This window comes from Ictidomys tridecemlineatus, chromosome 4 (genome assembly GCF_052094955.1).
Source record: "Ictidomys tridecemlineatus isolate mIctTri1 chromosome 4, mIctTri1.hap1, whole genome shotgun sequence".
Classification (NCBI taxonomy): domain Eukaryota; kingdom Metazoa; phylum Chordata; class Mammalia; order Rodentia; family Sciuridae; genus Ictidomys; species Ictidomys tridecemlineatus.
Window position 1 is genome coordinate 182,910,564 of NC_135480.1, and position 72,089 is coordinate 182,982,652.

General features: G+C 34.6%; 1 protein-coding gene and 1 pseudogene across 1 annotated transcript; one reads left to right on the forward strand and one right to left on the reverse strand.

Moving 5' to 3' along the window:
• The first annotated feature begins 44,908 nt into the window (after positions 1-44,908).
• On the forward strand, positions 44,909-45,871 carry Or13f1 (olfactory receptor family 13 subfamily F member 1). Its single transcript, XM_005340392.2, has one exon. The coding sequence runs from the start codon at positions 44,909-44,911 to the stop codon at positions 45,869-45,871; it is 963 nt and encodes a 320-aa protein (XP_005340449.1).
• Positions 45,872-58,200: 12,329 nt separating this feature from the next.
• On the reverse strand, positions 58,201-59,160 carry LOC101965111 (olfactory receptor 13C4-like; annotated as a pseudogene).
• Positions 59,161-72,089: the final 12,929 nt, after the last annotated feature.

Below are 72,089 nucleotides of genomic sequence, written 5' to 3' on the forward strand. Positions count from 1 at the left end.
CACACTTTGGTAATGATTTTATTCTTATTTTTTTTGTTTCTTTTGAATTCTGCCATCTTCTTTCTAGATACTGCTGGTGTTTCAATTTCTTTCTTTTTTTCTTATTGGTTGTTCAAAACATTACAAAGCTCATGACATTAAAGCCTCTTTTCTGCTTTCTGTAACTTCTCTTTTGAATTTTTTTTCACAAATATATATTGTCTTTAATTTATTTCAAGGAATGAAAAATTCTTGTCAAATTTATCAATTCCCTGAAATAATTATTCTTTAGGTGTTTGTTATTTATTTGCCTTGCTTATCTACACACAGTTCCCATATAATGTGTAACTATCTCTTATTAAAGGCAGTGATATTCAAACTAAATATTGATAGAAATAATATAAAAGTCCCTTGATATAATAATATCAAAAGTATAATCTAAGAGTACTTACTTATCAGAATAACATAATACCTCTTCATTCTTGTCATTTCTTTTGACTTGGGGTCACCTGTCCCTCAGAACTTAGTATGCCAGACATTTCCAAATCTCTTGTTTAGATTCTTTTGGAAAGTAATAGAATACCAAACTGTAACTTAAATAAATAAGGATTTGGCTTTTCACGAATCAGAAATCTGTAAGTAGACTGTTGCTGGCGTTGGTTCGGTAACTCAATGATGTCATCAGAGACTTGGGCTCTTTTATAGGTTATGCTTCCCTATCTTGAGTTGTTGGGTTTCCTTTCTACAGGTGTGCCTCATGGTGATAAAGTGGCATTACAATTTTAGGACTCACATCTACCATCAAAGCAAAAAAAAAAAAAAAAAGTGTGTGTGGGGGGGAGAGCAACAGTAGAGTTTTCACTTGTTTCATTAGGAAAACAAAGACTGTTCTGGAATTCTATTTATAGCCTCTTGATCAGACATAGTTCAAACTGGAAGCTCTTATTGCAACACAGGTTCAGAATGAAAGTATATAGTAATTTTAACTTCTGTTGCTGGATGATATATAATCTATGATGGGTAGCAAGTAATAAAGAAGGGAACTAGGTATTGCAGCAGAGTAGAAAAACCAAATGTTTTCCTCTATTTGTGATACAGAAGACTCTTTATATTCTAGGCTCACTGTGTGGTGGAACATAGGTCTTTATTTTTAAAGTCTATCCATGTTAGTTTTTGTACATTGAGTCCTTTGTTTCTGATTGCTGGTTCAAACCCTGTGTTCTGTACCCATTTTGTACCCACCACTTGACCTACTTCCTCAGATAACCTCCACTTCTCTCTATCCCAGTGATGTTTCATTGGACATCTTGAGCATGTATTTATACAGCTATGTGTTGAGTATTTATTTGTGATATTTACCCAGGAGTAACATTGCTGAATCACGGTTTATGGAAAAGTTGTTCTTCACTAATTATCATCAGATTTCTCCGCAGACTGGCTAAGTCAACCCATATTTTCAATGGCAGTGCCTGAGGCTTCATATGCTCTTATATATACACCATTACCCGGCATTATCTAATACTCCAGTGTTTGCCAGCCCAAATAAAGGAAAAATAACTTACCTGCGTTATCAATCTGAATTTCATCTTTCTTTAATAAATGATAACCTTTAATTTATTAAAATAGACATTAGATTTATTTATTTATTTATTTATTTATTTATTTTTGGTGCTGGGGATCGAACCCAGGGCCTTATGCATGTGAGGCAAGCACTCTACCAACTGAGCTCTATCCCCAGCCCGACATTAACTTTTAATCTGCCATAGATCTTATGACTAATTTTTTTTCTGGTAAAGTTCTCCTTTAGGTAGGCTTTGATAGTGAGGAATTTTAAAATTTATTTCTAAAATTTTGGAATATTTTCATTTTATGGAATCAAATTGATCCATTTATGCCTCTACTTTTCTCTCAGGTTTCATGTGCTCACAAAGAAAGTCTCTTCTATTTATTATGTTAAATAAAAATTATGCTAAGTATGATTCTGAATATTTATAAACAACAAAATTTTCACCTTTTAATAGCCGGTGAATGTGCAATACAGATCATTTTTCTAACCTTCAACTTTATCATACTCTTCTCTTCATGCTAAGAGTTTGGGAGTGACCAAAACAAAGAAAAAGAACAGGAAAGGGGAAAGTTTCAGAGATGAGGTAATGTCTGCTGTGCACATTCTTTGATGATAAAGGAACTGAGTTGGGTTTTTTTTTCTTTTTACCTTGAGATTGCTATTTTTAAAAATTTTTATCTTTAGCTACATCAAGATATCCTCCCTTGCATTTTCTATTGGTAAAATTTATAACCCAAAGAAAAATTCAACAGTTTAAACCACTGTGTGCTAAAACAATTACTATTCATCCCTTCCTACATCTTATAACCATAAAATGGAGCAAAAATTTTTGTTAATTATTTATTATATGATAGAAAATCATAGAAAAAATCAGTCGTGATAACATCTTATCTTCACCTATACCATAACATTGGAGATTATTATGTCATTTCAATGTAATCTTTTTGGTTCTATCTCTCATGTATTTATGAACTCTTCTTCTTTGTTCATTTTAGTGTATTATTTTCCTGCTGAGCTATTATTTGTAATGATTTTCTCTTTTTCTTACCATCTCATAGCATTTCACAGTCTCAAAGTTGTACTTTGGGTACCCTTATGAATAAGCAATATTGACATTCTATAGAGAAATAGAATCCCAAAGCATAGATAAATAAAACAAATCAATACCCTGCCAAAGTTTGCTTGTGAGCCAAAGAATTTAATGATCCTCCAAAGAAAGCATATAACAAACACACAAAAGTATCAATTGGCCTTATGGAAGGTTTGTCATTTGAATCAAATGGAATAATCTAAGTAGCTATGAGAGATATAGATAATGATTACAAACACTAATTATGGCTTATGTTTATAGTAAAAGATTGAAACTTGGTCTGAAAACACCAATTCAAATCCAAACTCTATCATTTATAAGCTGCTTAAATATGTAAAATCTCAGGATTATTATTTTGGAATATTTTCCTTAAATTGTTTCTTTGGAGTAGAAAAGGAAATTGGAATAGAAATTGTGAACTCTTAAGCAAGCACAAAGGAGCAGACATTTCCCCCAAAACTTAAGTATAATAAACCCTTGAATATTTCACAAATTTTTTGGTACTGTGGATTGAACCTAGGGACGCTTAACCACTGAGCCACTTCCCCAGCGTTAGCACACACATACGCACGCTCTCTCACATACATATACACACAATATATATTTTATATATAAATATTTTAGAGACAGGGTCTCTCTAAGTTGCTTTCAGCCTTACTGTTTCTGAGGCTGACTTTGAACTCATGATACTCAAGCCTCAGCCTCCAGAGCTGTTGGATTTACAGGTGTGCACCACCTTAACAAGAAGTTAGGTTGCTCTGAAGAGACTAAATAAAAATGGCTTCAATATTTTTTCCTATGGTAAGATCAGATATTCAGAGTTATTTTTCTTGTGTTAATTTTAAGTTATAATAATTTTTAAGTAGTGTCATGGAAATTGAGGATCTATCTGGCCAACACTGTTATCTTGGCATGCAACATACTGTTTAAATAATGCACTCCTTCACTTAACATCCAATGGTCATGTGTCTCAGTGAAAAACCTTAAGCCACGTAAGTCATAGTTAGCAAATAGGAGAAGAGTAAAATTTCACGTTGAAGGAGAAGAGAGCATCTCATAAATCTTATTCTATTTTGTGGTACCTAAAGGGAGTCAAATAATGACCCTATATTCCTAAACTAAAAAGAAATGCTCACTAGCTCTAGTTTATTGTTTCTTTGGATGAGTAAATGAAGTAATGAGAAGCTTTCTAAGCAGCAGAAGGATTGTGGATGGAGGAGACTAGCCCAGGTGACATTAACATTCTATTTCATAATCACAAACTACACCTTCCCTATGACAATTAGGCTTTCCAGCATATTCAGATCCATTAAAAAACTGAAAATATGGCCCTTGGTGGTCTGCATTCAAATGCATGTACCATCTATCAACCACCTAAATTTTCCCCTATACAGTTAGTGAAATTGCTTTATTAAATTCCAGAATAGAGGTGGCATTGGGAATAAAAGCCACTCCTGAATAGCTTTCAAAGCTTTGAAACTCTGGAAGTAGAAATGAACTTGGAGTTCATTTTCTTGAGGCTCAGACTTCCTCAACTAGTTCTAATTTTCTTTATTATAGTAATTTCTAATTGAAATTTGTTTCATTTTTGTAGCAAAAGTACTATTTTCTATGAATGCTTAAGCACAGAATTAAATGCAGTCTTTTAAGAACCAATACAGTGCCTGTCTATCTTCAATCAGGCAATCAGTGAGGAAGACGTATTCACCTCTGTGCAAGAATAGTAGAAACAAATTGCAGCAATAATTGGAGTAGTCATCACTTAACTGAAAGAATTATTTTTTTAATTTTGTCGGCATTTTTTTCGTGAGTCAGCCTAGACTTTTTCTCCTTAATCACCCCATAAACTCAATAAATCACTAAATACTACGTAATTTACATTCTGAAGTCTCCCTGATTCATGCCTTTCTTTTCACCCCCACATTGAAGACCTGCAGGACATTACTATCTGTTACCAGAACTAATACAACCAACTTCTAACTGCTTTTCAGACTACCCATTTCTCCCTCTTCCTGTATATTTCTACACATTCAAGTCCAATTTGCTCATGTGACTGCTCTGATTAATTTCTGTTTTTTTTAATACTGTAGTCAGAATCAATATAGCAGTGAAACCTCTACCTTTAGCAAGAGGACTGAGGTCTAAGTCTATCCAAACACTTATATTTTCCCGAGCATATTTTTCATATTGACTTCTTGATGTTCCCTCTGCTCAGAATGTTCTCCTAAATCTGGAAATATCTCTCATCATTCTTCCTTGGGCCATCTCAGACAGAGGCAAATTCCAACAGAACAAAATTTTCCAGACATCTGCTAAAATTATAATGAGAATGTCTTATTATTGCCAAGACCATAGGAAACAGAATCTATTGTTGTCCCCGTTTTATGGATGACAAAACTGAATTTCTTAGAGAATACTGAAATTCATAGATATCAAGGCTTGTACCTAACACCATACAGGTTGCAAGTGGTATGTGGTATGAACTCTGCAATAGGAATCCAGCACCTTCATGAGTTTTATTGCCCCTCCATGATTTTTCCGATTTTTATCTCAAGACATTAAAGAGTCCTGGTGTACTACAGTTTATGACTCTATCCTCTGTTAGACCATGAATCCTTCAGGGCAGGCACAATGTCTGTTTTATCCTGCCTGAATTGCCAGCATCCAGTGTGACCCTGATACACACTAAGAAAAAAAAAAAAGGCTTGTGAATTGTTCAACATTTACTTTTCCTTATTTCTTTTTATTCATTAATCACTCCATGAGTGTGGCCACCTGAAACACAAGCTAAAGAATGGAGTAGATAATGAGTTTCAAATCAGATTAGTTGGTACCTATGTGATGTTCTCTAAGACAGCTCAGTGTAGGAAAATGTAATAATTCATTTAAATGAAGTATCCATCTATATTTGTGAAGGAGGACTCCTCTTTTGTTATCACAAACATTTCTTTAAATTTTGGCTGTGCATGTTTTGTCCTTCTAGTTAGATTCATAATTCCTCGAGAGAAAATTCTGTATTTCTATGCTTCTCACATTGCTTAGTAATATTATTTGCACATGGACTGCTCTGTAAATATTTGTTGAGTAAATGAACCAATTATTTAATTAGTTGCAGCTTATTAATACAGAAGCTTGATTTTATTGGCATATTTATAAAATTCATATAGGAAAACATGCATTGTATCAGGAAGCTAGTCTCATCTTATTTTCTTGAAGCTCTCCGCACTCACCTCTTTCATATTCATTATTTCATCACTTTAACAATTTGGGGGTTGCATATTAATTTTTTAATAAGTTTAAAAATCAGACTCAGAGGTTGCCACCGAAATGGGTAGTGGTACCAAGTATAATGGGCACTAAGTACCTATCAAAATAGATGCTCACTTGAACATCACAAGGCTGAGAAACCAGGTAAACTTGCTACTAAACTCTAACTCTGCAATTTACTGGGTAACTAGCTTGGGCTAGTTACTTTACCTTTCTACATATCTGTATAGGAAGGTTTTGCTGAATAAAGTGTTAACACAGATTTGCCCTGTGAGAACTGTGCTATTGTGTGGCTTTCTTTTTTCCTGATAAAATATGAGAAACTAGTCTTTCCAACTCTGATAATAAAAAGATGTGTGACATTAGATAAGCAAGTTCACTATCTGAGCCTCACTGACTTGCCTTTAAATAGAACAAATACTATTAAATTACCTATCTGAAGGAAGATTAGTGAATCAATAACTTATCTTGGTCTCCTATAACTATAAAACCCTCTCCATAAAATTTAATCTGCTTCAACTAAAGCTGGGCCTAAGAAGATTCTGTGGAGAATCCATGGATCTAGTTTTTCATTCTTAGGGAATGGCACAGTACCAATCACTGCTATAATTATTGGGCAATAAATGTTAAAACAAAACATTCTTGCATTAAGGAAACTTACAACTTAAGGGACAATAATAATCACATTTTTGTGAATGACATCAGGTAGTAGTTTAAGTACTATAAAATAATGAAGGATGAAGAGAGATAAGAACGATGAGAAGGAATTGCTCTAGGGATGCAGTGGTCTAGGGAAGCCTCTTAGAAAAGGTGGCATTTAAGTTGAGGCCTGTGTGACAGGAGGAACAAGCCACATAGTAAGTAAATGGAGAACGTCCCAGGGAGGAGGAAAATAAGTGCAAAGCCCCTGAGGTATGAGTATGTTTGTAGTATTTAATGAACATCAAGGAAACCAGAGGTCTTCACCAAATTAGGGCAAGAATTATAGGAGACCAGAAAGAGAACCAGGGTCCAGGCCACATAGGGCCATAAAGGCCAAGGTGAAAACTTTCCATTTTATTTTAATTGCAAGAGAAGGACCCTGGAGAGTTTTGTTCCTTATGGTTTAATAAATAATCTGGGATTACGTGGGAAAAACATGACACATCATCTGCTTTTCAACTGCTCCAAATTTGCCGACCTCCCTTTCAAGTTCTTTATAACATAAATCTAAAGTCAGGTGGCTTGTTGGAACAGTTTACTATATATGGGTGTTTAGTAATGACATTTCCACAGAGAGGTCCATTATGGAGACCTGAAGAAACAAATGAACCACCCTCTAAAGAGCCCGCTGATAGAGTTCAGGTAGGGGAAGGAATAGGTAATAATTTCCAAGTTGGAAGAAGTTGAAGGGTGTACGACACAGAACTAAGGCTCAAGTGCCTGGAGCTGAGTGAACAAGGGAAGGATCACACCACATTTAGCGGAGACGGACAATCATCAGATCATGCAAAACCCTTGAGCCACATTGGTTTGATTTTATTCTAAAAGCAATAGGAAGTACTTTAGCAACTTTAAGCGATAAATGATCTGATTTATAATTTCAAAATCTTTCTAGTTGCAGTGGATATGAGTCTCAAACATTATTTTTATTGATGAAAAATTAGAGACTGCTGTCTTGCATGAGTGACCTGGGAGACACTGACATTTCTTCCTCACTCTCTATGCCCAGTCTTCTTAATACCACTTGCTCTGAACTTTTCAAATCTAATGCTTTGTGTCCAACTTAGCCAAGGGCTCAGTATTGGTCCAATTGATTATTCTAAATAGGATCCAAAGTGGTTTCTCCTAAAGGGCAATTCTCATTGTACCAAAAGCTCTCCTTAAAGCTTTTAAAAATATCTCTAATACTTAAAGTAAATGTAAATCCAAGTCCTCCCAGGATACTCTCAGCTTATGCCTTTTGTCCCAGAACAATTATTAATTTTTATTTATATATGACAGCGGAATGCATTACAATTCGTATTATACATATAGAGCACAATTTTTCATATCTCTGGTTGTATACACAGTATATTCACTCCAATTCGTGTCTTCATACCTGTTATTTGGATAATAATGATCATCACATTTGACCATCATTAATAACCCCATGCCTCCTCCCTTCCTTTCTAATCCCTCTGCCCTATCTAGAATTCGCCTATTCCTCCTATGCTCCCTCTCCCTATCCACTATGAATCAGCCTCCTTATATCAAAGAAAACATCCAGCATTTGGTTTTTGCAATTGGCTAACTTCACTTAGCATTGTCTTCTCTAATTCCATACATTCATCTGCAAATTCCATGATTTTATTCTCTTTTATTGCTAAGTAATATTCCATTGTGTATAAATGTCACATTTTTCTTTTCCATTCATCTATTGAAGGGCATCTAGGTTGGTTCCACAGTTTAGCTATTGTGAATGACAGAGCAATTATTAGCACCACCAACCCTCCCTCTCCTTATGGTTTGAATGAAAAAAACAAAACAAAGTATACAAATTCCCAGTGATATAACACTTTTAGTTGTAAACACACACTCTTGAGCAAATCATATGAATAACTATGAGACCTAAATAACCTCCACTCTTGACTGCTCTGTTCCTCTGTTTTCTTGGCATCCTTATGTATGTGTAGTGTTTTTAAAGCTTAATATGCCCAGCCCCATTATCTTTGCATATGTTTTGTGTACATCCCTGACTTCTTCCCACAGGTAGCTTCTTCATGATCTTCAAATTTCAGAACATATTCCACATCCTTCTAGAATGCTTTCCTACCCCAGGATTCTCCTTGTAATGACATCACTCTTGGTATTTCCTATAACCACCACAAAGCCAGGAGATGTTTGCTGAAGGCCGGAAGGTAGGAAGGGCAGGGGGAATAGGAGGGTAGGCAGGCAGGAAATAAAGAAGAAAGGAAAACAGGGAGTTAGGAAAGGAAGAGGAAAGAAAAATAGTCTCACACATCAGAAGTGTTTAATAAATTTTGACTATCTTCAACATATTGTCTTTATTCTAATTACCACATTCATTATAAAATGTTTATCAATTTCTAATCTAAAAGTATATATTTTATAGCTAATAACTGTCATGTTCTCAGAGTCCTATCATATAATTGATGGCTTTCGTTCCATTTTTTTTCCTGATAAATAAACTGAGAATTCCTCTCAGCCCTTCTAATTGCTTTTTAGCATCAAGTTCACCACTACTGAATTAAAACCAAGATATTTCTAGGATGAAGCTATATATTTATTATTTTAAATACTCCGAGGGATGGCAACTGATTACAAGCAGCAGTTTCTCCATTTGTATATCACACTTCACTTACGGATGTTTTAGTCCAAACTTCATTTCCCGAGCGTTGTTGATTTATAGGTTTGTGTATTTCAAATTAAGTTAAAGGGTAGATATCTGAGATCAGAGAAGAGCTACTGGCCTTATTATATCTGTAGCAACTGAAATTAAAAAAAGGATCAAAATGAGGCTAAAGTTTTCTAGGACACTGTGCTGATTATTTTTCATTTCCCCAAGATTCATTCTCTGCCTCTCCCTGCCCTGCCTGCCCTTTTTCTGGAGACTGACATCTCCCAGGCTTCCTGTTAACAAACTTCTATTTGGGTTTGTATACTGAAGGCACAGGCAGGCAATCCAGAGGAAGAAGAGCCTTTCTCTTTGCCCCTCTTCCATTTCTTTGCCATTCCTCTGACTGGAGTGAGGTAACTCATTTAACTCTCTTGCCCATTTGATTTTAAAACTGAGGATTGCTTTCTTCTCCTCATTTCTGGGTGCCTCACGATCCCTAGTTTCTCCCCTTAGCCCTGTCTGCTATGCGTAAATCCATCATTAAATTTCCTTATTTGAAACATTTGGATGAATTCTATTTCCAGCTGGCATCCTGATTTAAACATGGTGATCTTAATAATGCATATTTCCAAAATATTTCTCACGGAATTATATTAGGTGAGATAATGAGTATCAGAGACTCATAAGGCACTTTGCTCAAATGACTTAAATGAATGGAGTTTATTAATTTATAACAAGAAGTCCAAAAGTAGACTGACAATTTTGGACTCCATATTATCAATTCTAAAATACTTTTGACTCACCTAGCTTTTACGTCAGGATCATATGATGACTGCCCTTAGTTCCATCTATCACATCCACATTCAATCAGGACAAAGGACAGAAGAGGAAGGGTCATAGTAGCTATGTCTGTCTTTATTAGTTAAAATTTAATTCCTTGAAGGCTGTTCTCAGAAGACTTATGTTTAGCATGCTATGGGCTGAATTGTATGCTCCTAAAATTCATATATTGAAGCCCTAACCCTCAGAATTTCAGAATTCTATAACTATATTTGGAGATAGGATCAGTAAATAGGTAACCAAGGTCAAATGAGCTCCTATGGATGGGTCTGATTTGTGTCCTTGTAAGAAGAGGAAATTTGGACACATAAAAGGGACACCATGGATGTGCACACACAGAGGAAAGACCTTGTGAGGACACAGGAAGAAGTCAGCTCCTGCCAACCAGGGAGAGAGCTTCCAAGTGAAACCAATCCTGCTGACATCCTTGGATTTCCAGGCTCCATAAGTGTAAGAAAGTCAATTTCTGTTGTTTAAGCCACCTGTCTGTGATTTTTTTTGTGATATTTTGTTATAAAAGCATTAGGAAAAAAAATTGATTGGGCAGAAGAAATACAGCATCTGGTTGGCCAGAATTACTTTTCCATATCTCAGCTCCAGGATAGCTCTGGATATATTTAAGTTTCCAACTCAAATGGAAGTGATAGCAAGAAGGGAGGTGAGATGGAGTAGGCACAATATAATACTTGCCTCAAAAAATATTTTTGTAATGTGATGATCATTTGGACTGAAATTATTTTAATTTTGAAATCTCACCACAGATGTCAGCTATAACAAGGTCCTTATTTTATAACAAGGCTTAGTGTTCAAATAACATGGATCCTTCTGAACAAAACAATACAGGGAAAGAGTGGAACACTGGTGAAAAGACATGAACAGGATTTGGTGGTATGTTTGCTATTCAAACAATGATGATAATTGTATTATACTAACTGTCACTAAAATTCCTTTTAGAAAAATAACCTAACAAGCCTCTGGTAGAAGCAGATGAGAACTGAGGCCACGGGTGTCTTCCAGAGCCAAATCAATGGAAGAGACAGCCAAGTGACTGCGTGAAATAATGAAAGGGGCAAATTTATACATCCGAGAGTGAGGAGGAAAGAGGAAAGAAATGGGGACAAAAAGTAGCATAATGAGGGAAATTTGGGATGTTATGGAGGAAGGCTGGGCACCATGTGCATGTTACATCCATTGAGAAACTCCAGAAGATAAAGAGCAACAAAATGAGATTATAAATGTCAACTACATATATCTAAATTGCTGCTACATGTTATATGTCCTCATCAGCCACAGATCTTCTCATAAAGTTCCAATATAGAGAATAATTTAGTGTGCAAATTTATTTGAGGATGAAGTGACAAAGAAAGGGGCTCTCTTTTGTATTTTTGTTGGAAATACCATTTTATAAGGAAATGTCATTTCAAGAGCCAGAGAAAAAGTCAGTGAAGAGAGAAAATAAGAATCATAAATAGGCAAAAGAATATGAGCCAAATTTTAGAGATAATAAATAATGATTTCCATAAATATCTACATACTAATTCTTGGAATCTATGAAATGTCAAGTTATGGAGAAAAGAAGAAGTAAGGATGCAGATAGAATTAAGTTTATTAATCAGCTGGTATTATAAAGATAGGAAGATTTCCTTAGATTATCCAAGTGGGCTCAATGTAATCACAAGTGTACTTAAGGAGGAAGAAGAGAAGGTCAAAGTATTGTGATGATAGAACTTAACCTGCTATTTTGCCTTTAAAGATGAAAGAATAGGTCCATGAGCCAAAAAATACAGGCCACTTCATGTAGCTTTGAAAGGGCAGAAAATAGATTGTCTCCAAGAGACTCCAAAAAAGTAATGCAAACCTGCCAATACCCTGACTTTAAACCAGTGAGTCCATGTCATACTTCTGACCTATAGAACTATTTGGTAATAACATTGAGCTGTATTATGCTACTATTGGTGGTACTTTGTTACAGGAAAAAGAAAAAAGAAAACTGATACCCACAGCTTAAATTCAAAGCACTTCATTTCTATATCCTTCTTTCTCAACCCATACAAAGCTCTTTCACGGGTATAGCTCTCACTAGGTTTTGGCAGTGCTGTTGGGCCCTTTACCCACCTCAAGCATGCAGATGCTAACAGTTTCTGGATACTGCTCACCCTGGGTGCTTTACCATTCTTGTTGATTTCCTGAATTATAACCACATATTTACAAATAGCCCCTTCATTAATTTCTATTTATATAAGTCTTAAGAGGGCCTGGTATTTCCCCCAGTGACCCAGGGACTAAGGCTCTTGGTCTCCTGTTTAGAAATGTCTGACTACAGATTCCTGACCTCTGCCTTTCCGAGGCTAACATAAACATCCCCCTTAATAAAAATCATAACTGGCCTTTTACATAGAGAGAAGATATACCTGGATTCTCTATTAGGGACCAATATGTGATATTTGCAATTTTCTATGCAAACAGAAGAAAGAAGACCCAGTTTACAGATGTCTGAGGGTTCAAGACATTATGCTTTAGGAAAATAAACAAATAGGGATAAATGAGGATTGTAAGTAACAAATGGGAATTGCAAGATTTTTTTTTAAGACATAGATTCTGAATTCCTATTCTAGAACAAATTTTAACCTGTCCATAGCAAAGTAAAAATTTAAGTTTCAATGAATTAAATTTAAATAATTTGTGATCTACTGATTTGTCTCATATGTCCAAAGATATTTTTAGGTCTATGTGTAATTCAATTATAGTCAAATTTTTATTCAAGGAATATATATATAAAGATATTTATTTATTTGTCATTGATATTTATAATCTCTGGTTCCAGGGATGCCAGTCATTCTGAAATCTGGAAACAATAAGAGTTCTTTTTAAGAGATCTACTGAATTTGGCAGTTGGTATTATCCAATACCATAACTAACTAGGACTTATTCAGGTTTAACCAAGGCTGATTCAATATTTAAAAATCAATTCATGTAATTTATTTGTAATTTCTTATCAAGAAATAGTAAAAATCAAACATGATGGTATCAATTGATACTGAAAAAGCTTTGGGAAAAAACAATACTGATTCATAACAAAAACTCTCAACAGAATAGGAGTGGGGGAATTGTTATGACTTGATAAAGGATATTTGCAAAAAGCTTATAAATAATATAATTCTTAATCATGAGAATCTAGGTGGTAATTATTATCTCTCTCTCTATCTGCTCCTATTTAACACCACACTGAAAATATTAGTGAAGGTAATAAGACAAGAAAATGAAATAAAAGTATAAAGATCAGGAAGTAAAAATAAAACTATTTTGTCTTTTGGGTGTTTTGGTTTGTTTTGCAAATGATATGATTGCCTATGTACAAAATCCCAATCACCTACCAAAAATCCTGTAACTGATAAGCAATCATAGCAAGATTGTGGAACACAAAGTTAATGCAAAGACATCAATTGCTTTTCTATATATCAACAGTGGAAAATTGGAATTCACAATGTCACTCATTTTAGCACTAAAACAAGAAGTACTTAAGAAAAATCTGAGAAATTTCAAATGGGATGAGTAGGTGAAAGACTCAAAACAGCCAACATAATACTGAAAAAAATGTAGAGGCCAGCACTTATTGATTTACTATAACAATGTAGAGGCTAGCACTTATTGATTTACTATAAAGCTACAATAGTAAAACTGCAATTTGGGTGAAAGATGAAAATAAAACAATGGAACAGAATATGAAACCCCCAGAATAGAACCATACATGTAAGTCCAACTGATGTTTGTTAAGTAACAAAATCAATTCAATGAAGAAAATATTGCCTTTTCAATAAATGGTGTTAGAACAACTGTATATCCACATGCAAAAAAATTATCAGTCTAAACACCACTGTGAATTTTGATGGATGCTAGAACAAAAATAGCTCATGGCAATACTATATACATCTAGTACTCTTGTGTATTTGTGCTATTTATTAATTTATACTATTTATAAATATTTATAAATATTTATGCCATTTATCTGTTATTATCAATTACATAATTAAAATGGTTCCAAGCCTTAAAAATATGACATGATATGGTGTCATGAACTAGGAGTTCATGATATCTCAGCAACATCATTAATTAAATCTTTGGTACTGGGAAAATTAAAATCATCAAATTATATTTCTTCATCTATGAAATTAAAATGGCAATAAAGATAATGCTTTCCCTTTCTGACATGACTGTGGAGACGTAATTAAATAGTGCATGTGAAACAATAACCACAACATAAACATCTCTTTCTGTTAGGTGCAAATCTAAAATTTGATAGACTTAGAAGCCATTGCCAGTGATTAATATATCCAATATATCACTAAAATCTTCCTGTATAAAATACCATTTGAGAAATACCTCTTGGTATACAGGACTGGGTAAAGTTCTTGTTTCTCTTACAAAATAAATCTTTCTCTTGAAAAAAAAAACATTCAAGATGTATCATGCATGATTAGGTTATAATTTAGAAATTTTCATTTACTTTTTGGTACCACCATCATGAGAATAGGACATTTCCCTGCCTCTTACATTGGGTCTGACCATGTGACTAAGGTTAGTGGTCATACAAACGGGTCAAGCCTTGAAAACACCTGTGATGCTGGGCTTGTCTTTTTAACTGCTATATCACCGTGAGAACGTGATCTGGCTAGCCTGCTGATCCACACTGGATCAGCTCCACACACCTGCAGCTTGAAACAGAACACATCAGTTACTACAATCCACATCAGCAATGTCCAGCCAACCCCTACATCTCAGCCCAGCTGATTCAACAGAACAGCTCGAGCTGACCCAGAGATTTTTGATAAGTAAATGGTACAGGTCACCAAAGTATTATAGTTCTTTGTTATATCTCTCTATTTTAGTCAGCTATTTCATTCTCATAAACAAAAGACCTGACAGGAAAAATTTTTTAGAAGGAAAAGTTTATATGGGGCTCACAATTTCAGAGGTCTCCATTCATAGCATTCCTTGCTCTGAGCCCAAGATGAAGTAAAATATAATGGCAAAAGAGTGTGGCAGAGGGAAGCGGTTCAGGACACGGAACAAGGAAGCAGAGAGAGACTAAACTCAGCTCACCAGAGACAAAATATATACCCCAAAGGCATGCCCCCAAAGACTCACCTCCACCAGCCACACCCACCTGCCTAATACCTAGCTCCTAGTTAATCCCTATCAGTGGATTAATGCACCAATTAATTTAAGGCTCTTGTTACCCAATAATTTTGCCTCTAAATATCCTTGCATTGTCTCACACATGAGAATTAGGGGGACACCTAATATCCAAAACATAATACTCTCACGTTGTTGGCAATAGCTACCCCAACACACCAGATACCCTCTTTTACCTATTTGCCTTCTAGGAAACCCAGAGCCAAATATGAATCTCAGCTGTGTTCTTAAGAAAGCTCATATATTTGGGCATTTATATTTTGAAGTTTTTAACTTTATTTGTATTTCTATTTGTTTATTATATATTTTGATTTACAACTTACTATGTTTTTATTGCTTATATTCTGTTTTAAGCTTCTCATATGCTTTTAAGAATAAGACAAAAATGTACATAGTAAAATATTGAGCACTTACTATATACCAGGGATTATAAATATGAATAAAATGTCTTTTCTATTATTGAGAATGTTATAATTTTATAAAGGAGGTAAAAATCTAACAATAGATACAATAACAATATAATATAATAAGTGTAATAACATATTAGCTGAAAAAAGGCCCTCATTTTGATTATACAAAATACATGCATAAAGATGTTAATTTGGTGTCAACATACCTTATATATAATCAGAGATATGATAAATTAATGTATAATGGTGTATTAAGAATTGTAATGCAAATAAATAAATAAATAAATAAATAAATATTTTTTAAAAATAACATATTGGCAATTGTTATAATAGAGTATAATATGTATATAAAGTATATATAGGAAATATTCTACCAAACATAGAAAGAAGAGCCATTCATTATACCAAGAAATGGTGAAGTCAGATCAGAATTTTCGAACTTGGTATTGAAAAATATGAATTTCACTAAACATGAAATTAGAAAAATGGTTTTCAGGTAATATGAAATAATTCAGTGCAACTATAGTATACAGTATGAAACAAGAAGGGACAAAGTTTTGCCTGAAGTTGTTCTACTATGTACAGGTATTTGGATTATTATATCTGAATATGAAAAAATGGTAATGTAAATAGGAGATTGAAGCTATACAAAAAAGGAATAATAATCAGAGTTTTCCTTTAAATGTAAATAATTTCTTTAAATGTATCATTTAAATAATAAAAGGTGATTGTGGCAAGTGCACATTTGATTTTAGCTGTGCTTTTACATCAATGACATTAATGAAATAGACCTGGAAAGTCCTTTTTCTCTGATTTCCAGCATCAAGCTTTTCAGATCAGGTGCAACATATTGAATTTTATCTTTGGCATTTGCCCAGTTTCATGACATGCTTAAGTCTGGAATGAATACAGACAAAAGAAAATTGAATAAGGAAAAAAACACCATGTATGTTAAGTTTGAACCTTTTTGGTAGATTTCCTCTCACTTGGTTTTTCATATCCTCAACCACGCCCATTATTTAACAATGAAAACGATCAATCAGACTTAGGTCTAAATCAGAATTTACAAGTGGGATAGTATAGGTTTCCCTTGGTTGCTCTGGTTTCCCTTTGATTACATTATTGATACATGTTTGTAGCCAGTAGTGGTGACAATATTGGTTTTCATAAATTACAATTCAATATCTCTTTGCATATCAACATCCGGAGTATTAAAAATATTTTAACACAATTAATTAATTATTACAATTAATTAATTGTAATTACATTTTTCTGAATCTTTTTTACTTCTGAAGGAAGAAAGTACCTGATGAGGGCTAGCAGAAACCTGGTGCCTGGGGGTAAATTCTGAGGAGTCAAACCAGAGAGGAGCACCGTTCCAGAGCCAGAAATTAATCACCAAGAATACCAAGTCCATATAAAACCATTCCAGATTCAAAAGCCAGGTGTCATATCCACTGCCCAGTTGTGCCAGGTTGGTGGCATAGGTTACCAAGAGACCAAAGAAAATGCCCTGAGTTGGCATGCAAGGTATGCCTTTATTAAGAAATGCTTGCAAAAAAGGTCCAGGGGTAATAGGCTGAACAGACTTCTCTAGCCCTAACTGTGCTTTGCCATGAAATGTCTCCTCTCCCTCATGGCATGGACAAGTGGCACATATCTTATCCGTAATGCCCTCAGTTCAACTCCATTTGCCAGTAAGAGAAGGGTTTTATATGTTAGACTGCAAAAGAAGTGACACGATCAGCATTAGTTTGCTTAGTTTGTAAGATCAGCATCCCAAGGAGCAACTGTCCTGATGTACATGCAAGAAATTAGCTTTATACAGATAATAATAACTTCCTCAGTGTACATAAGAGAAATCCAATGTCCTTCAAGATAATATCCCAGCCTAGGATTGCTCTCATTGTTCCCTTAATTTGGCTATATTTTGGGATGAGAAAGGGGGCATTCAGGGGCATGTCCACCTTTTATTTCAGAATGATGCACCAAGGGAAGTGAAGGAAAGCATCAGAGAACTCCAGAGTCAAGGAGAGTCCAGGGTGATTGCCGGAAAGAAAGACAATTTTTATAGACATTTTTATAGACAGGAATGTGACAGAAGCATGAGGGTCCTGGATTGGTTTTAAGCATGACAGTTGAAAGTGTATGAGTCTCAGCATGATCTAAGTCATTGTATATCACTGCTAAGTGGTAAAAGGCTATAGCCCTCAGTGCTCTTCTTAATATGTTGGCACAGCAAATCTACTATCACACCATTTTCAATCAATTCAGCACAAAATTCTCTGACTTAACCAACAGTTTTTGTCACCTCTGATTTCAGGATTACAGAGGAATCTAGGAGAGGACACTGTAGACTCATCTAAAAGGCAGAGGCCTTTGATGCAATAGGCTTTTTTTTTTTTTTTGGTTGTGGTTGTTGTTTTTTTTAATGTGTTATCTTGTATATTCACTGCTAAACAAATGAATATAAGTTCATGTATATTTTAAGATGCATATTGTGTGCTTCTGCTGTAATATCTGACTTTTTAAAAAAATTTTTTAGTTGTAGATGGATACAATACCTTTATTTTATTTATTTATTTTTATGTGGTGCTGAGGATCGAACCCAGTGCTTCACGTGTGCTAAGCAAGTGCTCTACCACTGAGCAACAACCCCAGCTCCAATACCTGATTTTTAAGAGGTGGGAATCTAAAAAGTAATCTGTTGATCTATGCTGAGATAAAAAAGTAAAAAATTAAACTGCAACTCATCCCATGGTTATAACCCATGAACACATGAAAACTTAAGTTACATAGGTTGGCTGTCTGATCCATTGATTTGGGTGACCTGCAGAATGAATGGTAGAGTTTTTACTCATGGAGTCCTCCCTCAATCTCTATGCAGTTAGGATGGTTCTAATGTGCAAAGGAATTCTGGAGTTTCAGAAGGGAGCTTGAAGGTCTTCCCACAGCTGTTTGCCAAGCAAGAAGGACAAATCCAAAGTCTAGTTAGTTAAACTCAAGTTGTAGAAACAGTAGATGATGTGCGTCCGTACCTCCTTCCCTTATGTAAGGTATTCCTATCTCAGTCTACCTCCTTAGGTACATAGTGATGAATTTTCTTTTCATATCCTATTTCAACCACAATACCAAAAATTTCAATATCTACTTTTTTAAATTTTTTAATTTGTTCTTTTTAGTTATATATGACTGTATAATACATTTTGACACATTTTACATACATGGAGTATAACTTTCCAGTCTTGTGGTTGCACAAGATGTGGAATTAACACTAGTCGTGTATTAATATATGAACATAGCAAATTATATTTTATTCATTCTATTGTCTTTCCTATTCCCATCTTTCCTCCTTTCCCTTCATCCCCTTTGTATAATCCAATGAACTTCTATTTTTCTCTTCATTGTGTGTTAGCATCTGCATATCAGAGAGAACACTGAGCTATTGGGTTTTGGGGATTGGCTTATTTCCTGTAGCATGATAGTCTCCAGTTTCATCCATTTATATTACCTACTTTTCTTAACATGGGTTTTTTCTAACACATAGACACACATTGACTAACACATCCCTTCTGTTCCTAGGGTAATATTCTGAGTAGTTCTCTCACAAAGGCACTGACAACTTTGCATAAGAACTTCAGTTTATAAGGTAGTTAGGAGCAAATGAGCTGGGGAGGGGGACTAAGATTTGTTCTTGATATTAGGGCACTCTTGGGGCAAGTAACTAAGTCTTTTATTAAATTTCTAAACTACTCTTACACTTTTTACATAGTTCAGTCCTTTACTAGAGTAGGCCACTAGCAAACTACTCTATTTTCCAGATTACATTTTGAACTTCAAATTTATTCTGTTCTTTGAATTCAAGGCTTTTTTTCATAAACTAGGTTTATAACTTACACACTAGTCTCCAACTTTTGATGTCATCATATATGTATTTTTCCTTTACTTTTTAACCTATCTTCCATGTCTATAATTTCAGATTCTTCCAGTTGAGATGGAAAGAATATTGAACTTAAAGTGTCTGATGCTTTGATATCTATGTGACCTTGAAAAACAACTTGAACGTTTGAATGATTTAGATTCAGTTTCCTCACTCCAAAGTGACAATAAAAAAAACTTACATAGCTAATAGTGCTGTTGTAAAATTAAATTAGATAATATAAATGAAAGTTCCTGGCACATACTGGGAGCTTAATAAATATTTGTTAACATTCAGTTGAGTGCTCTCATTTGCCCTTAACGTTGCTTCAAAAATGTTTAAAGCCATTATGATGTGAAGGTGCTTGCTCAGACAAGACGAGGCAGAGCTATAAATTTATTCAGGCATTTATATTTTCTAAGGGAACATTTCCAAAACTTTTCTCCAAAATTATGTCTCTCCATGTGTATAATGACTGCTTAGGATAATGGCAAAATTTAGACAAAGTTCCTCCAAAGGGCAATGGGATTGTGATAAGGAAAAGGTAAAAGAAAAGTTGTTGCCCTGAGAGTCATCCAATCTGTCTACTATCTAGTCACCAGTACTGTCACTTCTTTCCCACCCCTTTCTGCTTCCCTTATACTCTCATCCATCAACTCACATTTTTTCCTACATTGGCAACCGCTCACTCCTCACACAGAGCCTTACAAGTTTCAAAATTCAGGGTGGTACCTCCAGCCCTTTGCAATTCCAAGTGTAGTCCATAGATAGATGACCAGTATTAATAGGCCAAAGCTTTTAGACATGCAGATTCTCAGGCCTCACCCCAAATCTATGAAGTCAGAACCTTCATTGTAACAAGGTCCTCAGCTTATTCTCAGATACACTGAAGTTTGAGAAGTAGAGTCAATACTGGTTCTCAACTCTGGCTGCATATTAGAAACCACTTGGAGAACTTCTTTAAAAATGTATTACCCATTCCTTGGTCTCACAGTAGATTCTTATTTAACTTATATAAAGTGAGAACTGAGCATTATTATTTTTTAAAAGCTCCCAGGTGATTCTAATGTGCTGCCATACTCAAAATTCTCTTTTCCACCCCAGTCATGCTTTAATACAATGATGCTTAAAATTTTTCAGCTTCCTTAACAGTATGCATTTATCATATTTAAACATCTTCAGCTACCCACATAACACCGCTAAGAAGGCTAAACAAAGCGATATATCCCAAAACACTATGCATTGTTACTTAAAACCTCATATGAACATACATTTCTCTAAAAAAATTTAAATATACATAGACATGCACTTTGCATATTTATATAATAAAAACTTGGTCTAAAAATTTGCCATTCACATATTTCCTGTTACCGTTTTTTAAAAGTAAGTAAAAAAATTGCCTTATGAGACACAAGGGACTTCAGGTAGAAAATGCAAGCCTCTTCTCTCCAGCCACTATCTTTCCAAAGGTGGCAACTCCTAGCATTTACTGTCATCTTCTCTTAGAAAAAAAAAATAGATGCCATATAAATAGGTTGGTTCTTAATATTGCAGACCAGAATCACACTATTCATTGTACTCATTGAACTTTTTTCATTTCATATATCTTACAAATCCTTCCTTTTCAGTATATGCCTTTTTTCTTTTTAAAAACACACTTTTTCAGTTCTCAGTTGACTGAAATTCTGGTTGTATTCAGTTCTTTTTTGATGTCTTTTTGTTTCTTTGTGGATGGTTATTGATCATTTTCCTAAATTATAATATTAAATGAATACTGAACACACATGTGATAATAAATGAATACTGAACACACAGTATGATAAAGATGTTGATGCGATATTTTATGGGTATAATTCCTGGAATAAAATGCACAGGCAATTCTAATTCATATGTGTCACCAAAATGACACTAAGGAGGAACACATCTACTATTTCAGCACCACGAGATGCTTCTGCATAATTTTGTGCTTACCAGTTTAAGAGATATCAAAACTTTTGTTTAGTTTTTGTCAAATGAAATGAAATTCTAGGGGGCTGGGGTTGTGGCTCAGTGGTAGAGTGCTCACTTGGCATGTGTGAGGCCCTGGATTCGATCCTCAGCACCACGTAAAAATAAATAAATAAAGTAAAGGTATTGTGTCCATCTACAACTAAAAAAATAAATAAATGCTAAAAAAGAAATGAAATTCTAAAGTTATTTAACATGTTACATTTCTTTGTGTAAGGAGTAGTCAAACATCCTTTCAGACATTTTTGTTTATCTGCTTTTCCTTTTTTTTTTTGTAAACATAAACCCTTTCTGATTTTTATATTCAAACCAGATAAATTCAGTTCAGAAACCAGATGCTTAGGAGCAGTGCTGCTTTTTTCTGTATTGATGGGCTGGAAAAGAACACTAGAGAAAATCCAGAACAGAGAAAGGGGCCAATAGCGTGTATCATTCCAACCTACACAGAGACACTTAGGAGACCCCCACAGTTCACAGACTTAATTCCCTCAGTTCTCTGATAACAGAGTGATGAGGACCAAAGTCTGTGAGGGAGAGAGAGGGTTGATAAGGTTGAGAAATTTCATCCTATAATCTCTGAGCTAATGGCTTAGCTTCAGTTCCTGTACTACATCAGGGATGAGATGGCCATTCACAGAATTGGGGGTCGCTTTGCCTGAGAAAATGATATGCATGCCTAAGGGAAAGCTCAAGGATGGGAATAGTCTAGTTAAAATTTGAAATCTCCAATTTGCACCCAAAAGCTGAGAAACATGACTACTGCTAAAATTCACTCATATAAGTTGTTAATCTTACCATTTAGCAATGACTGGCAAAAGGCAATCTTCATGTCTGATGTCAATCTCAAGGAGAAGACAGAATGATTCTATGGACAATCTTCCCATCCCATCCTCTATCCAGAATTTATTCTTACAGGAGACTGAGGCAGGAGGATCCCAAGTTCAAAGCCAGCCTCAGCAACAGTGAGGTGCTAAGCAACTCAGTAAAATTCTGTCTCTGAAATACTAAGAAATAAAGAAAGAAAAGAAAGAAGAAAGGAAGAAAGAAAGAAAGAAAGAAAGAAAGAAAGAAAGAAAGAAAGAAAGAAAGAAAGAAAGAAAGGAAGGAAGGAAGGAAGAAAGGAAGAAAGGAAGAAAGAAAAATAGAACTGGGGATGTGGCTCAGGGGTAGAGTGCTCCTTAATTCAATCCCTAATAACCCCTTAAATTTATGCTTAGATATTAGGATTTTTCAAAGAATTTAAGGACTTACTAGAAAATAATGTGCAATATCTCAGTTTAAACCTTAAAAGTAGGTTGGACCAGGAAAGTAATTATAAAGATAGAAAAAGCCAGAAAGCTTATTTAATACCAAAACCATAGTCACTGAAGAGGTAGAGTAATTCCAAATATAACAAGGCGCCCTTTGCATGAGTATTGTTTGTCCCCATTCCCATTTATGTATATCTAAACTCCATAAGTGAGCCATAAATAAAGCCAAAAGAGCTAGTTTAAAAAAATCATTTTAATAGATTAGGGTAATTAATTTAATAGATGTTGCACTCATCAATGATTTTGAAAATGTAATTTCAAGAGAGAAAGAAAATGATTTTGCTTCTGAGAAAATTTCTGGTCTTTTTTTTTTAATACTTTATTTATTTATTTATGCTCCATAGTTCTCATTGCTGCTTTGCAGCTTGACCTCATCTCTCTTCCTGCTTTGTCTCCACTTAAATCCCAGTATTATCTCATATAACTTTGGAATGGAGTTATCATTTGGGTGCAAATTCCAAAAGTTCCTGAAGACCAGAAAAACATAACTTTGTGTTGTCTCATGCCCACATGTGAAAAACAAATGCATTTAGTTCATTGGAATAAGATCCAAATTTTTCAAGGAATTTCATGAGATACACATAATTCTACTTTTAAATAATAAAGCTGAAGCCTCAAGAAGTTAATTGGGTTGTCAAGGAGCACAAAGGTTATACCACTATGATTTGTGCTTCTCTCCCTGGGTTTTTTAGACAGAAAGTTCCTAATTAAAGAAGCTCACCCAGACTAAGCATCCCAGGTATTCAGAGCTTTCTTTTCAAGGTTTGCAGTATTATTATGTCCTAAGTTCTTCAGATACTGGACCATGAGCGATTTAGACAAGTCCTATAAAAAAAATCCAATATCCCATGGCTTGTTTATTCTTTCCATGATAAGGCCACTTTCTCAAGTTTACCTTTTAAGAAAGAAGATCCATAACCTCATCAACGAAAACCTTGGGTTTGGTACAGTGATGAGATCTTGGTGGACCATGTGCATTTGTGTTGCTGATCTTGTATTTTGGAATTTCCCATTCTTCAGTACAGGCTTTATGTGGTGCTCAAGATTGAACCTGAGCATGCTGGGCAAGTGCTCTACCACTGAGCTACAACCTAATTCCTAAGGAATTGTAAATTTTAAAGGGGATTGTCATATTGATTCTGTGAATAATTACCAGAATCTTCTTTTCCTTTAGCTCTTTGATTTTTTTCCTGTATTTGACTTCGAGTTGCTCTCACAATTCCCTTCCTTCTTGGGTTGCTCAAACCTGTATGGCTTATATGCTTCCAGAATTTGCAAATGCACTAACTTCTCAGTCTTTTATTATTGTGTTGAACAAATATTTATTGAGCAGCAACAATATATTAGCTGCTGGGAATATGTTTGGAAATGAAACTATTATAGTTCCCACATTGCTAGAGTTTGCATTCTAATGGAGGAAAGAGATAATAAACAATTAAATGAACACATTTACACAACACTGAGTTGTAAAAGTTCTTTGAAGGAAAAAGAATAGAAAGAGGCAAGAGACAGAAAAGTGAAAATATTCCATCCAGGTCACCCTGGGGGATCTTCCCTCCCTCTTAGGAACTTCTAATTGGATATTTTCCCTTTTCTATCAGTTTACCCAGTGCCCCTAACTCTAACCCCACTTCTCCCTCTCCTCAGTCTAACAGCTTCCAGAAATATGTTTTAAATTAATTCACCCAGTTAGTTTTAATGGACTTGAAATTATTTTCAAAACATTAAATGCTATCACATCAGCAACAATTCAGAAAGGAAAGGAATTTGATCTGTGAAACATGGTACAATCACTGGACTTCTAAGCTTGCAAAGCACTATAAATTCACATGCACAATCCCATCTGGACAGGGAACTATCAGCCAAACGGGTCCAGATTTACACATTCATCTTGGAACCGACACTGGAAGAGTAATTTCACACATTTAAACCTAGTATTACCTTTTAAAAAAGGAAGTGTGCAAGTGGAGCTGAAGTGCACTAATGGCTTTGGTGTATCTTTAACCTACATTAATCACAAGTGTTTTCGTTGTTTGCAGATGGACTTTATAGAAATGGCTTGCACAGTTTTGCTTTCCTATTCTGGCAGTTAGAAGCAGCATAATTTATTTGCATAGCATCCTTTATGCAAACCATATCCGTTCCCCAAATGTTCCCTTGAATTAAATAAGGCAAGAGTGTAGACAGAATAAATTAAAGAAAATCATAGCATGCAAATATTGTAGAAGGAATTAATTAAAACCTACACGGCATTTGGCCAAAAAAGAGAGGGAGAAACTAATAAGTACATTCAGGAACAGGAAAAAAATCTTTAGATGATATTTGGGAGAAATTGAATATTGAAAATGATAGTATAACTGAAAATGTATCATTATGAACTGGGCAATAGCCTATTTTACAGAATTCAGAGTTACTGTGATTTCAATGTTAGATAAGTCTATACTTAAATATAGAACAGGATTTTCTTCTAAGAAATTATCACAAATTGCATTTAGCTAAGATGTAGCTGCAGTACATTAGGATAGGAAGAATTTTAATGAAGTAGGCTTTTAAGTCCCCTATGATACATTCAACTTCAATTCAGAAGGGTAATCATAATAATGAAATTTTAAAAAATACACTGCACCTACTTAATGAACTCTGCCTAAATATTTCTAGGTTAAATCAAAATAATTATGCATTCTTCAAAATAATAACACTTTACTACTGAGATAATTAAGAAATTTGATCTGGGTGATTCTTTGATCCTCTGGTTAACTGTAGGCTCCAGAAAATCCTTTCTACCTTAAACCTAGGTAAAAAAATTCTTTAGAATGTGAAGTACTGAATAAACTCATGGTGTAGTAGTGGAAATGTTTAAGTAAATGTCATGATTACATGACAATGTGATAAGAGGTATAGAGAGTTTTATAAAGATCTTAAAATGTACAGAGAAGGAATTCCTACAGGAGTCTTGGAGAAGTCTGGGAAGATTGCACAGTTGATATGACACTTGCCAAAAGTGTCACAATCTTAAAGTATTACCAAGAATATGAAATTGGCAAAGTGACATGTAAGTAACAGCATGTGCAAAGATATAGAGAAATGAAGGTCTTTGTCCAACTACTTCCCAATAGTTGGCAATACTTGAACACGAGAAGAGCAGGGATACAACTAGAAGGCATGGAGTAGTCAGCTGGGGCTCAGTCTCCCTGATAGAGACAGGACAATTTCTATAGTCCAAACGCAGGTCCAGTGTGCAGCAGGCTGGGTGGGATCTATGAAAAACTGAAGATCCTACACTCTTTCCCAAAAGAGGCATCCCCCAACCATCTCCAGCTATAAATTGCATTGTGTGAACACAATATATTATGTAACAAACATATCCCCATGTTTAAAGGTGAGAATTAATTTAAATTTTTAGAAATTAGACTATAAGTGCTGCAGTTGTGGCTCAGTGATAGAGCTCTCACTTAGCACATGTGGGGTGCTGAGTTGGATCCTCAGTACCACATACAAATAAAAAAATAAAGGAATTGTGTCCAACTACAACTAAAACAAAATATTTTTTAAAAAAATAAGTTAGACTATAAACCAAAAATAAACACTTATGTGGGCAAATCCAATGGAATGGACTGTCACATTGTAAATTTTGCTCTTAATTTACACAAATTTAAGGTATATTGTATTTCATCTCTAGATCTAGAAACTGATCATTTAATTCTATGTTAATATTATCAATACATTGTCTAGGAGTATGTTTTATCCTAAAGCGAAGAAAAATGTTTGAATAAAAAGAGTTCCAATATAATGTAACTGTATCCTTCTGAATTTTATGCTATAGGTCACGGTTCTACACATTTATATGTATAATGGAATTCCTCTGAGTGTTTGTTAACAACTTAGATTCCTGAGTATTGACCTTACAGTAATAGGTCAGGATTCAAGGACCCAGAAATCAGCCTTCTAGATTCTGAAGCTACACTGGTCTGTTAAACACACAATGACAATCTTCTGTCAAAGAATGTTCAGTGTGAATGTCCTGAACCCCTGAACATGACCTGAAGTAGAGTCTAATCAAAGTCTAGAAAGCTGGGATAATTGTGCTTTAAAATTAGAGTCTAATTAGAGTGAGGGACTTAAATCTGTCTCATCCAGTCTTTTCCTTTAGACTAGCAGTCACACACTGACCATATCTGTAAGCCACAAAGAGCCCAGAACTTTAGTACATACAACACCATGATCTGGGACTGACCTACAAGGTATCCATCTTAACCGCTAGACAATGTGATCATAATTACAAAACAAAACAAAATAACAACAACAACAGACAACCACACTGAATTTCTTATTCTATGGACTTACAAAATTTTTTCATAGGTCAAAAATGTTTTCGTGGTACCTGAGTCCACTTACTGAAAAGCTCTTCTCTCTATTCATTTTTTTCACCCAGCAAACTTCTCATCAATCCTTTTTAGACCTGACACAAATGATATCTTCTCACCGGCAAAACATTCCCAGGAGCCCAAGTAATTCATTGTCATTACCTCTGGTTCAAACAACAATTTGTTAATATGGTTGTAACAACACATTTCATTGCAATTGTATTTATCTTATTCTTTTATTAGACCTTGAACTATTGAGAATACTCAGTCTAAAATGGTAAATCCAGTAGCCCTCTGCAGACAGCAGATAATGATCTCAACTTTAAATGTGTTTGTGAAAAGCCTGCCAGAGCAAAGAGCCCTAGAGCAATTAAGCCATAGACAATCAACCCAGCCCCACCATGGTCCCGTTAATTAATAATAAAAAATTTGTTAGTTAAATGGAATTCTATTAAGAAATTCTAAATCAGTTCAATTACTACATGCTACATTCTGTTTTCTCTTTTCTTAATTGGTGAGGTCTATTGCCTTGTAACATCTAGGTCATTTGCAATACAGGAGTTTTTGTTGCCAGAAAGTTATTGTACTAGTAAAAGATCTCTATTAAAATCATTTACTAATTAGATACAGCAGGCCATGGCATAAAGAACATGGATCTTGGAGTCAGATATGTCTAACTTTAAACTATAAATTTGCCACTGTGACTCTGAACAAGTTATTTAATTATCAAAAGCCTCTATTATTTAATCTGTAAAGTGGAAATTGTTTCACAGGGTGAAGAGCTAATTAGATAATTAAATGTGCTTGAAAGTACCCAGAATCTGGCTAACTGATAATATTCACAGTTTTTTGCTGTTGTTTTTATTATACTGATCCATTGAACTGTTGCACATGGACAAGCCCTTTCCATTATAAAGCCTGCAAGAACTGAAGTATAAAGACAAGGTGTGATGTTGTCAAGCTGAGCTCTGCAAGGAGGGCTTAAACTGGTATGCTAGGTTGCACGGTATTGAAACATGTCCTGTAAACTACAAACTTTATAAGGGGACCTTAACTCAACCACATACTTTTAAGTGGGTAGATCTGTTTTAAGATATGTAGAAAAAATATATTTCTAAGAAATTTTGGATGTTTAAAGTTACATATGAATCATTGGATGCTTGTGATTAGAACATAGTGATTGTAGAAGAAGGACTTTATCAGAGAGGCAGACAGGAAGTGGGCCCACACAGGGCTTCAGAACCTCTGTCAGGACATTCAAAGGGTCCAGAGTCTGGCCCTTCACTTTTCAGTCCCAGAAAGTGGAATTTAATATGTCAAAAGTTAAATATGGAGTTTAATGTGCCAGGAGCTAGTTCATAAAAACTGAATGCTCAAGAGATAGATAGTAGATATTTAAGAGATTTATTAATTTATCATGGAAGAATGAACACTCCCAACAAATTCAGGATACTCTTTTCCTGGTATTAAATCCCAGATGCTTAGGTAGTTTGGAAATGAATGTGTTGTCATAAGTTGGCTCAGAAACAAAAATCAGAGCAAATGCAAAGATGCTCTTGAAGAATATTCCAAAAAAGATGTACAAAAGTTAATGGTCTCTCCCTGTCACTCAATCCTGTTCATTTTCTAGTGGTCGGACTGTTTCTTCCTTATCTTCCTTCTTTTTAGACTCAAGCAGAAAAGATTATTCTTTCGTTAATTGGAAGGTGCACATTTGAAGATAATTCAGTGACATGTTTTCTGATAACCTGGTCTCTTTAGTAAAGCTTGGGTAATGTCTATAACTCAGTTATTTATCTTTGGACTAGTTTGTAAGCTATTGGATTTTGACTGTATATGAATGAAGTATTAAATACTGTGAGTTACCTTCACAGAATATGATTTAACCGACAAACATTGAAGACACCTCATCATGACTCCTATAGAAATGACAGTACCAATGTATACTGGTTTCACTAGGACATGTAACATATTCTCATTTCATACTTCAGGACTAGCAACTCTGATCCCTTGTCATGTGACCTCCTGATAAAGTTTACAGCCATTTCCCAAGAATATTTGTTGTTAAGGGTAGTCTTGTCTAGCCTTTAGTAGATGACTTATAGAAATACTTAAATGTATTTCAATAAGTTAAACATGTCAGCACATGTCAAAACACTTAAGTAATAATGAGGCTCTACGACCTTAGAACAAACCTGATATCAGTATCAATGACCTCTTGTTATTACTAAAGTTCTCCATGAATCGAGTCTCTTTTAAGTGTTTTTTTTTTTTACTAAGCTCTTAAACTGCATTAATATTTTTGAAATTAAAGAATTTTAAAAGCTAGAAATTTTTGGATCTTTCTAATAGAGGGAAAGATTTTGTTTCTAATAAAAGTTTAATAAAACAAACTCCTTGTTTCTATTAATAGTGATATATAATATATAATAGTATTTTGTATCAAAATGGTAAAAATATATTTTTAAACAATGAATACAGTTCAGAAAAAAAGTTGCATTGTCGGGGTATTTGGTACCTCGTTGGAGCTCTAGTTACACTAAATAGAAGATTTACACTAACCATTATGGTGTAAAGTTTTCTCTAAGAAAAAAATTTTTGCCAAATACAATGAAACATTCTTGTGATCTCAGCAACTTGGAAGTACTGAGGCAAGAGGATGGCAAGTTTGAGACCAGCCTCAGCAACTTAGTGAAACTTTGTCTCAAACTAAAAAATAAAAATGGTTGAGGGTATAGATGAGTGAGAGAGCACCCCTTGGCTCCATTTGGAGTACCAAAAAAAAAAAAGTTTTCATTGATTTTTATTTGAAATTACTACTTTGGGGACATTTCTTCTTCAATTTAAAATCATAAATGGTTACTTTATACTAGATAATGCAATAAATTCCATATGCTGGACAGGCACATCATGTTTACCTATATGGAGAATTAAAAACAAGATTACAGAGAATATAAACTTATTTTATGATATCAACTTTTCTGGTGTATTGATTTACAAATTAGCAAATTTAATTCGATTTGATTTGATTTAATTATGAAACCAATACTTCAAGTATTATCAATTTCTAAATAATTTGTCCTAGAAAATGAAATTAATAAACTGGGCATAGTAGCACATGTCTATAATCCCAGTGAGTCAGGAGGCTGAGGATCACAAGTTCAAAGTCAACCTCAACAATTTAGCAAGACAATGACTCAAAATAGAAAATAAGAAGGGCTGGGAGAGGAGCTCCGTGGAAAAGCCCCAAAGGGTTCAATCATCAGTACCAAAAATAAGTAACTGAAATAAAATCAATAATAAAATAGTCTGGACCTGTAGTCTCTTGTGACCTGCACACAAATTTTTTTTTTTTTATCAAATAAACTCTTGGCCCTTTTTATAGCTCTTATAGGCCTTCAATTTCCAAATGACTGGATTAACTATTGCAGCTATTTCCATGCATTCACACGATCAGAGGACACATGTCTTCAGGGCATTACCAGTGTGCCAAGTCTGGTGACAGTGTGAGTGGAAACAAAAGAGAGTCTGTCTTGCGTCCTGTGGTGTCTTGCTGGGCCTGTATCTTAATTGTATTTCCACTCTGGTTTTGACTATGTCTCAATACAAGGGTTCCTGTTGTTGATTTTAGGAATATATGCTTTTTGCTGGCAGTTCTCACCCAGCTTTTCAGTTGTGTTTTCTCACACTGGTAGTCTCACATCTCCAGTAGCTCTTCCATCATCAGAGCACCTGAAAGATGCAATGTTCCCTGCAAAAGTAGCCAACCTGGAATATAAATTAGGAAGAATTTCCTTATGTTGATAGATTATACATTTATAAATAGGAATGCATTATTTCATATATTAAAAAGCCATCCGATGAAGCAAAATTGAGAATTTGAGAAATAAATTTAAGCCAGTAAAAAGAAGAGTTAAGTATTAAAATAATGTTATTTGAGAATGCTGATCAATTGGAAAATTAATGAGCACATTAAGGTTAATAGAGGACATTTTAGACTTGTCCTTCATTGGGAAAGAGGACACTCATCATGATGACAATCATACTCAGCAAATATGCTCAAAGATCAATCCAGGTGTTATGCCCACCCTCACACGCCTGACCCATGAATGTGGCTAGCAGAATGGTCAATGAGGTTTGAGAAAAGAGCCAATTATACATGCATAGGAATTACCTACCAATGGGCATGGTGTCCCCATCAAATACCTGTGGAGTGTCCAACCTTGTTCTGGATTCTGACACTGGTCTCAGTGGACATTCAGGTTGTTCATGCTGCTGAAAAGCACACCTGTGTATCTAAGTTGTTGGAAGAGTTGACCTTCATGGGGTGATGTTCCCCCTAAAGACAGAGATTATAATTTATCCAGCTCAATGCTCTCTGGGATAAAACTTAGCCTTTCACATAGAAAATATTCCTTAAAAGTAAATTGTATTTATTAAAGGGGGACAAAATATTTTTCTAAATATGTAGAATGCAAATAACATAAGACGTGAAGGCAAATCTAATACAGCACTAAGATCCAGCTGCTACACTGTGTGTTGACTCATATTCTTGCTAAGGCAGATCACTTACTAACATCCTCTTTTTGGGCATTCTTCCCAGTGGCCAGATTGGCTGCTATAGGTCACATAATTTCCTAATGGACCTTATCCAGGTAACCAATAGAATACAGAATGCCATTATAAGAAACTTCTTGCCACTGCCCTTCAAAACTAAAAAAAAAATAAAATAAAAGCCTATTTATTTGTCGAGAGACATTAAAATATTTCATATGAAACTTGGCTTTTCCTAACTTAAAAGATTATATGCTGTTTTTTTCTCTAAAGCATAATGCATGAGAGCTAGTATTCTGATAAATTATAAACTGTCTCCTCTATCTTATCCTACTTTTATGCACATCCTATTTTCTACTGATTCAGTATTTTCCAGTTGTGCACTAAACCTAAGTACATCATTGCATGAAAAGAAAGAAAGAAAAAGAGGAAGGAAGTCATGATTGCTTTTTAGCATAAAAATTTAATGATGCATTTCATACATTTCTATAGAGTAGCTGTTTTAGTCAGCTTTTGCATTGCCGTGACCAAAATATCAGATAAGAACAACTTAGAGGAGGAAAAGTTTATTTGGTTCATAGTTATCAGAGGTCTCATAGACAGTCAACTCCATTGCTCTGAGACTAAGGTGAGGCAGGACATTATGGGGAAGGGTATAGTGGAAGAAGTCTGGCCCTCTCATGGCAGCAAGGAAGATGTAGCATTCCAGGGCACTCCCCCAATAACCCATCTCCTCCAGCTATGCTCCACCCACAGTTACCACCCAGTACATTCAAACTAAGATGGACTGATTAGGTTACAAGTTTTACAATCTAATCATTTCACCTCTGAATATTCCTGCAGAAACACAGTAGTTTGGGGGGATATCCTATACCAAAACCATAACATTCTGCCCTTGCCCCCAACCCTGCCCAATTCATGCCCATCTCACGAAGCAAAATCTATTTATTTTGGCTGGGGGCAGTGGCACACACGTATAACCCCAGCAGCTCAGGAAGCTGTGGCAGGAGGATTGCAAGTTCAAAGCCAGCCTCAGCTATTTAGCAAGGTCCTAAGCAACTTAGCAAGACACTGTGTCAAAATTTTTTTTAAAAATGAAGGGACCGGGGTAAAGTTCTTCTGTGTTCAATCGCTAATACAAAAAAAAAAAAAAGAAAGAAAGAAAGAAAAGAAAAGTGCATTTAACTTATCTCCAATAGTCCCATGGTCTTAACAGTTTTATTATTGCCCGAGGTCCATTCAAAAGTCTCTTTTGAGAATGAAAGCAAAATTTAGTCTTCGAGCTCCTGTAAAAATCAAAAGCAAACTATGTATAATCACATATATCTAATATACAGTGGCATGGAGTAAATGTTTCCATTCCAAAAGGGAATAATAAGGAGGAAAAGAAAAAGAGATGAGACTAAAGCAAGACCAAAACCCAGCCAGGCAAATAGGCCCTATAACTCCCCATACAGCATCTAAGACATATAGCTGTGAGGTGTGCTTTCCAAAGGGCTTAGGCAGCCCTGTCTCCTTGGCCTTGCCTATTTCAGTGCAGGTGGCCTCTCTTTTAGCCTGGCTCTTTCTATAGCCATCAGCTTTCCTTAGCAGTCCTCAATATTGGCATTACTTAATTCCAGGTTCAGTTTCACCTTTACAATTTTATGTATTGCCCTCTCAGGGGATACCCACAGGTATTCTAACCCTGCTACACTTGTCTGGCCTCTCAGGTCTTTCTTTGAAATCTCAGAGGAAGCCTCCATGACCCCTTAAGTTCAGCATCCTGTATTTCTGCAGAACCAGGACCAGATGGATAATGAGAAGCTCTGCTACCAGCTCACACAGAACATGGGCTCCCTGTAATCACGGCTGCAGTGGCCTCTGAGTGCTTGCATAGTTTACATGATGAAACAACTTCCTAGGTTCCCCTGTGCAAGCAGGGCACCCCCATTATCTCTTCTCTGAAGCCTGCAGTGGATGTGATCTTGCAACCTGAGATGCCCTCAAAACTCCTTCCCTAGTGTCTCTGAAAGTATTTAGCATCTTTTCAGAATCTATCATCTCTTTAACAAGCTTGCTTTTCTTGGTTCCAGTTAAACATGCACTTTTCCAGCCAAATAGCAAGTTTTTGAAATCCTTTGGCTCTACTTATTCCAGAGTCTCACAGTAAGCCTGATTAAAAGCTGCAAGCAATATCTATGGCACTGACTGACTGCTATGCTGCCTTGAAATTTCCTCTACCAGAATAATCACCTTTCAATTTAGCCTCATACAAATTCATAGGACAAGGACAAAAATGTAGACTAGTTTTTTACCAGAATATAAAAAAAAATGGTCTGAGTTCCATTTGCAATAGAATCCGCATTCCTCTCTGAAACTTCATGAGCCATCCTGCATCCCTGTTGGCGTTCTAGTCTTCTGAGCTCCCGCCAGAATTGCCCATTAACCTCTGCTTACAACATTCTAAGACTTTTGCAGCTTGAATTTTCAAACTTTTCCAAATTCCTCCAGCAAATTGCCAAAGTCTTCTGAACCACATGGTCAGGTTAGTCACAGCAAGGACCCCACTCTTAGTGCCAATTTTTGTTTTGGTCAATTAATCCTAATCCTAACCTGTAGGTATTCTTGTATAAACAGGAACCTTTGAGGGACAACTCAAATCAAAATTATAACAGTAGCCACTATGACCATCATCTCATAAAATTTATATACTCGTGAAGAAAAAGAAAAGGAAAAAGAATCCACCAGAGAATACTTATAATCTCCTCTTGGGTCATGGTTTTAAATTCTTCTTTGTGAGTTGATTTTTTTCTCCCAAATATTCTATGTTGAAGTTATAGTCCTTAGTACTTCAGAATGTGACCTTATTTGGAAATACAGTCATAGTCGAGTCGCTGCAGATTAAATTAATTAGGATGAAATCATACTAGAGTAGTGCAAGCCCTGATCCAATTGACTGCTCTCCCTATAAAAAGAGAAAATATGCACACAGAGATGAGTTCTCCCGTCTATGGAGAACTTCATATAGAGATGAAGGGAAGGACTGAAGTGATGCTTCATCAAACCAAGGACTGATGCCAGCACACCACCAGGAGCCAGGCGAGAGGCAAGGAGCAGTTTCTTTTGCCCTCAGAAAGAGCCAACCCTGGAATAGGACTACCAGCCTGTAGAGCTGTTGAGACAATCAGTTTCTGTTGTTAAGAACACCCAGTGTGCAGTACTTTGTTATGACAGCCCCAGAAAACTAATACACAAATCTTTAGCGTCATTAGAAACAACAGTGTCTGTGTAATCAGTGCAGGACATTCCCCTGCTCTATCCCACTGAAGCCATGGTATGGGATAGGCCTAAGTTCTGCTTTGGCTGGAGCTTTGAAAATTACTTACCTTTGGGACCAGCACTGTGTCCTATCTGGCTCTCTCTTGATCACACAAAACAGCAAGTGACCACTGCAGCTTCACGTGGAGCTTTCCTGCATTTACCCTATGCAATGGCATGGCAAGGCAGCTGTTGACAGGCACAATGTCAGAGAGACTGTTAGGAACAAAGCCTTCTGCTTATTTCTGTTCCCCGGAGCATCCAACTCAATGCTGAGCACATACTTATTTCTTAGTATTTCATTTTTGATGTAAGAGACTAGCTATGTTCTTTAATAGTTTACTTTGTTTTTTTGGGGGGGGGGTTGTTTAGTTTACTTTGTTTGAAAAATAATTTTAGCAAAAAGATAAGTAACATTTTTTTCCTATTTGTGAATATCCATAAGCATAGGTAGAAAAACCAATGAATTTCTATTCTGAGAAAGTAGTTGTTTTAAGGAGCTTTGAAGACAAGTGTGTCTTTTCTGCCATCTAGCGGCAATAGAGGATTATGACATCCTAGAGCTTAAATTTTAAACTCTTCCAGGACTTGCACCTGGGTTTAAGGAGAGATACTTGACAAATAAAAACTCTGCCACAATCAAATTTTCTATTGGAAAAAAAAGCATTAAATGAAGATTAGAATTTATTGCACAGGAGACTGTATTTGTTTTTGAGGGCTTCCATAATAAAACCCCAGATGCAGTATTTCAGAGTTCAGACAGTAGAGGTACACAGAGCAGGTGAACGCAGACTTTCCTTGCCTGCTTCCTTGTGCCAGTTTGCAGGAACATAATCTTTGTGATGAAATATTCATTCACTAACAAACCACTTTTTGGTCACTGCTGCACTCCAGTTACTGTAATAGTAATACAAACACAGATTAAGACATCTGTTCCACAGACTAGGTCATCATGTGACACAAGTGAGTCAGACCTAAAGGATCTATTTAAAAGAACATACTCTGCCCTTGCTGTGTAAGTCTCATTCCTCTGTGGTTACTCTTTCCACTAATATAGCTTCCTCCCTCCCCCATCCATTTGGATCTTCTCGTGCTTAGATCTCATTTCCCATGACTTTCCTGGTTCAGGCTGTAAACTACGTTTTGTTCCAATGATTTATTTGACTCCACTTCTTTTACTTTGTTCTTTGGAAATGTGTTTTAGACATATTTTTTATTATTATTATTCGGGCTTCTGCACTATCCTTAGAGAATTCTGACCAACTGAAAATTATACTGGGAAGTGAAAAAGATACTACATCAAAACCCTCCCACCCTGAGTCCCTGTCAACTGGTTTTGAGACAATGCCTGCTGTCTAGGTGGAAAATGCCGGGAAAATCACAATTCTGTGCACTCCATTTTCAACAATGACTACTACTCTAGCTCTAGAAAAGGACAAGAAAATCTGCTAGATGGCTGTGCTCTCTGGTACTAAGGGAGAAACTCAGAGAGCAGATCAGTATGAATTTTGGTAGCTTAGTTATCTCACAGAGCCCAAAGCCTGTCCCCACATTCAAGTTACTAGCCTTAAAAACAGACCACAGGTATGTTCCAGAAGACTTGTGAAATGCTCAGTACGGAATTAGTGCCAAGTCACCACAGCTTCTGATATGGCCTGAATTTTGTTTCTCAAAGGCCTGACCCCCCTATCTCAGAATGTAACATATTCAGAGATAAGGTCTTTGAAGAGGTGGCTATGTTAAAATGAGGTCTTTAGGGATCTAATCCAATAAAACTAGTGTCCTCATGAGAGGAAGAAATGTGGAGGGAGAGAAAAATAGAGGGGAGACACAGGCACACATTGAAATGACCATGTGAACACACCAAAAGGAGACTCTTGTCTATAAGCACGGAGAGAGGCCTCAGAAGAAACCCAGCTTGTTAACACCTTGATCTTTGAGTTCTAGTCTCCAGAAGTGTGAGAAAATAAATATTTGTTGCTTAAGCTACCCAGGCTCTAGGGTTTCATTATGGAAGCCCTCGCAAACAAATACAGTCTCCTGTGCAATAAATTCTAATATTCATTTGATGCTTTTTTTTTCCAATAGAAAATTTCAAAGAATTTATGGGCTTCTTTAATTTTATTAGCAATCTTACCTCTTAGAAGTTGTCTTTCCTTTGATCCTGAGTCACCTTTGGGAAGGCAGGATAATCTCTCAGCCAGAATGATATTCACCCAGGAATGAACAATTGTTTTCTCCCTTACCCCACGTAGTGATCAGGTCACTTCCCTCCAGATTTACCATGCAAGTAGTTCTTTCGGATTACTGAAATAGGCATCCAGCTTACCTGTGCTCTTTATCAATATGTTTTGAGTATTATGCCCAGGAATTTCTAAATTGAGTCAAAACAGGGCATTACTTAAGCACCTGCTAGGCCACATTATAATCTTGACTGAGAGCTCATTTTAATATTTTCACAGTTCTCTCAAACTGTATTCATTCAACTGTTGTTCCAACTCCTTGAATCGAGTTATACTGTACAATGAACAGCAGATGACGCCCTAGCCCAAGACATACATATTGCTGAATGACTTACTGTACCAGATCTCCAAGTCCTCCCATTTGATTAAGAGTTTTAAAATCAGTCTGAAGTCATTTTCATTCCCATCTCCAAATCCCACCAAAGTGATTTATTTACAAATTCAAGATGTATTGATATTGCTGTTCCACTGGTAAAAATCTCTCTTTAATACCTAAAATGTTAACTAGCAAGCCCTTTAGTCAGCTTGGACTCCACCATGTGACAATTCCAGATTTACCCCGGGCCTCTTTCATGACCCAGTCACACCAGTCTACTTATCTTTTCCTAAATGCAAATGACATTTTACAACTTCAAGTTTAAATACAACCTATTGTCCTTGCCTGGAATGTTTTTCTTTCAGTTGCTCATTGGGCTGCTCTTAACTTTCCCAGTTTAACTCTGGTAGCAGTTCTTCTGTGATGTTCCTTATAAACCATTCCTAGACCATAATGAAGTTCTACATGCACACTCATGCCTGAAAAGCACTTCTACCATTGCATTGTATGTTCCTGATTAGAAGGAGGGGATGCCCGGAGAAGGATTTGTATCTTTCTTTCTTTTTTTGTTTATAAATGATAGCAGAATGCATAACAATTCTTATTACATATATAGAGCACAATTTTTCATATCTCTGGTTGTATACATAGTATATTCATGCCAATTCGTGTCTTCAGACCTGTTTTTGGATAATAATGATCATCACATTCCAACCTCTTTAATTACCCCCTACCCTCTCCCTTCCCCTCCAACCCCTCTGCCCTATCTAGAATTTGCCTATTCCTCCCATACTTCCTCTTCGTATCCCACTATGAATCAGTATCCTTATATCAAAGAAAACATTCGGCATTTGGTTTTTTGGGATTGGATAATTTCACTTAGCATTATCTTTTCCTAAACTTAGCATTATCTTCTTTAACTCCATCCATTTACCTGCAAATGCCATTATCTTAGCATTATCTTCTCTAACTCCATCCATTTATCTGCAAATGCCATAATTCTCTTTTATTGCTGAGTAATATTCTGTTGTGTATAAATGTCACATTTTTGTTATCCACTCATCTATTGAAGGGCATCTAGGTTGGCTCCACAGTTTAGCTATTGTGAATTGTGCTACTATAAACATTGATGTGCCTGTGTCCCTGTAGTATACTGTTTTAAGTCCTTTGGGTATGGACCAAGGAGAGGGACAGCTGGGTCTAATAATGGTTCCATTCCAGATTTTCCAAGAAATCTCTATACTGCTTTCCATATTGGCTGCAACAATTTGCAGTCCCACCAGCAGTGTATGAGTGTATGTTTTTCCCTATATCCTCACCAATACTTATTGTTGCTTGTATGCATAAAAGCTGCCATTCTGACTGGAGTGAGATGAAATCTTAGAGTGGTTTTGATTTGCATTTCTTTAAATGCTAGTGATGATGAACATTTTTCGTGTATTTGTTGATTGATTTTCTCTAGCACCTACACAGCAATTCAAATTTGGTGCCCATTAATTTATTTAAGAGCAGATATAAAGCAGGAGAAACATAGTCCTTGGTTATTTGCTTGTTTGAGTTGTTTTTATTTTGGTTTTTGTTTGTTTGTTTTTTAATTTGGTGGTGTTGGGGGCATTGGGGTGGGAATATTAGAAATGTTGGTTTTGCAATGCCTGGGTCATTTAAGCAAAAGGAGCTCTTTAACAGTATCTGTGACCACTGCTGGCCTCACCTGGAGTTTCACTTGTCAGAGATGTGCCCATGACAAGCACGTGTGGTTAGACTTTATTTATTTCCTTAGCACCATTGCTTTTAAGGGAGTCATTTGATTTTGCTTCTGTATCTACTAAGCTTTCAGCTTGTTATGCCACCACCAGAGATGGGCATATAGTGACAGCAAGCTATCGCTTTATAATTTTACTGCATCTTCCTAATTCTCTTTGTACCACAATAGCATGCCCATCTCTCTGCTTTAGATGACCCAGGCTTTCTGTGAGTCCTCAATGCTGGAGCATACAAGTCAATATATGCATATTGAGGTCATCTCAGGTTCAGGTCCAGACCACTCTCCATCACTCCAATCCAGTACCTTTAATCTTCCTGCCAAGCTGCATTTCAGATGTTCCTTCCTGCTCCTCCTCAGTTCTTTCTGTCCTTCCTCAGTGCTGGACCATCACAGTTTCAAGTCTTAATCACCTAATATTTTTCAAAGAGATTTGACTCCCTATTTTATTAGCATTTGGTTATCTCTTGTTGTTTTCTTTTGTTTGTACTCAAGTATTCACAAATACAAGTAATTAATATTTAATAAAAGAATATATATATATACCTACATAGAGAAATTCTATGTATATTGTAAAGAATAAATACATAACTTTATATTTTAAATGTGTATACACACATAAATTTATTGGTTCCAATGCAGTCTCTATGACTGTAAGAATGAGCCATTATATAGTTAGCAGATGCTTATACTAGTGAACATCAGAGTTCAGATATGGCACAGTTGAAAGAAATGTTGAAGATGATCTTTTTCAATTTCCTCTAATTAGATAGAATAAAGAAGACACTGAATATGGAGATATGTCCAAGCTGAAATGGTTCTATATAGTCAGTTTAAAAACTGTATCTTTTCCTCCTAAGATCAGAGCAAAGAAAGAATATCCACCATCTCTGTGTAACATTATATTGAGAGCCCTGCCTAACACAATTAGGCAAGAAAATAATTAAAAGGAATTACAATTGGAAGGAAAGTGTCATTATTAAAAGACTACCAGACTCTGAATGCAACCAATTAAAACAGGTATGGAAACTTCTAAGGAACCCACACAATAACAAATAAAATTAATAAGAGAATTTACCAACCTATCAGTATGTGTTAGAACACATATATCAGCTTAAGTCCTATTTACCAATAACAATTAGAAAAGATTTCTTTTAAAAAACTATTTGCAATAGAATTAAAAATGTAAGAGAAAATGAATAGAATATGTACAGGTTTTTATGCTGAAAGCTATGGGACAGTGTAGACAAAATTTAAAGAAATCCTACAAAAATTAGAGATAACTTGTTTATGGATTTTTTCCAGCAGCTGTTGCTGAAACAAACTATATATTCACCTCTTACATTATATACAACTTTCAATTTGAAGTAGAACACAGACCTAAACACAAATATTTAGTTTATAAAGCTTCTCGTAAAGCACTCAGAATATTTGTTTTATCTGGACAAAGACAAAGCTTTCTCAGACAAGTCTTCCAAAATGTCACCATCAAGAAAAGAAAAATTCACAATTTATAGTTTTTTAAACTAAAAACTTTTATTCTTTTTGTTTGATGCTAGCTCAGATTTTTAGTAGACATTCTTTATCATGCTGTAAAAATTCCCCTTAGGTTTTGAATTTATAAAATTCAAAAACAGATTTTGCTCCTGTGCATTGTGGATATGTAAATTTTTTACCTCTGTTCTGATAAAATTATATAAGTAATTGATGGAGAGTCAAATATCACACTGGCATTCCCTTATGGGGCCTGGACTCACTTGTTCATGATAAAATAATTTTTTGACATGATGGAATATGGCATATTAATTTGCTGAGATTTTGCTGAAGATTGTTAAGTCTATATGTATGAGGAATAGTATTTCAAAATTTTCTTTTATCCTGATATACTTATCAGGTTTGGCTGATAACAAGTATGTTGGTCTCATAAACAAGGTTTGCCCTCTTGGTATGGAAATTTTTCCTTTATTGACTGAGTTTGTATGTCTCTAAAAACATAATATCATTTATTCATCATTTACATAATTCATTGGTAAATCAGTCCAGGTCTGATGTTTGCTCTGTGTAAGTTTTTAAGTATGATTTCCTTGCTTGTCTTAGATCTATTCAAATTTTCTATTTCTTGTAAGTACTGCCTTGCAAGAAACAACCATCAAGTCTAAGTTGTTGAATTTATTGGAATAAGTTGTCAATGATGTTCCCTATTCTCTTTTAAATACTTGTAGGAAGTACAGGAATATCCCTGTTTTATTTCTAAAACCTTTAGTTTGTGCTTTTACCTTTTTCTTGATCAGTTAGCTAGAGGTTTATTAATTTTATAAATCTGTTCAAACTTTCAACATTTGACTTTATTTTTCTATTGCATTTTTTTTCTATTTCACTTATTTCTATCCTTTATTATTTTTTCTACTTATTTTGAGTTACTTTGCTCTTTTGCTTTTCCAAACATGTTTTTGGTTGAAATCTTATGCAATTTACTTAAAATATTCTTACTGTAATCACTTAACACTGTTTACTTCTTTCTAAACAGCACTTTGGCTTCATCTCAAAAATTTTGATATATTGCATTTTCATGTTCATTCAATTCAAAATATATTTTAGTTTTACTTGTGATTTCTTCTTTGACACATTGCTTAGCAGGGAGTATATTAATTAATTTACAAATATTTTGGAATTTTTTACTTTTGATGCTGATGTTGGTTTCAAATTTTGCATTCAAAGAACATTCTCTATGGTTTCAGTGTTCTGAAACTTACGCAGACTTCTTTTATGAATCAGCATATACTATATCCCAGTGAATGTTCTATACTCACTTGGAAAGCTTTTATAAACAGAAATTTTTGAATAGTATTTTATAAAGTTCAATTAAATCGATTCATTTGATAAGCATTTTTCAATCTTCTAAACCACACTAAGTTTCTGACTATTTACTCTACCAATTACTGAAAGTAGAAGTTAGAATACCTAAATGTGACTTTATATATACCTTTTATATATAGTTGTCAATTAAGGTTATTTATTGCAAAGGCTTTTAATGTACGCTTGATTATTTCACCCTTTTATTATTTATTTCTAGGAATGCTCCATTCCTTAAAATTAATTTACTTATCATTAATATAGCCATTCTATCTTGCTTTCATTTAGTCATTGTCATTTTACTCTTTTACCATTGACTTATCTATGTTTTCATTTAGAGAGTAATTTTGACAATAATATAAACATGGGTCTTCTTTTTTAACCGGTCTCTTTGTCTTTGGTTTTGGTTTTTGGTTTATTTGAGCTAAATATTTTTATTAATATTTAAGTATCTTCTTACTATCTTTGTCTCTTTGTGCCTTCTACTTATATGTTGTTAGGAGGAGAATTAGTTTGATCCAAGCTACTAGGTTATGGGATTTTGCAAATTACTAGAAGTTAGAAGTCTGAGAGTTTTCAGAAGATCTGAGCAGATGTGAGATAAGGAGAATAAAGAATCAAGAATTACTTCTAGTTTATTGAAGCAAGTAAAAAACAGAATAGATAAAAATCTAACACTTAAGCACTTACTATATATTAGTCGATCTACATAATGTATCTCTACTTAACAAACTCTCAACAACCCTGATAGAGAAATATTGTCTATTACCCTTTTATGATTAAGCAGAATATCAGTGAGGATCATCAGTTTGTGCTAAATGAAAAACATGAAATAGTGGAATGGAAAATGTTTGCCCCACTAAAGCCCATGTCTCCTGTGAACTGCACTGTTCTGGAGTGAATCATATGCATAATCCCAGAGTCTTTCAGGTTATATCCCCATGGGAGTGAGTAAATAAAAGGGTCAAAGGATGCATTCCGATTGCAAATACCAGATAATGATGAGGGGATTGGGGGTTGTGCTTTAAAAATCTTGGCAATAGTTCAAATCTATAGCTTTCTCTGAGAATGAGGATATATTTAATAAGTGGCATAAATAATTCAATAATATCTATGATTATAGTCTTCTACTTAAGAAGCAAGTTATCAGTCACAATTGTACAGGGATAAAATTGACAGTTTGTTTTCCCCAAACCACTACACACTCTTAACCATCCATCCCTCATTTTGAGAACAGGCAACTTGTAAACAGGGATTATAAAACTCAGAGAGAGCCTTTGGTGGAAATCTGAAGGATCAAGATGTCTTAATATGATGAAGTTAACTTCCTAAAAGGAAAAACACTCATTAAAGCAAATGGAGTTGCATTGTCCATGAAGAACATCTGCTCTCATAAATCTTCCTGGTAAGCCATAAGGGGCAATAGAAATTAAGCTCTCAGTCCCCTGTTTTTTTCTGGGTTTACTATCTAGTACAACTTGATCTCAGTCCCCTGTTTTTGCTGGGTTTCCTATCTAGTACAACTTGATCTCAGTCCTCTGTTTTTGCTGGGTTTCCTATCTAGTACAACTTGATCTCATTCATGTTATGAAACTCTTATTCAATCTGAGGGAGAAAAGACCAATATTATTCATTCTTCTTAATTTTCACCAGCTTGTCTGATTTTATAACACAATCAGGAGAGAAGTGAATCCCCTTTTTATCAGAGTGTTGACAAGAACATGTTTGTTACTTGTTTGAATAACACTGTAATCAGACCACATAAACTACTGATTATAATTGGATCTATGGGACATCATCCCTGGAGTTTTATAATACTTTATAAATGGAAGGGTAATTTTAATTTGCTGCAATAGTTAGAAACTTCTCAAAAGCAACAAAAAACTTAAATTGTCTTACAGTACCAGTGGCTGGTCCTTTGAAGGATGTTTCTACAATGTAAAAGATATATCTACCATGTGTCTCCCACTGTGACATCATCTGTCTCCATTTTCCTGGATTTGAAGAGGAAAATCTGAGCTTGTGTCTAAATATCCAATACCTTCAGTGAATTTTTGTCTGTGGAGATCTATTATCTTTTTTTTATCACTGAATCTTCTAAATCATTCTTCACATACCTCTAGGAGTGGCAGAAGAATGTGAACTTGGAAAACAGAACTTTTTCTAAGTGAGAAACTGTTACCAAACTAGGGGAAGAAAATCATTTCAATGGTTCAAAGGTAAATAGATGAAATAGTTATAGATCAGTTACAAATGTGGTTTTGGAAAAAGAAAGTAAGCAAATGATTGATTCTTCTTCTCTTGTGTTTAGTAAATTAATCCTCCTCCCACTCTCTCTTGATATTACCAAAAACAAACAAACAAAAAATGTTTTGCAGCAAAAGTAACAATCTGGGTTTGGGTTTGTGGTTTTCCTGATTAATTATAATAATGACAGATCATTCTAACATGTATTATGGTACTGTCACCAACATAGAGAAGCATTGAAACACAGATCACAGATTCATATAAAGGAAAAAAAATGCCAGAAAATGCAAAGAGGGAATCCTTCACTGTCTATATAATATTTGATGTTAACCTATCTGTGCATCTATAAATGAACATAACATAATAAAATGTTCCAGGCAAATTGGACATCTGTAACAGCTTTTTTCTTCCTGGGATTTTCTCATTACCCCAAAGTTGAGGTCATCATATTCGTGCTGTGTCTGCTGATGTACCTGAGCACTGTGCTGGGCAATATAATTTTGATCTCTATCACTGTCCTGGATTCCCACCTGCACACCCCCATGTACTTCTTCCTCAGCAACCTCTCCTTTCTGGACATCTGGTACACCTCTTCTGCTCTTACCCCAATGCTTGCAAACTTTATTTCAGGGAAAAACACTATCTCCTTCTCAGGATGTGCCTCTCAGATGTACTTCTCTCTTGCCATGGGCTCCACTGAATGTGTACTCCTCTCCATGATGGCCTATGACCGATATGTGGCCATTTGCAACCCCCTGAGATACCCTCTCATCATGAACAAGAAGGTCTGTGTGCAGATTGCAGCTGGCTCCTGGGTGACAGGCTGCCTCACTGCCCTGGTAGAAACAGTGCCTGTGCTGCAGCTGTCTCTCTGTGGTAACAATATCATCAATCATTTCACTTGTGAAATTCTAGCTATCTTGAAACTGGCTTGTGTAGACACTTCCGTGGTACAATTAATTATGCTGGCAATAAGTGTGTTCCTTCTTCCCATGCCAATGCTGCTGATTTGTATCTCTTACGCATTTATCCTCTCCAACATCCTGAGAATCAGCTCAATGGATGGCCGAAGCAAAGCCTTTTCAACCTGCGCAGCCCACCTGACTGTGGTGATTCTGTTCTATGGGACAGCTCTCTCCATGTACCTGAAGCCATCAGCTGTAAATTCACAGGAAATAGATAAATTTATGGCTTTGGTATATGCAGGATTAACTCCCATGTTGAATCCTATTATCTATAGTCTACGGAACAAAGAAGTAAAAGTGGCTGTGAAGAAATTGCTAATTAGAAATACTTTTAGAAATGTCTTCATTTCCACCCTCAAATATTAGAAAGAGTGCATTTTGTTTTCAATAGGATCTCACCATTATATCCTCTCTCCTGATTTGCCTTGTAAACTTTTTGTACAAATGAATCATTTACACAGAATTAATTATATTTCCAGGATAGTAGCATTTATTGAATATCAGTGTAATATTAGACAATTGACTATTGTTTCATATTTTACTTATTATGTAATCTCAGAATCCAGCTGTGGCATACTCAGGAAAATAACTCATATAATAAAAATGTAAAATTTAGAACTTGGTAATTTTTGAAATGATTTTTTTCTTAATAATTTGCAATTGTCTTAAAAAATTAGATGTTTTAAATTAAGTAAATATATGCATATATATCATAAACCACAACATCATCAATTTCAGCTCTTTATAGTTTCTAAAATATTAAAATCGGAAATATATATGATGTTATATATGATGAAGTATGATTTTGTTTACTTGGGATGTGTATGTGGGGATGAGTAATTAGTGAATGTGCAACAGTCTCATAACAAAACTGTGCACAATAATAATCCTAAGGATGAAGTACAGTACGGTGACAATCAGGGCATCTTTAACTATTATATAGGTCTAGGGTCAGAGTACTCTCATATTGTACTTGCATGTCTTAGTGAATTAATTTACACACTATCCCACAGTTTTTATTTTTATTTTTATTTTAGCATGCTGAATATTTGACCAATGAAAGGTAAGGATAAAAAGAGCTCTATCCTGTAGTGATTACACTACAAAAAATGATTTATTTATGTAGACATGTATTATAGAAAAATATTCATGGCTGTCCTTAATATATGTGAACAAAATTATATTACTTATACTTTCACCATAATACAAATTGATATGGTTTTCCTTGTATCTACACTCTCCCTGGAGCTGGGGGGAAAGGAGGCCAATGTGTGTAGAATATATCCTCTTTATCAGGGAAGGTTCCTTGGAGTTATGTGGATGATGGCTTTATCCGATAAAAAAGGTATTTCATTTCTCTGAGTCTTAGGTTTAAGAAAGGCAATAATTAAAGGCAATTATCACACAACATCCAAGTCTGAGCAAGGCAGAACTTGCTGATTAGAAATCCTTTTAGGAATGTCTTCATGATGGGTGAAGAAAGAATTTGAGTAGGAACTCTGCTGGTGATCTTAATCAAAGTGCCCTTAGCACAATGAGAAAACTTGTCTTTCTCAAATATCAAATGCTCAGTTCGAGTCTCTCCAAAAGTATGGACTAGAAATTTTTATTATGAATAAAAGGCAACACAGCTATTTTTATTTTCATCCTTAAATACCTCCCTATCCAGAACAGTAACAACATGTGATAATTTTATTTGGTTGAAGAGGAGAAAGGAATGTTAAAACCTATTACTCATCCAATCTTCACACCAATTCACAAATACACTAATTTTACTTAATCCAAGTAGTTGGCATACACAAATTTATAATATTTATTTATATCAATAAAAAGAAAACTTGTATCAAAAGTACTGACATGAAAATTTTAGGTCTCATCTGCTCCACCAGACATCTTTTTTTTCTGATGTTTTTATTTGTATTGTTAACTAATGTAGATAAGTAAGGAATTGCCTATAGGGCACTATAAGAAACTGTCCAGAAGCAAAATCCAATATTTTGATTGGATCCCCACAAGCCTAGAGAGTGTCCTCAGATTTCAGATGCTTCTGCAAGAATCATCATGTCCAAACAACCAAAGTCAAGATGGAGTTAATTTCTGTGTCATCCAGGTATTTTTTGTTGCTCATCCCCAATATGGAACTGTGAATGTAATCCTGCATTGGGTTTTGATTGCATCACTATTTCACATCTCAGGATGATCAGCCTCTACTGTAACAAATGCTCTATATTATGAGAAGAAACAGTTTCTAGATGCAACACACATGATTGCATCACATTCATTTCTGCTTCTCTCAGGTAACATCAAGTTCATGTTGTCTGCAATATTTATATATTCTGTGTCCTTGGCTATTTCACTCACACCAGTGATTGTCTTCAATGGACAAAGTTACTTTGACCCCTCATTGCATGTAAGCTCTCAGAGAACAACACTGCTTCCAAAGCTTAAGAAGTCTCTCACTGTGACCCACCTCTGTGTAGCAAATATTTTCTTGTGAGCTCAGAACAAACGCTTACCTCCTTTTGTAATCACACAGGAAATAGGAACTCACCCACATATTCGTTTTATGAAAGTGTAATTAATGTTTATTGCTAAGTATTTCTGGTTTTATTTTTCTTTGTTCAAGTTAATAAGGTTTTATTTGATTTTTGATGTAATACTTTTTGTTGCTTTGGTAATTTCCCATAAACCCACTAATAATCTGTGATACTTTGTTTTAATCTACCTTAAAGATTTCCCAAACCATCCAGAAAATAAAGATTATTTAAAATGCTTGCTAAAGATATTATACCCAGGCTCAAACTATATTCATCAGATCTGAATTTCCAGGGGAGCAATCTGCTAATCTGTATATTTTATGAGATCCAGTGATTTTTATATGAGAATTTTAGAAAATTCTGACAGTGAGCATTAAGCGGAAAATATTGAACCATGTTACTTAATGTTTTACTTAATGTAGGTGGGAAAATATGCATCAAGGAGATGAGAACATCACATACCAGAACTGATCATAATTTAAGAAAAAAAATGTGTTGTCCACCAGAACATTGTTACAAAGCACAAGGGAAAATGAGAATTCAGTGATATGACATTTTGAGAATATACCACTTGCTATTATTCAAAGAACTGTTCAAATGCAAGACTTCCTCTGCTTTGCTTGAGGAAACAATCTTTGTATAGAAAATAGATAAAAATCAAGTTTGCCATTTTTAACTTGAAAAGTGAATTCTACATACAATTAGAGGAGGAAATTTAAAAAAATGTTCTTTGATTGTTGATGGACCTTTATTTTATTCATTTATTTATATGTGGTGCTGAGATCGAACTCAGTGCCTCATACATGCTAGGCAAGCACTCTACCACTGAGCCACAACCCCAGCCCCATAGAGGGGAAAATATTTTAAAGGCTACTTAAATATTTTTAGTAATATAATAATAATATAATATTTCTATCAATAAAAAACAATCACTGCAGAGTAATCCTAGAAACTATTTAAAAAATGGTATGTGAGAGTTTAATCTGATATCCATAGCTCTGTTCATTAAAGTGTGAATCATATTGATATATGATGGTATTGTTGTGTGTTTAGTAAGAATCATTTGTATATTATATCGATGTCATCTTATGGGGGGATAAGTATAGAACCAAGAAGACTTTGAAAACCCACTGTAGTAATTCTGAAAGAAAAAAGTTAGCTAAAGCAAGAGTGATATTTATGAAGATGGTGAGAAATATTCATAGTTTGGCTATGCCGAGAAGGCAGAGGATTGATAAAGGATTAAATATGGGTATAAGAGAGAGACATCAAGGATGACCTCAAGGGCTTTTGCCTAAAAAGTGGGAAATATGGAGTTATCACTCACTAAAAGAAGAAAGACTTCAGGTGAGGTGGATATGTAGGAAATTATCATGTGTTTAAGGGTATCATGTGTTTATTAAGTTCAAATTCTGTATTAAATACGGTAACGATGTACATGAATAAGCAAGTCTTGTGTTTAGATAAGCCAGGACTAGGACTAGGGATATAAATTGGGAGATTTCAGCATACAAATGGTACTTAAAATCAAAAAACTGGATGAGATTAACAGATTGGTGAGTCTTAGTAATAAAGAGAAGTTCTATTCAGCCTTCATTCATTATGGCAGATTCTCATATGTCACCATGCAGGGATGACATGAAAGTGTAGTGTTATGGTTTGCATATGAGGTGTCTCCCAAAAGCTTATGTGAGAGACAATGCAAGAATGTTCAAAGGTGACTTAGTTATGAGAGCTGTAACCTAATAAGTGGACTTATCCACTGATATGGGTTAACTGGTTGTATCTGTAGGCAGGTAGAATGTGGCTGGAGGAAGCAAGTCAGTCACTGAAGGTATGACTTTGGGGTTTATAATTTATCGCTGGTCTCTCTCTACTTCCTGGTTTCCATGCCCTGAGCTGCTTCCCTCCATCACACTCTTCTGCCATAATGGTCTTCCTCATCTTGGGCCTAAAACTTTGGAGTCAGGCAACCATGGACTGAACCTCTGCTAAACGTACGCCAAAATAAACTTTTTCTCCTCTCCATTGTTTTTGTCAGGTATTTTGGTCACAGCAATACAAAGCTGACTGAAACATATGGCCACTCTGTTCTTTATCTCTAAATACAGAATCTGGCATCTTGCCATCACTAATGCTGATATGAACACACTCCTATATGTGACTGGATTTTCTTTTTGATTCTATCTTAGAATAGATTTTAGGAGTATGTTTACATCATCAAAGGCAATGAAAAATTCTATAGTTCTCAGTACAAAAATTTTATGACTCCCAATATGACACCCAAATTGCTTTCTACAGTGGTTGTACCAGTTTACTTTACAGGCCACATCTCTATTAAAACAGATAATATAATTAAAAGAACTTGCAGCATTAATTCAACCCGAATCAATTTGTCTAAAGCTAATTTCCTCACAACATACCTATAACTGCAACTATTTTGTTTATTTGCTTCAATTCTTCCACTCAGTGTGTCCCTTCACCTTTCCTATTAAATTAGTGGGTATTCAGATACCGTGGGGAACTGAAGAAGAATTGGGCCCACTTCCACAACTTGGAAATATTTATATACTAGGAAATAAAATGATAGCTGGACTGTAGTGAATCAAAAATCTGAACTTAGAAGCCACCCTTTGGGCCAGGCACAGCAGCACATGCCTGTAATCTTAGTATAATCTGGGATTATAGATGGGATTGCTCAGATGGGAGGCTGAGGCAGGAGGATCATGAATTCAAAGCCAGCCTCATAAAAAGTGAGAACCTGTCTCTATTAGAAAATACAAAATAGTGCTGGGGATGTGGCTCATGGTCAAGTGCTCCTGAATTCAATCCCTGGTACCTCCTCAAAAAAGAAGTCATCCTTCAGCATCCTCCCAGAGCTGTATATTAGCATCAGTGTGGAATATATCAGCAGTAATATTTTGAAAGGCTGAGTCATAAAGGTAGATTAATTCTGGTTAAAGATGAGGATTGACCATGAAAGTCAGTTTTTACTATGAAGTAAAGAGAAAGATCATTAGGGATAGCAAGTTTAAATCTAGAAATCAGATGATAATAAAGCAAGAATATCCCTCCAAATCCAAACCTCATGTCTCTGAGCATTCATAGTTGGGTATATCAACTACTATAGCTAGAAGGAATTGTTAATGTATAATATACAGACAACTATCTCCTTTAGTTCTTTTTTTTTTTTACAGTTCATCTTTTTATTGCCAATCTTAAATTCCAGGGCCTTGTTGCTTCATCACCTTTTAAGAAAACCCAAGAGTCAATTTTGATAAGAAAATCTCCCTGTATCATATTCCATAGTTAAAGTACTATCTGTAGTCTATGCTTTAATTGGAGAACATTACAGATACAAACAAAATGAAAAAAAAAAGGATAAAAAGAATTATTTGTGCACTATTTTAATTTTGTTTTGCCAGGGACTGTGTTTGATAATTATACCTATTACTTCACTGAAGACTATCAATAAATCTGAAAAGTAGGTATTAATATTCTCAATTTTTAGAGAAGAAGCAAAGTTCATGGATGAAGCAAATGGTCAATTCATACAATGTATAAACAGTGAATCTAGGATCCAAACGAGGTATATTTGATTCAAAAATACATTTTTTTTCTAAATTACCTTTTTTCAGTTCAGGAGTACCACACTGAAAATTTAATTGTCTTATGCCTAAAAGAAGAATTTTGCAAGTTAGGGAAAAATTTTATTACAACGTTCTAAGTTCCTACTCCTTCATTCTCTAATCATGTAAACAGAATGCAGAAGATTTTATAGGAGAAAGTAATCATTTGAAGAATTGAACCTAGGAGGCTTTGTGGCAATGATTAGCCTTGTGTTGAATCTGGAAGGTAAAATAAAAATTCTATGAGCATGGGACAAGGGGACAGAAAGAAATTAAGTCATAAGTTTTGTGTTTAGGATAAGAATGGATTACTCAGATTCCACTCAGAGAGCGAGTGGGGGAAAAGAAACAGCAGATGTTGATTGGAGTCAAGGGCACTGAGGCATCAGGCATAGTATGACCACAAATAAAGAGAACACTGGACTTTCTGAATCTTCAGGTCCACTCATCATGAGATGGAAGGAAACAGTGCAGGCTCCAAAGCTGCTGGAGGAGCTGCCTGAATGGCAGAAGGAGAAGCCAGGATGTGCCGAGTCACAGACATAACAGGAGCAACTCTAAGGCTCATCTCAGAAAGCCTTAAATGGAAATTTATTTTCCTGGTAATCAGAGGGGAAAAGTTCCTGAACTAGAGAACACCTAGAGAAATCTGAAGACAGAAAGTTCATCTGACATTCTCTTGACCTTGTCAGTAAAACAAGCTGTGAGGTGGGCCCTTTTTTTGTAGACAAATGTTAAGGAAAATGAGGAATGGGGTTTGGGACCAACGGCACAAGAAGTCTCTGGAACCAAAAGTTGCTGCTCCTCGGCCCTCTCAGTGGACAGTGCAGGAACACACACACACACACACACACACACACACACACACACACACACACACACTGTACACATATACATTTCTACCTTTATTAATTTTCACCTCTATTTAATATTGAAAACCACTAGTTCATACCTGTGTTTCCAATTTCAATAGTTTACTACAGGTTTCATTCTAGTGCTTGCTCATGCTCTCTCTCTCTCTAATATTTAAGTCTTTACTTGGGTAGTGAAAAAGTTGCTTTATGTTATCTGTAACGTATTTGAATATTTTATTACTCTGAGTCTCCTTATTTTATTACATATACATATACATATACATATACATATACATATACATATACATATACTCTCATCCACAGTCCCAAAAGGATGCCTACTTCTCCCTGCTTGGACTCTGACTACACACTCAGAGCTTCTCCATATGGACACTTTCCTCACCCTCCTTAGGCTCTAAATCCTACTCATTCCACTAAAAATGGCAGACCTCCCCCTGCCATGTGGATGCCCGTGCTTACATGTTTGGGTTCTAAAACTAGTCTGAGGCAGCCTGGGCATGTGGGTGACCTCCTCACTCTGCTACCTCTGGTTCCCCATGTCAATATCACTCTTTATTTGGACATCTCATCCTGCTCGGGTTCTGATGTCACATGTTATATTGACCATTCTGCATGAATGTTCTCATTCCTCCTAGATTCTGATTCAACAGATATTTTAAGTATATATGCACACCATTGCATATATATTAAATTCAATACAAGTTTTCCAACGTTGATTCCATTTAGTTTTGTGGACAGATTTTTAATCTCGCTGAGATTAATTTATTTATATATCAAAAAGGGAGAAAAATACCTACCTTCAAAGTTATTTTAGGACTTATCAAAATATCACATAAGTCATCATTTAAGGAATAATACTGTTTGATAAGTTGTAGATAACTCCACAAGTGGTCATACTTAATAATTTTCCTTTTGAAGTTGATAAAAGATGAATAGGGAGTCATGTATCATTGTTATAGTACATAATTAGGTACTAATCATTCTGCTGTTTCATGGGATATAAACGTCTGGGATAGTCTGAAGTACTGACTTTTACAAGATTACACTTAGCATGAACATGGTACCTTACAAATTGCCTTATTAATCCTCAAATAAATTCAAATATAGATATTTTCCTCCTTATACAATATATAAGAAAAATCTCAGTGAAATTCAGGATTTACACACAAATTTAAATCTTGATCAATTTTAATTCATATGTATTATACATAATAAACATTTTAAAGATATTTAAATATTCATTAAATATTCATATTTACTGTTCTCTAAAACAAGAAACCTGAGCAAATTGAGAAAAATCAACTCTTGCTGTCTGAAATCTATTTATAAAGCTCAGAAAAACCAAATCATATTGATCATTTACACTGAATGTAGATTACTTTGGGAAATAAGCTGTATTTCAAATGAAACAATTCGATCTATCATTATGTCCCATTCCAAAAGCATTGTAACAAATACCACAAATAACAGCACAATTTAGCTGATGCATCTAATGCTGTCATTTATTTTCTCATCTTGGAAAGTTTAGGTACTTTCTTTTCAGATTCAATCTTATTCTATGTTTAATCTTTTCATGTGAAGCTATTATTTGATCTTCATGTTTACAGAATGAAATCACACACCTGATGGTCTCTGTTGCAAACAGTCAATTGCAGGACAATTCACAAATTAGAAAAGTTAAGGATAGAGACATTTGCAGTAATGTCTAATGCTAACTCTGAAGGGAATTTGTGAGGGTTTCTAATTGATTTTAGGCCTAGGTCCCAACACTTTAGATGGCAGACTTAAATGATGTGAAAACATTTGACTCTTCACTCCCATGGATCTTCTATATTCCTGTGGAGTCAACATTTTCTCAATAATACCAATTATTGAGAAATGACACAAGGGCTCTCAAAGTGTGTTCGGTTGACTTTATATTAAGTTGAGAGGTGAGGAAATGTTCATTCATATTATTTTGGTATCTAGTAAGTAGAAAATTTGATTGCCTATATGGTTACCTTTTCATTCTTAAAATCTATTTCACTCAAGCTAGTTAGTTTGTGTGTGGTATCAGAATTCCGAGGTGTCACATTCTAAATTTCCTCTGGGTATCAAGTTACACATTGAGACACTGGCCTGTAATATCAGCTTTGCTTGCTTCCTCTTATACCATTTTTTTCCTTCGGAAAATTTCCTTAATAATTGTTCTGCATCAAAATTTTCTCTGAGCTTGTTCTGAGAACTCAACCTAAGAAAAAAAGCTAGACCAATTTTTCCTAAATTAACTAGACCAAAAAGTCACCTGGAACACTTGTTAAAATTTTCTGTAATAAATTATGCCTAAAATATTAAGGAAGAATAAAAAAGAGGAGGAGGAAAGAGGGAAGGGAGAAAATGCAGAAAAGACAAATAACGGCAGTAAGTACTATGACAGCTTTGTACAGATTTCTGGCCATTTCAAGTCAATCTGCTTTGCATGAAAACTAGTAAATCTTGAAGTGTTTAGGGTTTATGGTTGCCAAAAGCTTAAAATCTCAATAAGTCACAAACCCAAGATAGGATGAAATCGCTCTCGGGACAAAGATTAAAAGCGGCTTCAGCAAATTAACTCTTGTTATAAATTTGCCTTTATTTCCACCCTCACTACTATACAGATACATGGGATTATGGCCTATCAGAAAACCATTGTTATCATAGGAGGTTCCTGGCCCTGTTCTTAGATCTTTCAAATTCTGTCTCTATTTTATTCTGGGATTATAGATGTCTTTTTATTTTTAAAGAAAGAGAATCTTTTAACGAATTTAAGGTAGCCTGAGTACATATTGCTGATTTTCAGCAACATGATAGTAATATCTGGGGTTGTGGTTTTCCTGACATTCTCCTTGTTTTGTTATCCTGAAAGTCTAGATCTTTGGATTTCTAGCTTCCATAAAATAGGAGAAATATTTAGTCACTTATCTCCTCAAACATTTTGTTGGCCCTCTTTTCTCTTTGTTCTCCTGGGACTTCAAATATAGCATGTTGCCTTGTCTGGTAATGTCCACAACTCTTTGAGGGTCTATTCATTTAATTTTTAGTCAATTTTTAAATCTATGGTTCATTTAGGATTTTTTTTAGTGATTCTAGGACTGAACTCCAGGTCTTGCATGTGATAGGCCAAGAATCCACAGCTGAGATATACTCCCAGCCCATTTGTAGTATATTTTCTTTTGCCTTGTCTTTATTTTTATATTCATTACTTCTAAAGTTTCTGCCCTGCTATTAACCCCATCCACTCAACATTTGATATACTGAAAGAGTAAAATAAAAAGTTCATAAACTGAATCTTTTACTTCTAGAATAATAGTGTCTTCCCCATTTTCCTTTCACATTATATTCCTATTTCCCTTTAAATAATTCAACACATTTATTGTATTCGTTATAGCTCATTTAAATTCCTTGTCCTCTAATTCCATTTCTAGGTCTTCTATTAACCAGGTTATATTACTTAGCTTCTTTGCATATCTTGAAAATTTTTAATGGATTCCAGATATTATGAAATTTACTTTGCTGAGTACTGGATTTTGTTGACTTTTTCTTAAAAGAACATTGAAATGCTGCACTTTGTTTGAGCAGGCAGTTAAACTCCTTGCAGATGAGTTTCATTCATTCTAGACTTTTGAAAAGAATTTTGAGGCAAATCTACAATAGCCTCTCGTATAGGATAGTTTAGCCCATAATTAAGATGAGACTCATATTGTTCTCTACTAAATATGCCATACGCAGAAAACAAGGTCTCTAACCTTGAGGAGGAAATCAAATAATTTCCAGACCTATGTGATTTCTGGTAATTCCTTGGTTTTCACTTGCTGGTGATTTTCATTTCTTTAGTATTCACTTTAGCCCTGTAAATGCGTCACTGTTGGAGATGAAGGGTATGAATATCGAAAGGGGAAATACTGGAATATTTAGTATTCCAATGCATTGGAATGAACTTGTGGTTTTATTAAATATGATATACATGATAGATATTAAGATAACTATTAAAATAATTACATACGTAATCTCACCAGCTCAGAAGTCTGAGGCAGGAGGATCACAAGTTCAAGGCCAGACTCAGCAATTTACCAAGGCTCTTAGCAACTTAGTGAGACCCTGTTTTAAAATTCAAAAAAAAAAAAAAAAAGAGAGAGCTGAGGATATGGCTCAGTGGTAAAGCATATCTTGGTTCAATTTCTAGCATATGTATATGTATGGGTGTGTGTGTGTGTGTGTGTGTGTGTGTGTGTGTGTGTGTGTGTATTTCATAATTGCATTTTCTGAGAAACCTAGAAAAAATGACATTCTGGAAACAGTGAGATACTATTTCTAAATATACACTCCATTCAAAAAGCCAGGGCTCTTAGAGAAATGACAGCTTCCAAGAAGTAAGATGGGAAAGTACAAAATGAGCTTAAAACATCTTGTTTTGCCACACAAAAACAAATGCTACGTCTGATTTTGCTCCAATCATTGTTTGCTGACCACAAAATTAGATAATAGTTGTATTATTTTCTGTGTTAATAATAATATTCTGGTGATGGTAAAATAATGTCTTTGATTGATTGATTCTAGGAAATACTGAGTGAAACCTTCAGGCAAACTCAAAATCATTTGGTTATTTTTGGTCCTCAAAAACACATCCCAGATCTCTTCTACACCAATTTTCCCACTGGTAAAGAGCCTAGAGGGAGATAGGTCAGCAAGCCTCCATTCATGGAGCCACATGTCAATTTCTCTGCCTTTCCAGACACTCCAAACCTCAAATAGGCTCTTTTGCAGAACCTTCTTATCTCAGATGAATTAGAACAGTGTCCCCAGTTTTCCACAGAAACCATGATGCTTTTCTTATATAAATATGTCAGAGAAAGGGCAAAGAGGAATGCTGGTTCATATTTATATAAAGACTCCATGAGAGAGATGCCAGGCTCTAATAATTGGTGCTTGATAGAAGAAGTGGTACGTAGGTCTTTCATATTCAATTCAGAATATTTGCTTCAATTCCTAAACTCTGATTCTATGGAAAAGTCTACATTAACATCCTCTACAAAGGGAAGTACAATGAATATGCCACTACAATGGCACTTTGTGCAATTTACTGTCTTGACAATCACACAGGAGCAGGCTTTATTTACTCCTTTTTGACAACAAGGAAACAACAGTTTAGAAAGGATGAATAACATGCCCAATACTATTTAAGTAGTTTGTGATATAATAGAATTTACACTCCTACCATCTGCTTTCAAAGCCTATCTATGATGTTTTCCACTCAGATGCCACAAATACACCAGAAACACTCATTCCAGCTATCACAAGGGATGATTCCAAAGAAATTCATTGTCTTTGAGACAGATGGATCAGAACCTCTTAAAATCTTGCTGTATAGCAAACTTCTGTTCTCCGAGATTCTAGTTGCACAGGACTAGTAAAGGCAACGAATAAAAATGTTTCTTTAATATTTTGCTTTTCCTAAGTAAGGTACTCTATGATTACCCAATGATGCCATTTATAGAATACTTCTCAAATTTATATTAAAAACAAATAATAAAAATATATATTAATGGTGTTCCATATGGTGTTTAGATATTTGTATATATTATGAAATCTCTAGATTGAGCTAATTACACATGAAAGACCTATATTCCCCATTGCTGTTACTGTTTAACAGCTTACCGAAATAGCAAATATTTCATAGCAGATTTCACATCTTTCTTTCTAAAGCTATAATTCAGCACAGGGGTCGCTACACCATAAAAGACAGAAATAAGCCCCCCTATAGCTTGTGAACTGTCTTTCCTAAGGAAGTCTTGGAACATGAGTTTTGCATACATAAAGAAGATGGTACCACAGAATATGGTCATGATGGTCAGATGGGCAGAGCAGGTGGAAAAAGCCTTGTGTCTCCCTGTGCCTAAGTTAATTCTCAGGAGAGTGTAGAAGATGAACATAAAAGACAAGCAAATGGTCAGTAGTGAAAGAACCAGGAAGGCCATATTTGACACATGATTCACAATGTAGGGTTACAATCTTGAGGGATATATCAGCACAAGCCCCCTTGAGGACAACTAAGATCTCACATAAGAAATGGTAGAAAATGTTCTTCCTACAGAAAGGCAGAGATGCATGGCAAAAGATGTTTGCACAGCTGAATTGATTTCACTGGACAGCCATGATACTGAGGCCATCAGGGTACATACCACCTTGTTTATGTTGATGGGATATCTCAGAAGATTACAGATGACCACATAGGGATCAAAAGCCATCAAGGCAAGGAGAAAACATTCTGTGGATCCCATGGCAATTCCAAAGAACATGTGTACTGCACATCCAGAGAAGGAAATACTCCTTTTCTTTGATATCAAGCTCACAAATGTTGAGGGTACTGAAGAACATGTGTGGCATATATTCAGAAAGGAGATACTTGCCCACAAAGAAATATGTGGGAGTGTGAAGATGGGAATCAAAGATGTTTGCTGTGTTCAGAACACCATTTTCAGTTAGAATCACTAGGTACATAATGAGAATCAGAACAAAGAAAATGATCTGTAGTTTGGGATAACCAGAGAGTCCCAGAAGAATAAATTCTGTCACAATGTCTGGTTTACCTTATCCATGTCCCTGCTTTCAGGATGTCAAAGGAACATCCAACACAGAATATTTTCAGGGTCAAGCAACAAATATGACAAACATCTTGTAGAATCGTTTCTCTAGGGTGATAGAATGTTTCAAAGCTGTCATTCTGTCATCTTCAAGAGTGTTTGTGCTAAAAATACGAAATGAAGATATTGATAGTTTCTATGTCATGTTTCCATTATCTGGAGATTTCTCTAGAATCATAAACAAATTCAAAAGCAACTTTCCTTATTGTTGAAGAAACTCCCAGTTGACTTTTTTAAAAGCCCAAGAATATTTCAGAAAGCAAATCTGACTTCTTCATTTTGTCAAGTATAGTAAGAGAACAGTGAAGAAGGCAAAAGAAAACAAGGACAGAAATTTTGATTCAATGTTTAAAAGCAATATTCTTAATTTCAAAGGAGGTTTGCATTTTTGTTTTTCTATCTGAAACTCTGAATTTCTTTTTAGTCAAATAAATTTTCACAGAGCAACCATTTTATCATATCAAATTGAACCACATACAATGCAATTTAACATCCATTCAAAGTTATACATTGATCTCATAGAAATAATTCACCCTTATTTTGTGTTTTTTAGATATGACCATCTCATGGACCAGTTTGCACATATGCAATGAAGAATCTTTGAAGAACTAAACAGTCTCTCTTCACTTGTGTTATTCTGTGACTTTGAAGTTATTCTTGATGAATTTGTTTGTGAACCTGGAGAAAACAGTAATAATGCTTGTATTATATACTAGTATATATGAGTGTGTGGCACACACTGTTTTACAAAAATAAAGCTTATCTTTCACTATCCCCAACTGTGGTCACAGTTATTCAATCTCTTCATAAAAATTAGAGCATGAAGCTCAGTTTTCCGGCAATGAAGTCTAAAACTTCATTTTCAGGCAATGAAATATAAAGTTCAATGAACAACAACATCAAAGGTGATTATATCTTGTTTTCCCACAATCCCACAAACTACAATCTGAAGATTGCTGTCCCAGTGAAATAATAAAGAATTAACTTAATTCAGTGTTTCTCGTGTGTGTGTGTGTGTGTGTGTGTGTGTGTGTGTGTGTGTTTTGTCCGCATACACATTGCTGGAGGATCTTGTTAATTAAAATTATTTTTTAGTAATATAGCAAAAGGTCTGTGAATCTGTCTAATAAATGTCCAGGTTGTGATGAACTAGCTAGTATGATGATACATTCAGAGTAAAATACAAAACGGGCTGGGAATATGGCTTAGTGGTCCAGTGCCCCTGAGTTTAATCCTCAGTATGTCCCCTCCAAACCAAAGTTTAATGTTTAGAGGGAGTGTCATGGTTCAAATAAGTTTAAGTGTTAGGTTAGGGTTAGGGCATGAACATACATATCAATATGTATATATATATATAAATATATAGATGAAAAGTAAATATATATGGTTTCCTATCAGGATTAGTGTTAGGTGTATAGTTATGGTTTGTTTTCAAGATAGGGTAAGAATATAAAATGATTACATATAATTTAATATGTAAATATAGATCTCAAAATACATATAAATATTAGTATAAATATATATGGTTTTATGCATAAATAATTTTATGTTTAGAGGTGGGATTAGGGGTAGGACTAAGTTTAGAGGTAGGGTAGGGTTAGGGTTAGGGTTAGGGTATGAACATGTATGTCAATATTTATTAATATGTATGAATATATATGTGAAAATTTATGAAATTGTATAGGAATAGAGAGAATTTATATATGGATAGTTTTAGAATTAATATATGGTATGGTTTGGGTTAAAAATGGGGTATGAGGGTTGGGATTGTGGCTCAGTGGTAGAGTGCCTGCATAGCATGAGTGAGGCACTGGATTCAATTCTCAGTACTGCATATAAATAAACAAAATAAAGCCCATTGACAACTAAAAAACTATTTTTAAAGGGTATTAATATATAAAGAATATATGACTATTAATTTATATATGTCAAATTACATATGAATATTTATATAAATATACATTTACATATAAATAGTTCAATTTTTAGGTTATTATTAAGGTTAGTAACAAGAGGAGTTAGCATTAGGTTCTGGGTACAAACACATATAAATATGTATGAATATTTATTTTAAAATATTTAGAAATACAGTATAAATGTATATGTTTTTATATGTACATGGTTTTATTGTTAGGTGTATGGTTACGTTTTGCTTTAAAGATAGGGTCTAAGTCTATACATAAATATATGTGATTATACATTTGAATTTATAAGTAAATACATAAATTTCTGTTTCAAAAATATGAATGTATTTGGTTTTATATATAAATGGTTAATGTTTAGGAGTATTGTTAGGACTAACTTTATGGGAAGTAATAGGAATAGAGCTAGGATATAAACATAGGTATCGCTATATAGGAGTATCAATATATAAATATATATATATATATGAATATATGTGTGAAAATACATATAATAACCTCTATAAATACATAAGGTTTTGTATAGGGCTATGTTTAGTATTAGGTGTATTGTTACCCTTTGCTTTAAAAATAGAATATGAATATATTAATGAATATATAATAATTTACTTAATAAATTAATATGTATATCAAAATATATGTGAATCTTCATATAAATATATATGGTTTTATATATGAATAATTTTAAATTTAGGAGTTGTGTTAGGGTTAGGGATAATTTTAAAGTTAAGTTATGGTTAAAATTAGAATATGAACACATATAATACCAATATATATGAATATATATGAATATGTATTTGAAAATACTTATAAAATATTATACAAATATATATGTTTTTACATATGAATAATTTAGGGTAAATGTATGGTTAGGTTTCGTTTAAATATAGGGTAAAAATATATAACTGAATTTATATGGATACATAAATTAAAATATGAATAAATATATATTTCAAATAAATATGAATATGAATATAAATGTATATGATTTTATATAAAATAGTATTATGATTATGGATAGTGTTAGGTTTAGTCTTAACTTAATTTGTAGGACGAGGGTTAGGGTGGGAATAGAAACATATTCACATATATGAAAATATATATAAATTTTAAAGTTAGGGTTAGGACAAGAATATATATCAATGTACATGAATATTTATGAGAAAATACATGTGAACATTTTATAAATACATAGGTCTCATATTTGCATAGACTTATGCTTAGGCATGTTGTCACAGTTTTATGTAAAATAGATTATGAATATATAAATGTATAACAAATACATATGAATGTACATAAGAATTTATATGGAATATATAACTATATGTCAAAATGCATAACTATATGAGCATATTTTTGTAGGTAAATAGTTTTAAGTTTAGGTGTAATGTTAGGGTTAGGATTAAGTTATGAACACATATATCAAATACATGAATATATACATAAATGCCGCAGTTACTGGGCACAAATCACAAACCACTCAAGCAGGAACAAACTTTATTTCCAAACTCCCCCGAATGCCACCCATGTGGTCCTTCCAGGGACCACACACCAACCGGAACTCCCTCCACAGGAACTCCACAAACCAAGGCGAATTCTTCAGGAATCCCCCCCCCCCCCCCCCCCCCCCGCCCCAGAGCTCAACTGGAACTCAACAGGAACTCCATGAGAACTCAAAAGTCATCATCACTACTTCTGGCAAAATGCCAGGGGCCATTCCAAGTTGGCTGTGGCTCTCAACACATAAATGTATATGTAAAAATGTATATAAACAAATATTGTTCAGATATAAATTGCTATAGGTTTGGATGTAAGGTTATGGTTTACTTAAAGACAGGGTATGTATATACAAATATATTCATATGAATATATGTAAATATATATGGATAAATATGTAAATATAATGATAAAATATAAATTAATATTTATATTAATGTAAGTTTTGATATATATATATATATTTATGATTAGGGTATTTAGGCTTAGGACTTATGTGTAGGCATAGCATTACATTTAGGGTTAGGGTATAAGCATATATATCCATATATAAATATCTATAAAAAATTATATGGATATATATGTGAACATACATGGTAAATATATAAATACATATTGTTTTACATAAAAATACTTCTAGTGTTAGGTGTATGGTTATTGGCTTCGTTTAAAACAGGGTATGAATATGTAAAGGAATACACATTAATATATATGAAAATAGAAAAAGAGGGAACATTTACTTTCAAACTCATTCCATGAGGCTAGTATCAACTTGATACCAAACCCAGACAAAGACACATCCAGGAAAGAAAACCAATATCCCTGAAGAACACAGATACAAAAATTCTCAATAAAATTATGGCAAGTTTCACACAAAAACATATTAAAAAGATAGTGTACCACAATCAAGTGGGGTTCCTCCCAGGGATGCAAGGTTGGATCAACATATGGAAATCAATAAATGTAATTCATCACATCAATAGACTTAAAGACAAGAATCTTATGATCATATCAATAGATACAGAAAAAGCATTTGACAAAACACTTCATATTCAAAACATTAGAAAAACTAGGGATAATAAGAATATACATCAACACTGTAAAAGCTATCTATGCTATGCCCAAGGACAACATCATTCTAAATGAAGAAAAATTGAAAGCAATTTTTCCCTCTGAACTGGAAGAAGACAAGGATGTTTCTTTAAAACCTGGAACAAGACAGGATGTCCTCTTTCACAACTTCTATTCAACATAGTCCTTGAGACTCTAGCCAGAGCAATTAGACAGATGAAAGAAATTAAAGGATTTTGAATAGGAAAAGAACTCAAACTATCACTATTTGTCAACAACATGATTTTATATTTAGAGGATCTAAAAAAGTCCACCAGAAAACTTCTAGAATTAGTAAAAGATTTCAGCAAAGTAGCAGGATATAAATCAATATTCATAAATCAAAGGTATTTCTATACATCAGTGATGAATCCTCTCAAAGAGAAATTAGGAAAACTACCCCATTCACAATAGCCTTAAAAAATAAAATAAAATACTTCAGAATCAATCTAACAAAAGAAGTAAAAGACCTCTACAATAAAAACTAAAGAAATTAAAGAAGACTTTAGAAAATGGCAAGATCTCACATACTGTTGGATAGGCAACATTAATGTTGTCAAAATGACCATACTACCAAAAGTGCATACAATTTAATGCAATTCCTATTAATATCCCAATAACATTCTTCATAGAACCAGAAAAAGCAATCACAAAATTCATTTGAAAAATTAAGAGACCCAGAATAGCCAAAGTAATTCATAGTAAGAAGAGTGAAGCAGAAGGCATCACAATACCAGACCTTAAATTATACTACAGAGCTATAGTTTTAAAAAACACAGCATGATATTGGCACCAAAATAGTCATGTAGACCAATGGGGTACAGAATAGAAGACACAGACAAACCCATAAAATACAGTTATCTCATACTAGACAAAGGTGACAGAAGCATACATTGGAGAAAAGATAGCCTCTTGAACAAATGGTGTTGGGAAAACTGGAAATCCAAATGTAGCAAAATGAAATTAAACCCCTTCTCTCACCATGCACAAAACTCAACTCAAAGTGGATCAAAGACTTAAGCACTAGAACAGAGACCCTGCGCCTAACAGAAGAATAAATAAGTCCAAATCTTCATTATGTCTCTTAGGACCTGACTTCCTTAACAAAACCCCTAAAGTGCAACAAATAAAATCAATAATCAATAAAGGGGATGGACTCAAACTAAAAAGTTTCTTCTCAGCAAAGAAAACAATCAATTATGTGAAGAGAGAGCCTATAGAATGGGAGAAAATTTTACCACACACACTCCAGATGGAGCACTAATCTCAAGGATATATAAAGGACTCAAAAAACTTAACAAAAAAACAAATAAACCAATCAATAAATGGGCTAAGGAACTGAATAGACACTTCACAGATGAAAAAATACAGTCAAACAACAAACATATGAAAAAAAATATTTAACGCCTCTGGTGATTAGAGAATTGAAAATCGAAACTACTCTAAAGTTTCATCTGACTCTAGTCAGAATGGCAATTATCAAGAATACAAGCAACAATAGGTGTTGGCGAGGATGTGGGGAAAAGCTACACTCATATATTGCTGGTAGGACTACAAATTGTTACAACCACTATGGAAATCAGTATAAATATTCCTTAGAAAACTTGGGATGGAATCACCATTTGACTCAGGTATCCCACTCCTCATTTTATACCCAAAGGACTTAAAATCAGCATACCACAGTGACACAGACACATTATAGCAGCACAATTCACAATAGCTAACTATGGAACCAACCTAGGTGCCTTTCAAGAGATGAATGAATAAAGAAATTATGGTACATATACACAATAGAATATTATTTAGCCTTAAAGAAGAATGAAATTATGGCATTTGGCAGTAAATGGATGGAGCTCTAGAATATCATGCTAAGCAAAATAAGCCAATTCCCCAAAAAACAAAGGCCAAATGTTCTATGGAATATGTGGTTGCTAACTCACAATAAGGGGAGTGGAGCTAAGGAGGAGTAGAGGTATTTGGATTAGACAGAGGGGAGTGAAGGGAGGGATGGTTACATGGGGGTAGGAAGGATAGTAGGATAAATTGGACATTATTACCCTATATGCGTTTATGATTGCATGACTGATATGATTCTACATCATGTACAACCAGAAGAATGAGAAGTTATACACCATTTATGTATGATGTGTCAATATGCATTCTACTGTCATGTATAACTAGTTAGAACAAACAAAAAAATAAATACATTTTAAAAATGAATGCATAAAATTTTTAGGGTTTTGTTTAGGGGTATATTTAGGGTTAGGGTTAGGGTATATACATATATATTAATGTACATATTCATATATCAAAGCATATAAATATTCCCATAAATAGTTATAGTTTTATATCTAAATAGTTTTTACTGTTAGGTTTAACACTAAGTTGAGGGGTATGTTTAGGGTTAGGATTAGGGTGTGATTATATGTATCAAAATATATGAATATGTATGTTAATATGTATGTAAAACTACATATGGTTTATATATATGAACAAACCTATAAAAAACTATAAAAATACATATGGTTTTATTTATGGACAAATTTCATGTTAGGTGTATGTGTATGATTGGTTTAAATATAGGTTATGAATATATAATTGAATCTATGTGTTGTTATCTTTGGTTGTTCTCTCCTTCCAGCACTTTAACTTGATTACCATGTGTGGGGAGCCATCCTCACACGTGAATGGGCAACTCCCAGATTGGGTGTGAGGCGCTCTGGCTAAACTGTGTTGGAGCTTTCCCGACCCTCTCCTGGAGTGAGACCCTGTCCATGTGGAGGTGTGACTGACCACTGACCCTGGGGCCAATCACTGACCCTGACCTTGGAGTGCTGTCCCCCTCAACCTTTACTGGATGGAATTCTCCCCTGAATTTCTTATTCCCCAATAAAAGGCCACTCCTTGGCGTGCTCTCTCTCTCTCTCTCTCTCTCTCTCTCTCTCTCTCTCTCTCCTGCTAGCCCTGAGTAATCCCTGCTGCCCTACCGGGTGGTTCGAGGTGTGAGCCAGAGGGAGAGCCGTCTGGGACCTGGTCATAGAAAAAGGTAACTGAGTCTGTGTGTTTTATTTTGATCTCACTAGCTAACTTTTATGCCAGGAACCTCTTTAATGAAACCAGTGCAGTGGTCGCCTGGTGGAACCATGTATATTGGAGACAAGAACTGTGGGAAGTCAGCTTGTTTACCTTGCTCTTCTCTGTACAAGTACGGCCTGACACACTGGCTGCACATAATAGAGGAATTCTGACTAAAGGTGAAGGTTTACTTTATGGATTCTTAAGCAAATTCCCTGTACAGCATTTATGAACTCATGTACGGGACAATTTAATAGACCCACATTGTTCTCTTAGTTCTTTCTTTCTGTCAGTCCTAACAAGCTCCCATCTAATAAGAAAAGAACAAGCTTATGCACCAAAAAATATAGTGGTCATCTAAGTCACTGGAACACTCACATCATTCATTAATCTAGTAATTATATTGAGAATTAGTTACAAAACTTCTTGATTGGAGGTTCTTTCTTCTTCTAACATACAGGCTCGGTTTTTCATTTGTACAACAGAGACAGAAATTCCTACCTTACTTACCTCATGATTTGTTTTCAGAGAAATTTAGATACAGGGGGAAATTGCTTTATGGATTAACCAAGATGGGACAGGTTATAACAATGATAATATTGAACCATAAATCTATTTAGTACTAATAAATTGGTATGTGTATTATATTAATCTATAATATGAATTGTAAATTCATATTTAGCAATAGTTAATTATAAATGAAAAGGTATGGTTTCAAGATATTCAGAACTCACCTTTATAATGGTACATTATTTCTACCTACTAGAAGAAACAAAAACATTTTCCTTAACCTTTTTATCAGCTATATAAATTAAGGTTGGTTCATTACGAATTGCCCAAATCCATAGATATGAAGGGTAATATGAGTTATGCAGCAATTATTATAATTGTTTCCCAATTCCCAAAGCAATTTAAAGTGGTAGGAAGCATCTCTGGAATGGAGAAACTTCTGCTGTATTCAGAACATTGTCCCACACACCCAATTACTAGTGGTGCTGAGACTAGATTGTGGCTGAACTGTAGCTCAAAAAGGAAACAGCATTCCCCTGCCCTTGTCACTTTGGGAAATGAACAAATGTTCAGCAAATGCACATTATGAAATGTGAGAATTTTTTTGGTTAAAATATCAACCCAAGCTAAATTAAATCAAATCCTTGAGTTCAAACAATAATAACTAAAATGAAATCATGCAATTGTAAAAAAAAATTATAAAAATATTGTGAATAAAATAAAACAGGTATTCACTATGAATTAAATGCACTGCCTTTTATCTTTTAGCTGACTTTCTCTTCATTTTTAAATTAAGTCCACACAGGATGCCACCACCAAGTTTCTTTTTGGAATAAAAGATAGACAATACCATAAATAAAACCACATTCATAGTTTTATGAGGATAATTATGCCAGAAATTTTAAACATTCATATCTCTTATAATATTATTTTAATTTCTTATAAGTTATGCTGTAAAACCTGGACTGCACATCTCAATAAATATTAAACCTCCAGTTTTTATACTATATCTACTGATAAATCAAAATAAAGCATGATGAATATATGACTTATACTTAATAAGAGATAGATTAATATTATATATTTGGGAGGTGGTTATCATTATAATATTTTGTTTTTTATTGCTTTGAATTACTTATACAGAAGAGTGAATTTCATTCTGGCTATTCATACATGCATATAACATGATTCCCTCAATTTCATTCCACATTGTTTTACCTCCTCTCCTCCCCCAATTACTTTCCTATACATTAACAGCCTTTTATTTCTTTCTCTTACTTTTCGCATATTAGAGAAAACATGTGATGATTGTCTTTTTGAGAGTCTGGCTAATTGTGCTTAAGATGATAATCTCAAGTTCCATCCACTTTCTACAAATGACATAATCCTTATGGTTGAATAATACTTCATTGTATACACATTCCACATTCCATATTCTTAATTTATTCATCTGTCTTTAACAAGCATCTAGGCTGATTACATTATGTGTCTACCGCGATATATGTGGGTGTGCAGATATTTCTATAGTATACTAACCTTGTTTCTTTCAGCTAAATACTAATATATACTAAAGGCATATTAAATCGTAGTTCTATTATTAGTATTTTGAGTTATCTCTATAATTATTTCCATAGAGGCTGTATTAATCTACATCCCCACCAACAATGTACATGGGACATTTTTTTCCACCTCCTCCCCAGCATTTATTGTTATTTGTATTTTTTACAATTTCCATCATGAAGAGGGTTAATGGAATTCTAATGTAGTTTTAATTTACATTTCCCTGAGAATTAAAGGTGCTGAATTTTTTTTAAAAATGATTATTGGCTATTTGTACTTCTTTTGTTGTAGTGTCTGTTCAGTTCATTTGCCTATTTATTGGATGGGTCAGTGGGGGTGGTTAAATTTTTTGAGTACTTCATATATTCTATGCAGAGGATGTTAATCCTTTGGTGGAAGAGTAGCTAGCAAAGACTATCCCCCATTCTATAGGCTGTCTCTTCACTCTGTTGTTTCTGTCACTGTGCAGAAGCTTTCTAATTTGATGCTATTCCATTCATCAATTCTTGCTTTTAATTCCTGAGTTATAGGAGTCCTATTCAGGAAGTCATTGCCTGTGTATCTTGATGGTTTCCCCTATGTTTTCTTCTCTTAATTTCAAAGTTCAGGTCTTAGATCTTTGATTCATTCTGACTTGACCTTTATACAGCTTGAGAGATGGGGATCTGGTTTCATTCATCTACACATCCAGTTTTTCATCCAGTTTTCCCAGCATCATTTGTTAAAGAAGCTGTGTTTTCTTAGGTTTTTGGTACCTTTGTCCAGAACCAGATGACTGTAGCTGTATGGGTTTACTTCTGTGTCTTCTATACTATTCCATTAATATAAAGGCCTGTTTTTATGCCAGTATCAGGCTGTTTTGTTACTGTGGTTCTGTAGCATATCTTGAAATTGAGTATTGTGGTACTTGCAAAATTGTTCTTTTTGCTCAGGTGCACTTGGCAATTGTGGGTCCTTTATTCTTCCATGTCAATTTTAGGGTTGTTTTCTCTAGTTCTTTGAGTATATCTGTGGTATTTTGATAGGGATTGCCTTGAATGTGAAGATCATTTTTGATGTCTATTTTAACAATATGAATTTAGCCTTTCCATAAGCATGGGAAGTATTTTAATCTGTAGAGTCATTTTTTATTTCTTTTTTCAGTGTTTAATTTTCATTGTAGATATCTTTTACCTCACTGGGTTTATTCCAAGGGCTGTTGTTATTGTTGTTGTTATTGTTTGTTTGTCTGTTTGTTTGTTTTTGTATCAGGGATTAAACCTAGGGGCATTCCACCTCTGAGTCACATCCTCATCCCCAGTCCATTATTTATGTTTTCATTTTGAGACAGGATCTTTCTTAGTTGCTTAGAGCCTTACCAAATTGCTGAGGCAGGCTTTAACTTATGATCCTCCTACCTCAACCTCCCAAGACACTGGAAATGTAGGCATATGCCAATACAACTGGCTCTTAGGAATTTTTGATTGTTTTATTTTGCTTTGTTTGAAATTATTATGAATGGAATTATTTTCCTGAATTTCTTTCTCAGTGGCCACATTACTGGTGCATAGAAATCCATTTATTTTTATGTTTATTTTTTAGCCTACTCCTTTAAATCAGATCTAGTAGCCTTGTGGTGGATGAAGCCTTTACGGTCTTCTAAGTATAGGCTCATATTATCTGCAAACAGTGATAATTTGACTTCTTCCTTTCCTATTTGTATCTTTTTAATTTCTTTCTCTTGTTTTATTGTTCTGGCTAAAATTTCAAGAATCATATTGAATAGTATTGGGGAAAGTGGACATTCTTGTCTCATTCCTTATTTTAGAGGAAATGCTTTCACTTTTCACTTTTTCCCATTCATTGTGATGTTAGCTTAAGATTTGTCATATATAACCTTTATAATGTTTAAGTAAGAACTTTTTCCCCAACTTCTTTGTGAAAGGGATGTTGGAATTTGCTGAATGTGTTTTCTACATCTATTAAGATGACCATGCGATTTTTGTCCTTGATTCTATTTACATAATGTAATACATTTATCTATTTGTTTATGTTGAACCACCTTTTCATTCTTATAATGAAACCAACTCCATCATGGTGTATTATCTCTTTAATATGTTTTTGAATTTGGCTTGCAGTGTATTACTTGAGAATTTGTTTTGTCTATGTTCATCAAGGATACTGGCCTGTAATTTTCTTTCCCAACTGTATCCTTATTCAGTATTAATATCAGGATGATTGTTGCTTTGTAGAATGAGTTTAAAAGCACTTCTTCCATTTATATTTCATGGGAAAGTTTGGGAAGCATTGTTGCTTCTTCTTCTCTAAATGTCTGGTGAAGTTCAGCTATGGATTCACCCATGCTGGGCTTTTCTTTGTTGGGAACATTTATTATACTGCTTTAATCTTATTGCTTATTATTAGTCTGTTCAGTTTTTCAATATCCTCTTTGTTCAATTTTGGTAGACCATATGTCCCTAGAAATGTTTTCTTTTATTCTAAACTTTCCAACTTATCAGAATATTAGTTTTCAAAAATAATCTCTAATGATCTTCTGGATTTAAGATATATTTGTTGTAATATTGCCTTTTTATCTCTAATGTTATTAATGTACTCTCTTTGCTTGATTTGGCTAAAGGTTTATCAATTTTATTTCTTTTCAAAGAACCAACTCTTTGTTTCATTGATCCTTCACGTTGGCCTTTTAGTCACTACTTCATTAACTTCTGATCTTTATTATTTATTTATTTCTACTTGTTTGAGAATTGGTTTGTTCTTATTTATCAGAAACCTAAATTTGCATCAATAGTTTGTTTATTTGAGATCTCTCTGATTTTTAATGTAGGCACTCATAAATATAAACTCCTGTCTTAGAACTTCCTTCATTTTATCCCACAGACTTTGGTATGTTGTTTTTATTTTCATTTTATACTAGCAATTTTAAAATTTCTCTCCTTATTTAGTCAATGGCCCAAACTTCATTCAAAGATATACTGTTCAATTTCCATGTGTTTGTATTCTTTTTGTAGTTTCTCTTGCTGTTGATTTCTAGTTTCATTTCATCTGATGAGATACAAGAAATTATGTTAAATGTTTTCATATTTAATAAGACTTACTGTATGACATATGATCTATTTTGGAGAAAGTTCCATGAGCTTATGAAAAGGATATTAGATGGAATATTCTGGAAATATCTGTTATGTCCATTCAATCTATAGGTAATTTAACTCT

Excerpts from the sequence above, each read along its gene's own strand:
- Or13f1 (XM_005340392.2), top strand. The coding sequence starts at position 44,909 with ATGTTCCAGGCAAATTGGACATCTGTAACAGCTTTTTTCTTCCTGGGA.